At 48.0% G+C, this 60,948-nt stretch overlaps 4 protein-coding genes across 5 annotated transcripts in view; all 4 read right to left on the bottom strand.

Annotated features, from left to right (window-relative positions):
- Window positions 1-9,020: 9,020 nt before the first annotated feature.
- On the bottom strand, window positions 9,021-18,784 carry MMP27 (matrix metallopeptidase 27). 2 transcript variants are annotated; one of them, XM_045797642.2, is made up of 10 exons: window positions 18,652-18,784; window positions 17,660-17,898; window positions 17,023-17,171; window positions 16,800-16,928; window positions 14,092-14,253; window positions 13,792-13,912; window positions 12,440-12,570; window positions 11,488-11,647; window positions 10,600-10,703; window positions 9,021-9,542 (listed from the first exon to the last, which is right to left on the bottom strand). In XM_045797642.2, exons 1-10 carry the CDS (start codon window positions 18,751-18,753, stop codon window positions 9,298-9,300), a joined length of 1,542 nt encoding a protein of 513 aa, XP_045653598.1. In that variant the 5' UTR covers window positions 18,754-18,784; the 3' UTR covers window positions 9,021-9,297. The 2 variants fall into 2 exon arrangements, with proteins under 2 accessions (XP_045653598.1, XP_045653599.1); XM_045797643.2 differs by lacking the exon at window positions 16,800-16,928.
- A 2,960-nt stretch (window positions 18,785-21,744) lies between these two features.
- On the bottom strand, window positions 21,745-31,873 carry MMP8 (matrix metallopeptidase 8). The gene is made up of 10 exons (XM_045797644.2): window positions 31,660-31,873; window positions 29,826-30,070; window positions 29,068-29,216; window positions 28,855-28,980; window positions 26,110-26,271; window positions 25,659-25,776; window positions 24,811-24,944; window positions 24,125-24,278; window positions 23,350-23,453; window positions 21,745-23,189 (listed from the first exon to the last, which is right to left on the bottom strand). The coding sequence occupies exons 1-10, from the start codon at window positions 31,792-31,794 to the stop codon at window positions 23,089-23,091; spliced, it is 1,428 nt and encodes a 475-aa protein (XP_045653600.1). The 5' UTR covers window positions 31,795-31,873; the 3' UTR covers window positions 21,745-23,088.
- A 10,641-nt stretch (window positions 31,874-42,514) lies between these two features.
- Window positions 42,515-48,425, bottom strand: LOC123792352 (interstitial collagenase-like). The gene is made up of 9 exons (XM_045797513.2): window positions 48,182-48,425; window positions 47,942-48,090; window positions 47,578-47,703; window positions 46,664-46,819; window positions 46,385-46,502; window positions 45,005-45,138; window positions 44,076-44,238; window positions 42,976-43,079; window positions 42,515-42,803 (listed from the first exon to the last, which is right to left on the bottom strand). Exons 1-9 carry the CDS (start codon window positions 48,394-48,396, stop codon window positions 42,694-42,696), a joined length of 1,275 nt encoding a protein of 424 aa, XP_045653469.2. The 5' UTR covers window positions 48,397-48,425; the 3' UTR covers window positions 42,515-42,693.
- Window positions 48,426-60,916: 12,491 nt separating this feature from the next.
- LOC123792353 (stromelysin-1-like) overlaps window positions 60,917-60,948 on the bottom strand; it is a 7,495-nt gene continuing 7,463 nt past the window's right edge. The window contains exon 10 of the mRNA XM_045797514.2: window positions 60,917-60,948. This exon is cut by the window's right edge and continues 165 nt beyond it. The gene's annotated coding sequence lies outside the window, so the exon portion shown is untranslated.

Here is a 60,948-nt window from a genome sequence, read left to right as displayed (position 1 = left end):
ACAGGGCCGTTAGCTGAAGGGGCTCCACGTGTGCTGGGCCGTCGTCCTCATTACGGAAAGTGGGGCCTTCTGTGCAGCGCTGTGGGGACGATGCGAACGAGCCTTCCCGATTCCGGGGCAGGGCCTGCAACACGCAGCCCGAGAGAGGTCACGGGCACGAGCAGGACAGAGCCCTGTCAGCCCTCCTTCGGGGCCTCCGCCTGTCATCCTCGGCTTTGCTCTCTGGCGGTCAGCTCTTCAGGAGCTCGCGTAGCCACAGCGCGTCAGCAGGACCGCAGAGGCGGGAGGCGGTGGGGTGCGCAGTGCACACCGGCTTGCAGAGGCTGGGCTCCAGACCAGCGGCATCAGCGTCACCCGGGAACTCGTTAGAAATGCCGAAGTCGGGCCCGTCCAAGACACGGGGCGTTAGAAAGCCCCAGGGTGGGGCCCACACCCTCTATTATTACCTGACAGGCCCTCTAGGTAATTCCAGTCTGCACTAACAGTGAGCACCCCTGTTTTGGGAAGCCAGTGCTCCTCAAAGACAGGTGGAGCCGCGTCATCTGGGAGCTCGCTGGAAACGCAGGGTGTCGGGCCCCACCCTCCTGAGACTATCATTAGCGCAGCAGAAAGGTGCCCAATTAGCGGTAATCTTAAAAGCTCCCAGAGTGATTCTAATTGTGCGCTGCTGGGGCCTGAATGTTTGTGTCCCACTTCCCCTGCCTGATCTGTCTGTTCACATCTTGGTCCCCAGGGAGACAGTATTTGGAGGTGGGGCCTTTGGGGGGTATTTGGTTTTGATTGGTCATGAGGATGCCACCCTGATGATGGGATTCGTGCCCTTGTGAAAAGACGGCGGAGAGGGGAGATTTCTCGCTCTCTTTCTCGGGACACATGCCAAGAAAAGGCCCTGTGACGACGTCACCAGGACGAGAACTCTCATCGGAGGGGGGCTGCATTGGCCCCCTGAGGGTCTGGCCTCCAGGACTGTGAGGAGTAAACTGTGGCGGAAGCCACCCGTCCATGGCTTTCTGTTCCAGTTCAGCAGTCAGACCGACGAGGGCCTGCAGCTCGGGCCGGGCGTCGCTGCTCCGGGAAAGACACTGTGAAATGCATGTTGTGTTCCAGGAGACAAGGTGGTCCCTTCCTCACGGATGTGAGAAGGCGTGGATGGTTTTCCTTTGCAGGTGTATACCCTGCCCTTCCGCAGAGAGGGGTAGGTTTCAGAGCTCAGCCGTGCAGAGGCCCCGGGGGCTCAGGCCAGGAGCGGGAAGTGACACCACGTCCCCAATGATACTTTGGTTCGCTCAAGGGAGTGACGCAGGGAGCTCAGACCAGGCTGCGCCCGTGTGAGCGAGGCGGGGGAGGCACGAGACACCAGATGGGGGAAAAGACAAGATTCAGCTGCAGCCACGGGGAGAGGGGCAGGGCCGGGCGGGAGGGGTGCTGGGCTTCCTCCTGGGCTCTGCCCCAGGGCCCCGGCCGGCCCAGCCTGTTCTAGTAAGAAGAGCACGGCCAGCCAGCCCTCTGAACACGAACCCCTCCTCTAAACCAGCCCATCCTGCACGTTAACTTCCTCTTAGTAAAATGGATTTCTTCTCGCCTGCATTTTCCTCTTACCTCTCAGGGTTATCAGTGGTTAATGAAATATTAACTTCCAACGGTCGTGGCTGTCGTTCTTTGGAGTTCTATGGAAATAGCCTGTGAGCCAATATTTGTAGTGGTTTTTATTGCTGTGAAATAGGGAGGGGTCCCAGGCGGACAGCTGAGACAGAGCCGGGGTCCCCACTGTCTCTGACAACTGCATTCTGAGGGCGTGTCTCCGGGGACTGCTGCTTGCTGTGTCGTCGCATTGCTTAATGGGGACTGTACCGCGTTCCTTCTTTTTCCTTTACACACGTTGAGAAAAGAAACCACAGGAATCGTGAAATCCGACTTTTGGTGAAACGTGTTGCAGAAGGACCAGGAAGCCTTTGCAACTGAGCCTCCTGCTGCTGCAAGGCTGGGGTGTGTGGGAGCGCCAGGCTCTTACAGGTGCACAGATCAGTGCGGACCCTGGGGCTCGCACAGGGTGGGCACCCAACACCCCAACGCTCGTGCTCTGCGAGGAGACGGCGGACGTGGGTACATGAGATGGGATGTGGGGGCCTAACACTTGTCACGTGACCCTGGGTGGAAAGCTAAGTCCTCAGCCTCATTTCTTCATTTGTGGAACACGACAATATCCAGCCTTATGGGATAAATGAGATCCCACAGAGCAAGTAGCATGTTGTGTTTGGTCAACGGTCACTACCACGATCATTTAAAGAGTCCCTACAGAACTGGCTTTGGGGGCGCCTGGGTGGCTCAGTCGGCTGAGTGTCCGACTCTCGGTTTCAGCTCAGGTCATGATCTCAGGGTTAAGAGATCGAGCCCCGCTCCCGGCTCCGTGCTCAGCTCAGAGTCTGCTTGAGATTGTCTCCCCCCCTTTGCCCCCCACCTCTCTTCATACTCGCTCGCTCTCTCTCTCTAATAAATGCAATCTTTAAAAAAAAACTGGCTTGAGATAAATATCAGTGAAGTTAAGAACTTAAAAATAACGGCATTTTGTGTTCACGACGGAGACCCTCCCAGCCGGGCAGGCCCTTGGTTCTGATAACGGGCGGCTCTTGCCATTGGGACGCGGGTCTGCAAGTGGCCGTTTTTCTAATTTGAATGCAGTGACGGGTGGAAAATGGTGAAGCGTGGTTTGTTTTTCTGTTTTTTGTTTTTTAAGAAAGGCTGCCTCTAATCATACATTTTTGAGTTGGTTCTTTTTGTTAAGTTCCATTCTTATGAAGAAGTGTCAATAAAGTTTAGAATACTTATTAAAAGAAAGTCTCAGCGGCCCCGAAGGCCAGAATTTCGGCTTGCAGACTGTTTAGCGAGGAGGCGGGGCAGAGCTCCCCTGCATCCTGACAGTAGTTCTCCAGACGGCATGATGGAAGTTTTCTCACTTGGTAAGTGTTTCCACATTACTGACAAACGATGTAACTTTCATATGTTTACTAAATAAAACCGTGACGTACACTGTTGGCATAGCTGACTTCACGTACTTTTGGGAGTTCCGCTTTTCTTCAGTCCGGGCCGCTGGGGGCTCATGCTGCCCTGCCCCCCTGTGCCTGTTCTACAAGGAGGGTTGGCCGATGGGCTGGGAGCCGTGGGGTGCAGGGTGAGGTAGTGGGCTCCGGGCACACCGCCTGGGGACCGACAGCAGCAGGACCACGGGCCCACCTGCCTCCGTCCAACTGCTGCGAGGCCAAAACGTACAACACCGTCCATCTTCAATCTGCAAATGACGAGGAGTCGGTTTTTAGCTTCTTCTGGCCTCTCTCTGGGTCACTGCCCGGATGACCTGATCCCATCCTGGGTCTCCACATGGCGACAGGATTTACACCCCACGCCCAGGCTCACCTTTGAACTTCAGACCCGAGTATCTGACTGGCCGCTGGACTGGCCGCTGGACGTCTCGATCTTGTGCTCAGAGCCGCTCCTCCCTCGGCCTAATTGCCCCGGCGAACGCACGCTCTGTTCTTCCAATGGTCCAGGAAGAAGGTTGGGCTGTACTTGACTCCTGTCTTGATATCACTGCACATCCATCCAATCGCTGAGCCAGTCCAGTCATGCGCCCTTCAGAACACACCCTCACCTTACTCCTCACGGCCACCCCCGTCGCCCACTGTGCTAGGAGCTTCCGGGTCCACCTCCTTGTCTGCCCCTGGACTCCTGTAATTTACTGTCTCAGAGCAGCCAGAGGGGTTTTTCTAAAATGCAAGTCAGATAGTCACCATGTAGCTTCTCTTCTTATGTCTCTCTAGCATCTCAGGTCGATATCCTGACCTGTGAGGCCCTGTGGGATCCGTCTCCCCACCGCTCCTCCAACTTCGTCGCCTTCCCCTCAACCGCCTTCTCCAATCCCTGTTTCTCCCCAGTCACAGGAGCCTCTTCTCTGTTCTTCAACTCAGCCTCAGGGCCTTTGCACGGAGGTGTTTTTCCTGGGGCACTCTTTTCCCCTGAGACATGGTTTGCTTGCTCAGCTCCTTCAGATTGTAGGACTCGGGTCTTCACTAAGAGCTCTACGGACTTCATCCCCAAACAGCCCCAAACATGTGTCGCACCTTACTCAAGGTATTAGTCACGTGTCAACGGGAAAACAAATCATTGAGTATTTGAAATGGGGGGATTGAAGGCAGCAAAATCTAAGAATAACGGAAGAGGCCGAGAAGCCAGAAGGGACCATGAAGAACCCAGAAGTTAGAGAGGGTCCGTATCACTGGCTGGAGCAGAAGCTAGAGCCCTGAAGAGACAGCCAGCAGGACGGATGCTGCCGTGGCAGGGAGGGGAGCCGGTCCTGCTTCCCCACCACCCCTGGACGAATGCACCCAGACGCGGGCTCAGCCTGCAGGGGCAGCACCCATCACCCAGCTCCGGCCCAGCAGGGCTGCCAGCTGCTCTAGTGTATCTCAGAGCGTCCGTCACGCTTGATGTAGTTATTTGTGGTTTCTCTACCTCGACCGGAATATGGGGCCCATGAAGGCAGGGGCTCTGCTGTTTTGCGCACGACTACCCTTGGCTCCTGCAACAGGGCAAGGTGCCAGAAGGCCCTCAGTAGATGCTGGGACGGAAGGACACGCCTCCACACTGGGCGTCTGACTTACAGCGGCATGGAATCCGTGTACACGGAGTAAGACTGAGTCACGGTTGTGCCACCAGCTAGCGTTACGTGGAAAACAACAAGGTGCCGTCTCGACAGATTGTCTGACACAAGGCTCCTGAGGAGACCACACTCATCCTGAGAACCTGATGATGTATGATGCATTTTCAGATGTGACCCTTCAAGTCCCTGGCGTCCAATTTCCAGGGCGTTTGAGACTCCTGTACCCTCCATTTCATCTCCAGGAATCTGCCCACTTGAAATCCTCCTTGTTGGGTTCTTTTTGCTTTCTAAGTTTTAAAAATAGTTCAGGAAACCTGAAACTCTGGACTCAGTGTGTCAAAAAATAAAAATAATTAAAAAATAAAGCTTGAAAATAAATCTTGTACTATTTATTACTAATAAAATTGAATACCATAGTTTGGAAATAAATAGACAAAAATAGTTGATTAAATCTGAAGATTAAAACCAAATCTGGCTTTATGGTCAATTAAGCAATAAAAGTGGCATGAAACTGTAAAGAGTGGTCAGACAGAAAGATTTCTCTGTTCTGGAAACTTTTCCCTTTAAGGGAGTCTTAAATTCAGTGTTGACTCTCCTGTTCATACTTTCCTGGTATCTTCTAGAGATCACATTTTACGTGACTCATCTAGGGAAAGCTGGATTTTTATTTCCCTGTGGAAACTTCAGGCAGAGAGTGGTATCTGGGTAATGAGTGAATACAGCCTTAACACTTATGATTCTGTGACCAGTTTAAGTTAAAGAAATTCTTTAGCTACTGAACTTCCTTTTTAGGATTCTTCAAACTTGAAGACAAACAAGGGACTGAATTTCAGCCTAAAGCTATGTCATGTGTTTAAAATATCTTCAAGACCAAAAGAAAAAACATTCTCCCGTTTCCCCGTGGGACAAGTGATTCATTCCGGTGAGCCCAGAAGGAGAGTCGACCGGACAAACAGAAAGGTGATGCCCAGTTCCCTCTTTGTCTCCAGGCAAGAGGAAATTCCAATACCTTCTCTCTGTGTGAATTCACTTCTGTTCCCTGTTGTGGCTCAGATCGCCAAATGCCTAACTATTATCTGCAGGGTCTGGTTCATGCTCGCTTTTGAAGCTGTTTCTTTGTTTCCAGACCTGATCACAGACCCTGGGGAACCTGGCTCACACAAACCAAAACAAAGAATTTGTTCCCAGTGAGTGAATGGCACAGCTGGGAAAGAATTGCATCCTAGTTCAGTCCAGTTCTGAGAAACTCTGAGATCGGCTTCTCGTTTTTCCAATTGTTCGTACTTCGGGATAAATTATCAACTCCCCTAATTAAATACGATGGCTGACACTTGTCAAGCACGTGCTCTGTCTGAAATCCTAACGTGACTGGTTATTCCAACTCTGAACAAGTCCCTGAGCCTGGATCTCTTACTGTCATCTTTCTCAGATGGAGAAACTGAGGCCCAGAGAGCTCAGGAACTTGCCCAACGTCCACAGCTACTAGGTGGACAAAGTGGGCCGCAAACTGGAGCAGTCTGGCTTCAGAGTCCATGGTCCTGCCCAGCCTCCACGCCAGCAAAGGGAAATTAAAACGCTTGCTTTCATGAAGTCAGATGCACGTGTTTTCTGGTGCTCTTTTCTAGAAGAAAAACGTATCTTCTTAAGCTGCTTTTCCAAGAAAGCAGAGGCCCTGAAAGCACTTGAAGAGACAAGAAAACAAAGTTAGTTTCACTGCTATACATTCTAAACGGAAACATAGTAGGAATGTGGGTTCCTCATAGAAGGCAAAGCAGGGAGGGGGTGAGACAGAGGAGCTGGGGCTGAAGGCTGGGAGACCTGACTGGGAGGTGGCTTGGCTAAAGGACCCTTGCTTGGTGGAGGGTCTTACAGTCCCCATGGATTTTGGAAGTCAAGTTTCCTTAAATTTCAAAGGCTGAGTGACATCATCTGGCCTCTGGGTTATTCTTACCAATGTTTAATATAGCTCTAATAGTCAGCATGTATTCCTCAGAAAACTGCTTTCAGACATTCCACTGGGTTTAAAATACGATTGTTTTTCTAACTGACCCTTGTCCTTGCCTATGGATCAATATTTTTCTTGAAAATCAAGGAGAAAGTAACTGCCCATAAGCAAATCTGAGTGCAGTTTCAGATGCTCCCCAAATTATAATATCAAAGGCATTTGTCCCGCAGAAGTGAGAACAGACGCAAGGAAACAGAAGGAGCTTGACCAACATCTGAGAATCAAGGAGGCGCTATGCCGCAAGGCTCCTGTAAATCAGTGATAGGAAGTAGAATTAGCATATAATACAATTTAACTCTATGCAGTCTTGAAAAATGTACTCAGTAGTGTTGCCAACGCAATCATCGTGACACAGAACATTTCTGTCCTCGCGTTACTTTGTGTTCGGTTCCCACCCGCCGCCCCTGACAAGCACGATCTGGTTTCTATCATTTTACTTTTGCCTTTTCTAATTTTTGATATAAAGGGAATCATGTGATAATGAGTCTTCACTTACAAAGGCTTTCGAGATTCCTCCATATTGTTGCACGTGTGGTTTCCCGCCATCTGGATGGATGGACACAGTTTATACATTTACCGGTTGGTAGACATTGGGGTTGTTTCCAGTGTCCGCTGTCACAAAGAAAGCGATCACTGGCATTCATCTACAACCATTTGCGTGAGCGTGTTTTCATTTTTCTCCAGTAAATATTTAGGAGCGGGGTCAGAGGTCTCATGGCAAGCGAATGTTTAACGTTGTAAGGAGTAGCCCACCTGTCTTCCAAAGTGGCTGCATAGCTTTTTATTCTCACTCCAATTGAGTTCCAGTTACTCTACCTCTTCTCAGCACTTGGTGTTTCCAGTCTTCTTCATTTGAACCATTCTGTTGGGTGTGTAGTGGTATCTCATTGTGGTTTGAATTAGCATTTCCTAAATGATTAAGATTATGTTAAACATCTCTTTATGCGTTTATTCGTCATTCAGATAGCAAATATTCTGACCATTAAAAACATGGAGCTGTTTGTCCTCTTTTTGGATTATAGGAATTCCTTCTATATTCAGGATACAAGGCCTTTATCAGAAACATGTTGTGAAAATATTTTCTCTTAATGTGTGGTTTGACTCTTCATTATTTTAATGTTTTTTGGAAGAGCAAATGTTTTCAGTGTTGGTGAAATTTAATTCATCAGTGTTTTCTCTTATGGTTCATGCTTTTTATGTCCTATCTCAAAATCTCTGTTTAAGGCCACATAAATTTTCTAAATATTTTCTTTTAGAAGTTTTGTATTTTTGATTGTTCTACTAGAGGTCTATGGCTCATTTTGAGTAAATTTCTGTGAACCATGTGAAGTAGTGATCGAGGTTCTTTTGTGTGTATACAAGCATATTTGATTATTCCAACACTGTTTTTTATAAAGACTAGCATCTACTCTATGCTAGGTATTCAGCTGTACTCTTTAAAATTTACTATCTATTCAAACATGCAACAATTTTTTCTATGTCCCTTTCTAATAGGAATCTGGGAACAATGAACTCAAGGTAGGGAATGTGATTGTAGGAATTCCTGAGATTTTCTATGCATATTTTCTATTAGCTGACACTTGCTCAATTGATCACCTCATCAGAATCAAGTTCAATTGACTGCCTCCTATTTTCTGGGTCAGAAAATTCATGAAGAGCTTAGCTAAGCTTTTAGTTTTGAGGGTGGAAAGGTGAAATCTAGCCATTCAGAATTTAGAAACTCAACAAATACATGGTGTAACAAAGAGGGCAGGAACTTTCTATCTATATGTTTCAGCTTAGGTGAAACCAAATATTTCGAACACAGGAGAAGTCTGCGTTTCTTGTATATAAGAGCAGTGTGTATAAAATCTGATTTTAAACTCTCTAAGGAATGGTTAAATGCACTGGCCTGTGCTTGGGAGGTTGGAGGGAACACTACTCTCCTTCTCCTATCGGTTTCCTAATTGTTGGGGGAGCACCTGTCGTGTAACAACTCATATCTCTCTGGGCTCTCGCTCCTCTTTGGCAGGTGGAATCACTTCTTTGATTGGTGAACTTGGGAACAGAAACTTGGCACATGTAGCTCCATCCTCTTTCTTTCTCTTTGGGCTCCATGCAACCAATAGAAGGCTCACATTCTTGGGGAGACCTGGTTCTTTCCAGTTTTCCCATGACTTGTGTGTAAGTATGTCTTCTTCTAGAATTCGATATTAGTAAACTAGCTTGCCCATAGGTGCATTCACTAATACAAGTTTTATCAGTAAAAAAGGTGGCATTTTGCTCTCCTAACTGTGCATTATTTCTTGGTGAATTCAGAATATGGGTAGGGATAAGCCTCCAACTGCAAAGGTACAGACAAACAGGATGCTAAAGATTGGTTTAATAAAGGTCTGCAGCATTTAGTTATTATGAGACACATGGCTTACTTCTTCAAGTTCACAAAGCATATAATAGGATTAAAGTACAGCCAGAGTTTTGCTTATGCATCATAATTTCCTGTAAAAAGAAATCAGGCAGCTCAAAATATCCATGGACTCTTTGTCCAGTAGATATCTAGAACATGGACCAGCAGCTTATGTGAAAGAATAGTTCTATTCCACTTGGAAGCAGAGTTCGGATTAAAAGACTTCTGGAGGTTCGTTTTCAGTCTATGAATTTATGGATAACTATAGATTTTTTTCAGCACGTGAACAATACTGAAAATGAGCAAGTTTGAATTCTTATGATAAAACATCTCCACTCCTCCTGAATGGACTTCTTCCTCACTGATACTAAAATCAGATGATGCGTTTAATGGTTCTTTACAGCGAAACCAGGTATTGGTTCTCATTATTCTGGTGATGTTCTTTGCCTTGGGGTCATATTCAAATTGCTTTGATCCACGGAAGAAATAGAAGAATCCTAGAGAGAGAGAGTCATCATTAGTTATCTTGCACAATTCTACAATGGTTCCACACTTGTTGACTGTATGCATATAGAACAAAATAACTGAACGTTATGGAGAGAAAAGAGACCTGTGTATTATCTAGGTATATTTTACTTTACTACTGTCACATGAGAAATACTGTTATTTTTATTTCCCCAAGGAAGAAGCAATGGTATGAACATGAACGTCAGGGGGCTCAGCACATTTCTCGCCAGACTGGTTCATGCCACAGTTTCTTAAACTAGGTTTCAGAACAGAGTCTTAGCAAGGGGGAGAAGAAGGTCCCTGTGGGTATGGCCTTGGGCCCTATATCCTCATTTTCCTCGAGTTGTTCTGCTCTGTTTTAGTTGTTCGGTTTGTGTGAGACTTCACTGCGATAAAAGGTGTTGTCATTCAGAAACTTTTAGACTCCGTTTCCTCCAGGTTCTGTGCTGTTGTCCGTGGTCTAAGTCTGAGGATTAAATAGCCTGAGACGCTTCTAAAGCCGTACATTTCTGCTTCTTGCCCACCGTGCTACATCGGCCTCAGAAACCGGAGAATTTGTCATCTCGCGCACGACCCCCAAGCGCACAGATTAAACTATGCGATGACAGTTTGAGAGTCACTGCCCAGTCCATGTGCTTAGTCATTCTCCACATTCAGAACTCGTCGGGGCTGTCTCGGATCAATGATAAGTAAAATTAGGTTTGGAACTTTTGCATCGATCTGAAATAGTGTAACAGAGCACGATTCAGGACTCACTAACTCCGTTTCTGAGAATGCCTGCCTGGTTAGAGTTTATTACTACAGGTACTTGAGAAGAGTCAGATTACGTTAAAGTTATACGCAGCTAATGAATTGTTGAGCACTACATCAAGAACCAAGGGTGCACTATATGTTGGCTAATTGAACATAATAAAATAAATAAATAAATAGTGCAAACCAAACCAAACCAAACACAGCAAGTAAAATGGAAGCATTGACATTTCTGTGCGACCCCCTCTCCCAACCAGTGACGTCCAAGTACCCACAGGTTTAGCCGTTGACGCTCACCTTTATGCTGGAAAGCAGCATCGACTCGGAGACCAATTCCCGGGAAGAACTTCACCACCCTCCTTGGGTACCCTTTGTCCATGCTTTGGGTCACTTCATCATACCTGCATGCAGGGGTTGGAAAAGTTTCCAGGGGATCTTTGCTTTGGGGACCTTAATCCTTCCACTGCCCCAGTTGGAGTCAAATAGGGATGTGGAGGAAAAGTAGCCCTCGTAGAGGAAAACTAATTCAATCAATAATGAAAAACATGTCAAAGAGTTTGTTTGGCCGAATCATTTGTAGTGTCTTAAAAACAAGAAATGATGAGGGGGAAAAAGCCACATCATTAGTCAGATTGATTCTATGCTGAGGGACCATTAGATCAGAGTATGGGCTCACGAAACAGACTCTGAACTACACAGAACACATTGATGGGGACCAGCGTGGAGGTGGGTGGGGGGATGGGGGAAACAGGTGATGGGGATGGAGGAGGGCACCTGTCGTCATGAGCACTGGGTGATGTATGGACATGCTGAATCCCTACATTGTACACCTGAAACTAATATTACATTGTATGATAAGTACATTGCAATTAAAAAAAAATAAGGTAAGGGCTCAGCTTAGAGCTTTCACAGATTTTGACCAGATATGTTGTGTTACTGGCAATTTGGTTGACATCACCAGCTTTATTATTTTATCTTTTTATTATTTTTTTTTATGTTAGAGAAAGAGCTTTGGACTCACTGAAACATTCTTTTGTTTGGTGAATGTCATCTACCCAAGACGGGCTTGAACATAAATGACTTAAGAGGACTGTGGGTTAGTTTTATTTCTGCCTGTGTTAAAGTGATGCTATGTGGATATTTTCTGCGGAATAAATTGAACAGGTCGATTGTCTGCCAACTTACCTCCAGCACCAAATGCCCACAAAGAAGTAGGTTTTTCTGGTGCTGTGGTCACAGACAGCTGCATCAATTTTCTTCACATGTCTTGGAAAGCCAAGCGTCTGGATGGGTTTGGGATAATCTGGCAAGACAGCATATCCTCTAATCATCCAGAAGTTGTCATCTAGGAAGAGAGAAAGTGATTATCTTCTGATCTGATACCTAGAGGGAAAAATAGATGTCTTAAGAAATTTGAAAATAATTAGATGCCTTGTGTCTCAGGGTTTAGTCATCTCACGTCCCCATCTATTCTTGCGCCTTCTTGAGCTGCTTTTATCACTACAATGACACCGATAACACACAGAGAGTTAATACTGAGCATGCTGGATTGATGATTTCTCTAACTCTGACTAAACAGCCAGCTATGTTTGTACACGTTCTCCTAGATTTCAGCCCCCAAATACTCTCAAAGGCAAGTAATCTGATGAAATCCATAGAAAAATAGCATTGATAAATTAAATGTAAGATTGCAGCTAAATCTGAATTTCAAATAAACAATCATTAATTTTTAGTATAAGTATAGTATAAACATTTAAATATTGCAAGGGACATACTTATAATAAAAAATTATGTGTTTTATCTGAAATTCAAGGCATCTTGTATTTTTATCTGCCGAATCTGACAATCCTAGTAAAAAGGGAATATAAAAGAGGGATGGGTTCCCTTTATTTGGCAGAAAAAAAGATAGTTTCTGGTTTTTATCATACAGGGCCCTTCTAGCTCCCGTGCAGTTGGGGTTTGTCCTCACAGCCTCAGAGAACCCTGGAGAGTTACTCTTTCTGATAGGAGCCCACGGTCACGGCAAAGGCAGTCTCCATTTCACCCACACGTGAATATTGTGCTCCTTGCCCCAAAAGGCCCACTGACCAGGTCAGGCATCCAGAGACAGAAGAGAAATCATGCTGCGCAAAGTTACCTTTAAACACTAGAATCTTGTCTCTGGGGTTCTCGTAGGCAGCTTGAACATCAGGCGGCAGAGAGGGCCAGAAAGAAGAGATCAGTTCACATTCAACATCGCTGGTATCATAGTAGATTCTCCAAACGTGCCTGCGTCAAACAGAAACACTTACACAAACAGTCTACGGTGCCGGGAGACACTGTGAACCTAGGCTCGTCTTTTATTGATTAGCATTGTCCTCAAATAATTTAGAGCATCCACGCAGTTGTCCTCAGCCAGTGTAGGTGGTTGTGGGTTCACTTCTACCCTGTGACCCAAGGTCAAGACACGCCTTCGTGTTCACTCTCCTGGGAACTGAGAGTAGCAACCCGCCCATCAAAATCTCAATTCTGAGTGCTCAGTGGCCTCATTTCTGCCAAATCAGCAATAGTCAAAATTCCAAGGCAACGCCAAGCATCTAAGAAGAGCTTTCTGGTCTGATGTTCGCTAGAATAAAGAAGGGTTACTACTGCATGGTAAAATATTTCCTCAGATGTTCCCCTCTGGCTGTAAAGTTCTGAGTCTATGAACGAGGACTCGAAAAGCCCTTCGATGCTGGGCAACCCCCCTCCGATGTCCCTGACAAGTGGCCTCAGCCTCTGCGGTGCAGAGCATGGCGGTGATCACATGGCCTCCAAGTGCTGTAGGGCTGCGGGGGGAGGAGACTGATTTCAAATAGGCTTCCTCGTACCCTGTGCTTGTGAGATGGTCTATGTCCCAATACTTTGTTCTGAAAATACAGTCATGGTACACAGCTGACAGACCATGTCGCAACTGAAGTCCAGTGAGTTATACACGGGGAGAGAAGAGAGTTCCTACTACAGCGAACACTTCACCCACGCTACGTGAAGGGATGGTCTGCTCATTCATGTTTAACAGCTGCGCTCTCGGTAGAAAAAACACTTAATTTTTATTATTTGCTGATTTCCAGGTATAAATACTCCAATCATGGCCAGTTCCAAGCTATAGAAGTGATGTGAAGTGGTTTACAAAATCCCCCCAAGTTTAAGCATTGGCTTCTGAAATGGTATAGGTCAGCTCCATCAGCACTGGGATTGGTGTATTATTTTAGGTAAGAAGTCACAAAGTGACTCTGCTTCACCATCTTATACAATGGCAATTAAAAAATTTGCTTAGGAACACTTAAAAATTAATTTATCAAATAAGCAAGAGATAATATACACGTAGTGAAACATTCAGAGCATGGGCAGTTATAAAATGAAAGGAAAAGGAACACATTCTCACTATCCCCATGATTTCCTCCCTATTTACCCCCAAGTCTCTTGAAAAATATTCATAGGAAGCTGAGGTGTTGAAGGGAATGGGTTTACCTGCCTTTAAAGAACATGACTTCTCTGCGGAAGGTGGTGATAGCGTCGAAAGTCAAATCAGGGTCACAGGCTTGGGGCACAGTGGCCTCCTTTGGCTTAGCGGATGTCTTAGGTAGACTCCCTTCGATGAGAAAAGAAATAGCGCAGTGGATTAAGAAGGCATGTGGAAACACCTACAGAAGGATCTTACCCAAGTGGATATTTTCTTCACGGTGATATTTCAAGAAGTGATTTTTTCACTTCCTTTCTGGAAGGCTTCCTATTCAGTTCCCGTCTATTCAGACTTAGGGGGCTGCTCACCATAGATGGATTGGATTCCACTGATATCATCCTGAGAAAGTGGGTATTTGTTCGGGTCCAGGGACACATAATTTGGAAACATCAAAGCTGTTTGGTCATTGGAGTGAGAGAGTCCCAGGGCATGACCAAACTCATGAGCAGCCACAAGAAATAAGTTGAATCCTTAACAAAAACAGGAAAAACATGGGTCAATGAAAAGGCGGATGGCTGCATCTGAGATTAGGAAGGAACGAAGGGGAGAGAAGGAAAGGTCTGCTGTAGAGTGGATAATTCTTATCTACGCCATCATTTATCTAGGCAATATTTCAACACGTGTAATTGGCGTTGGCCGTATCTTGGAGAGCTATGATCCAGGGCAAGCAAATGGCAGAAAACAGGTGTGTGAGGAATAGATATTACTAAACAAAAAAATAGAAGCCACCAGTCATTGGTTGCTGCTGGGCTGATACTCCTGCTTTATCCTTCAGACATTCTCCGTTGGCCGTAGGACCAAGTCCCAACACCTCATCATGGCCGTCCATAATCAGTCCCGGCCTTTGCTCCAGACTCATATTTTGTTTCAGTGTCTCACGAGCTAATCGTAATCATTTGCATCTCTCATCTGTGCCATGTTCCTTCTAATCTCTATGTCTTACTACCTCCAACCCGTCCACCCAGAGTATTATCTCTCCCGCCCTTGTTCTCAGGAAACTCCTTTAGAATCATCTCCTTCATGAGACTTCTCTTACCCGCCACCACCTGCTGTCATGCCTGAGTTAAATGCACCTTTCTGCATTTCCAGACTCAGTGTTTAATTCTGTGATAGCACATAAGACAGCACTGGCTATCTCCTTCATGAAGTAATGCATCTTTTCAGGGACTGTGTCCTAGTCACCTTTTACTCCTGGTGACTACGGAACGGCCTGTCAGTAGTGCATGCTTAATAACGGTTGCTGGATATCCAGGTGTTTATTTGGATGAAAGACTGGACGGATGCGCCCCCGGCACACCCAGATCAGAAGTCTCACCGCGCATGGTGAAACTGCCTTTTTAGCTCTCTGTCTCCCCCACTAGCCTATAAGGTTCTAAGTACAAAAGACTGTCCTTGGACTTGAAATTAAGCCTATGGATCCTAACGAAAAGCCTGAGCCTTCTACGATGGAGCCTTGTCCAATGATGTTTGCATGAAACAAACATAGACTGACTAAGGATTATTTAATGTTCCTTCAGGCTTTTCTGCTCTGGCTTTGCTGGTGCCCCTTGTCTGGCTGGCGGTATCATGGGGTGTGCTTTTGGACAGGATGGGACAATTGACTCTTGGAAAAAGTAGTTCAAACTCAGGTCATCTCAGTGACTTCCAAACCTTTATGCTGGCTTTTCAGACCCCACGTTGTCTGGATCCTAGTCACCATTTCCGTCACAGTCCCGGTACTTGAGTTGGTCGGATTATTCTTTCTGGAGCACACTCTGCTTCACTGTGCTTTTCCTGCTTAGGCTTCTACTCGGGTTTGGTATCACTTCGTCCCCTGACCTCTGTGTTTGGGTTCAAATCTCTTTTTACATTCTCCTACTACGTTGCTACAGTTTCCTTCATCCCAGTGTTGGTCATACTGATTTTAATTGCCATTTGAGATTGCGTGTCCCCTAGACTGTAAAGCCCTCCAGGGCAGGGTCCGTGTCTCGCACACTGTCGTGTACTCCATCTCTGTCACAGAGCCTGGTCATGGTGGATGTTGAGTAAAGGATTTTTGATTGACCTCATTTACCAAAATGGTAGAGCATCTATCATGTGCTGATTTGCAGAAACTACGAAACTGGCCCACAGACTCTCCGGAGTTACTTGGTCAGGACTGACTGTGTGATCTTATATACCACACATCAGGAGAGCCATAGCCTCTGCTTTCCTGGGACCTTGGAAACCAGACCCCAGACCCAAGGTGACTGTTGTCAATGACGGTAAATGGACTGGGGAGAACCCGAGAGTCCACTGAGCCTGCTCCTTTGTCGGATGCACATACTTTTACTGTAGTAAAGTTTTGTATTTTGTTTGAAAGTAATAAAGTATTCCCTATTTAATACCAGGTAGCCATATTAAAAGAAATAAAATCAACTCAGTTGGTCTGAAGGAATAGGTTGAATAACGATTAGGGTTTAATTCCTTGGCAGGTGGGCAAGTCTTAGAGGAGGAAGTTCATGCCTTTAAATAGACCTTCTAGGGGCCATGAGGCCACATACCATCCTTCAGTCACTAACTCAGAACTACCACCTTCCCAGTCTTCCTCAATCCCGAGGCCGGAGAGGACTTCTACCTTCTATGTAGCACGCTCTGCCTTGTGGGTGGCGGGTGGTCTAGTCCTCACACCACACAAGACCACGAGCTTCTGAAGGGCTGGAACTTGTCCAGTACAGCTCTGTGGTCTGTCCAACACCTTGCACGGTTCCAGGTACATAGCAGATCTTGAGGCATCGTGGGTATATGAATGAGTGTGCGAGTACACGAAGAATGCTCGGATCATGAAAGGGTTATCATCTTTATAAGGGCACTGTGTGGATAAGGCTCTGACCTGTACGAGCACAATTATCTAATAGACATTGAACCCTTCCATCAATGTCATCTTGGAATATGGAAACTGTGGGGAAATTGGGAAGCAAAAACCAACTAATCGCAAAGCTATTTCAGGGATTCTTTAGAATAATAAAATTTTGTTCATGAAGAAAATTGGGCTCACCTGCTCCATCCTTGGTCCAATTTTCATCCTCATCGAAGTGAGTGTCTCCACCCAGACCCAGACCGGGAGGAAAAGCATGGCCGAGGACTCCCAAGGGGCCATCAAAATAACGAGGACACCGGCCGTGGACTGAGATACAGTTCACAGGGGGAAGAAAAGGTCAGCCTCTCCAAATCTCCTGAGATGGAAATAGCCATACTTTTCTCTCTGCTGGAAACCTTACCTCGGGTCCTAAAGGCAATCATGATGTCTGCAATCCCCTTGGAAGTCTTGGCGAATGTCAGTGGAGTAACTCTGCTCCACACTTCCAGGCCGTTCTGGATAGCCTCGTCCACATCTGCTCGTGTCATATCTGGAGTGTAGTTTACGATTCTTCAAAAGTTACAAAAATAGATCAACTGGTGATGACACATGCATGTAGGCACACAAAGACAAAAAGATCATTTCTTATAAATCACATGCTACAGTAACTGATAGCATTGTGCTATTCTTGCATTGTTATAATACGTTACTATTTAAATACAGCACTTTTACATATGCTGTGTGATCCAGTCCTGTCGTCTGCCCTGTTGATCAGGGAGTGTAATAACACTTCAATAAATGGGGCTCAGAGATGTTCAGCGACTTTCCTAAGATCCTATCCTCAGTCTGCTGGTAGGACCTGACGATGGTAAATAACCTTTTGTTTCAGTGTCTCTGTGTTTCAGGTGGTCCCAGCGGCGGTGCCTACAACCCAGTGTTGTGGGGAGGATGGAATAAATGAGATCTGAGAGGGGCCATGCACCTAGGAAGTGCTCAGTAAAATAAACTGTTGTATTCCTGTGTTTTGGGATGGGGGGGAAAGTGTGCAGAAGCGTTACCTGTATGTGAGGTTGTATCTTCCCCATCCTGGGAGAGTGTAGCCATACTGACCCACATCAGGCACCCCACACCTGGGTGTCTTCATGATATCGAGAGTGTTTGAGTCCAGTTGTCCAGTCACTGTCAAGCCAAAAAAGGCTTGCATTTCCCGAATTTTGCCATCTAAGAGACTGCTGTTCTTGCTTTGAACAAGATGACTCCCTTCTATTTCAAGAGAGTAGAACTGGTTGAGATATGCCTGACCAAAAAGACAAAAGAAGGACACAAACTACAGGACAGCAAATCTGTATCTCAGAATGAAACAAAGTCAGAGGTGGGAAGAGAGAAGGAAGTAGTGAGGGGAAGGAAGGAGCGAGAGAGGAAAGAAGGAAGGAAGCAAAGAGTCATCCTGCTTTTTCAATTTTCAACAAGTGGCTGAGCTGTGTGACCAGAATTATCCAAATCACAGAGCCTATAAAACTCCAAACCCCCAGGGAAGACAGTCAGCTGATTCCATGTGTTAAATGATCACACAGCTTATACATTTCTGCTGTTACTTTCATTTCGGTGTTTCCTTGAAACAAATTCTAGAAGAGATACATGGTTGTTCATTTTGCAAATTTAATTAACTTAACCAAAAATGGCAAATTCACTGGACTGATTTCTCCAAGGCAAAGTGTTTGTCATGCCTGTAGGGTAAAGGGACCTACAGTTGAAGTTGGGTCTCCCTGGTTGGTACAGACATCCTTGTACAGAGATCTCCCTTTCTCCAGGGCTGTCCCCTTTCTCCTCCCTCCGTCTTCACTTGGACCCATTGCTTGAAGTGGCAGCAAATCCTCCTTTCCCACCCCCACCCCCACCCTCTACCCCACACACGGTTACTTGGTGTCCTTAGAGCTAGGGGAAAGTACCGGAATCTTTTGTAGGAATTTGCTGTCTTGTTGGGTTCCAAGACAATCAATAAAATTTATTTTTTATTGGTAGTTGTTATTCACATTTATTGAGACAGTACCTGTGCCAGCCGTATGTTCTCTTCCGTGTCCATCTTTCGGTCCAAAGGAAATGCAGAAGAGCATGTTGTAAGGAGCAAAAATTGAAGCAGAAGTTTCTTCATCCCTCTCTCTTTTCTGTTGAAGCCTGTTTCTGTGTCCACAGAATTCAGAAAACAAGAGTAAGACGTGGCATGAGTTGGCTTGTATTATCATTTAATTAACCCCAGAAGAGGACGTTTGCCATGAAGTGTGTCATGATACGCCTTTTCCCCTTAGGTTAACTTGATTTTGCAATCATGATCTGCAGTGTTTGAGTAAACACAATCGTGGTTCATTATTGAATTGAATATAATAGGAAGCCAGCCTCCAAGTTACTGTGGTCCTTGCAAAGTTGGAGCTCTTCCTATCTTTGACATTCTTGAGTTTATAATTTTCTTTTGAACGAAACCCCAGAATATCTTGGATAGAAAGAAAAGATCAGAAAAGACAGATCAGTAGTCAGATTACCCTAGTGAACTAGGATAAACAGCCCATGTCTGTTTGGCATCTGCTGTTTGCCTGGTACCATAAACTGAAGCATGAGTAAGACACTGCTCCGATCTTGTTGGGGATTCAGACACGTGCAGAAACTAATGCCAGACAAAACTGAGACGGGCGGCGAAATGTACACTGAGGTTCCGGAGCGTGAGAAGAGCCAAAGGTAGGAGCCCTGCTGATGGGTGTGCCCTAGTGGCTTCAGCCGGGTAGGGCTTCCACAGGGTCTCGAAGAATGGAATGGGTAGGGTGTGGATGGCGCAGGGGGTGTGTGGAGGGGGGCCACAGGAAGCAGGTATCACAGCAGAAACGAGCCTTGGGAGATCTGGCCGACTGGAGGCAATACACGGGAAGAGTGAAGACAGCCGAGGGAGACGGGGGTGGATGGCGTACAGGGTGCAAGGAAAATGAATGTTTTCAATCTTTTCATGCCTAAGAATGTCCCTTATTCCATCCTGACACCTGATGGAGAGTGTGTCTACGGAACTTCAGACCAAAATAAATTTTCTTTAGGACGTTAGAGGCACTTTGGCATTGTTTTCTAGAATCTTGTGTTGCTCCTGGGAAGCCTTTTATTCTGATTCTTGATGTTTTTTCTTCCAAAAAATGTTAGAAACATTCTCTTTATGCAGATATTCTGAAATTTCATAATGATGTCTCTTGATGTGGTTTTCTTTTCTTTTTCTTTCTGCATTAACATTACTGGGCAGTAAGCAGGCCCTTTCATTATGACGACTTCAAGAAAATTTTCCTCTGACATTTCTTTGATAATTTCTTCCCACTCGATTTTCCCTTCCCTTTTCTGGAACACATGCCTGTTGGACCTCATGGATTGAGCCTCTGGGCTCCTAATATATCTTTTACTACTTTTGCCAACATTATTTTCCAGCCCAGTTGTGTTTTTAGTTTCCAAGAGCTCTAATTCTCTAAATATTTTTATTTTCTTGCATTTTGTTAGTGGTTTTTGGATATAGAATATGCCCTAGTTTTTGAGAATGTGTGGTATTTTTAAGTTTATCTTGACATTTTCTTTTGCTCCAGAATTGTCTCTATTTCTTCAAAGTTTCCTTCTGGGTGCCTGTTTCTCACATTAGGAGATTTTTTCACGTGTTTGGAGACTTTGTGCATTACAGGCAGTGAAAGCAAGTTCTCAGTCTCTTTCCAGAAGCTCACACAATACTCAGCATATGCATTCTGGCAAGAAATTGAACACTGGCCACATCTAGCTGTAAGCAAGACTACAAAATGTATTCTGTTAGCTGGAGGTATTACGACCTCAAAGGAAATTGGGGTCTTATCGCAGCAAAGGAGGGGGGAGAAGGTGTTAACACAGATCAGTGTCGGTGTAAGTCTTCTTTCGTGGGCTGTTAAATTTCTCCAGAGAAGACTTCTCCAATTTCCCATCATTTAAAGCTCCCATCAACAAAGATGTAAGAGATGCCTCTTACACACTTTCTGCTATCCTCCCAAGTGTTAGCCTAGAGCCACCCTATGCAGGAGGGAACGGAGGGATGAATGCTCCAGCCTCCCACTCCTTCAAGATTTCAACAGTGAAAGGTGTTGGGTAGGCTTCTCAGGAGGTCCAGTTGGCATCAGCCCCAGTTGCTCGTCATAGAAACCTCGACAGCGCCCTTGTATTGGCTTTTCTGCTCTAACTCGCTCTGCCTGCCTCCGCACTCTTGCTTCCTGGGAACATGTTCCCAGTAAAATAACTGCACCAAGGGCTGGACTTAGGCTTTGCTTTCGAACACATTTAACCCAAGGTAAAAAGTAATCTCATTATTTAAGTTCTAAGCTTAGATTCTTGGAGCTCTTGAAGTCACATAAAACCTCAGTGTAATAGCCAGAAAATACCACATATTGTCAAGAAGAGAACTTTAGAGAAAGGAGTAATTTTTGAATCGTTTCAATTCACATTGCTGTTCACTTCCTAGGACTCTGAGAAATATGGTTAAAGAAATAATATGAACTCCATTCTCGTCTCAACAACGTGTATATAGATGAGAACCTAGCATAACTAGCAGGTGTTCTGAATCGTCATGCCTGTAAAAATGGACATTAGTCTTAGAAAATATGATAGTCTGAAATTGACTCTAACATCAAAAACGAAATAGTCTGTTTTTCCAGGTTATTTTGCACTTGTCTTTCCCTAGCATAGTACCTGGGACATGTAGGTGATTAGTTGAATGAATGAATGAATGAATGATAGTGTATCCTAGCTTGTCTTCTTATCTCATAAAATAAGTTGAGAAAAAAATGTGCTGACATATTTGAGGGAATCTATAAAGGAAATTGAATATTTACAAAAGATTTTATAAATGGAAACGGTATCTAAAAATTGTCAATGTTATAATTCTGACAAGAAAACTAATGGCTGCAAATATACTAAAATTTGCCATTCTTTTTTATTCTTTATATGAATTATGTGTTAGCGTCTTAAGAAATTATAGGTCACAAGTCAGTCATTTATTTATTTTGAACTCACTTAATAATTTTTGAGGCAGAATAAGGTACCAAATTACTAAACTAATTATGAGACTTAAAAATGAACAGAAAAAGAAAATAGAATGTAATAAATATATTTTACAATTCGGTTATTTAATGTGTAATAAGCTGTATTATATTCTAACAATTGCAAATATGACATTATAATGATTTTGATGTCTGAATTAGCCATTAGGGTCCCAGAATCCTAAAGTTCTTGACAGAAAAGAACCATTATCAAGTGTATGCATCTCAGCTTAGTTTAATTTAATGAGATTCATTGAATTTTGTGCCCAGCGCTGTTCTGTTTGTACAGTAAATCCCACTTATGGGTAGAGTGTGCCCTCCTGAGTGTCCTTGGGGAAAAAAGAAATAAGGAACAACATTTCCAGTCACTAGCCCATTTGCTTGGACTCTACAAGGACAGAGCTGGGAGGAGACAGAAGAGAAAGCGGTACCTCCCCGTTTTGCTCCTTTTGGGGAAGCCGACAGTAGTCCTTACTGAGGGTTCGACTTTGTTGTTTTGTGTTGACTCACTTTCTTAAAGCGGAGTTACTGTATCAGCCGGTGGATATCCCAGGGCTGCCGTAAGTCAGCACCGCAAACTCCAACCCGGTTTATTCTATCCCAGTTCTGGAAGCTGCAAGTCTAAAACCAAGGAGTCGGGAGCACAAAGTTCTTTTCTCTGAAGGCTCTGGGAAGGATCCTTCCTCGCCTCTTCCTGGCTGCTGGTGGCTGCTGGCTGTTCTTGGCTTGTGGAGGCATCATTCCCATGTGTGTCTTTATGTTCTCTTGTCCTTGTCCGCCATGTGTCTGGGTTGCTCCTCTTCTCACAAGGACACCTGTCCGTACGTCCACCGTGCTCCAGCATAGCCTCATTTTAACTAAGCGCATCTTTAAAGACCCTAGTTCCAGATAGGGTATGTTCATAGCTACCTAGGATTGGACTTCAACCTATCTTTCCTGGGGGGACACAATTCAAGCCACAACATGAATCAACATTTTTTTTTTCAAAAGTGGAAAATAGCACTACATTTTCAGTAAAGGCAAGAGGTACTGTTCATGCTGTTCCTAGTCTCTACATTTCATCAAAGCTCAGTGCTGAATTATATGTAGCAGATAAAGGAGATTTAGGCGTATATGAGCATTTTAGAAGTCAGGTAAGCAAGTAGCGAAATAATGAATATTGAGGTGACAAAGAAGGCTTCACCTCCTCTCTTGAGATGGAATCTGTAGGAACTCAATCAGCCCTGGAGACAACAGGACACTCCAAATGTATTTTCACTGAAGGCAGGTCCAGTGAGTACAGTGATAGTAAACAGCATTACTTATTGTTGAGAAAAGTATAAATAGGACACAGGAAAATGGTTATGCAATGTAGACTTTCCTTCCATGTGTAGAAAGTGGATGCAAACATGTGTGACTTTGCTTCAGCTTTATCAGCAGTTGAGCCATTTATTGATTTTATCAATCTTAGTAACCCTTTGAGCACCAAGATTAAATGCATAATATCTTGGTCCACTGAAGAAAAAGAAGACATCTGTAAAAAAAAAAAAAAGATTAAGTATTGGATTAGCTTGTAGATCTCAGATGTTTTCAACTGAAAACATCCCATGCCTGTTCCAATTTAACATTTAAATGCAAATGTGCTATTTTAAAAATTTAAACGAATTTATTATTAGGTTTTTTTTTCTACTTACAATTCTGCTGGAAAACTGCATCAACTCTGCTTTCTATTCCTGGAAACATACTTGGTATACTTTTAGGATAACCTGGTTCCATGGATTGTCTTTCATTATCATATCTGATGAAAAAAAAATGTCCCATGTTTTAAAACCAGTATAGTACATAATGACACAGTTTTCTTTAAATTGCATATACCTTACAAACTGTCTTCACACATATTTTCTCATTCGGTCTTTATAATGTCTTATTTCCTGGGCCTAAGAGTGGTGGACTTCTCTACCTAAAGGTATATCCCTGTTTATAAAACGTGCGGGTAACAGTAACATTGAAACAAGCTTCTGATCACTAGCACAGTGTTATTTTCCAAAGGCAGGGTTTCTATTTTCTGAGGATTTCCTTAAAGGGTGCATAGTCAGTCTCTATCTCTCTTCCCCTCCCCCACGAATAGGGAGGTAATAAGACCAATGGGGCACCATATTTCGTAGGCTATGTGAAGAGCATTTTCTTGAGTGTGTTAGAATTCAATTCCTGACTGAGAATTAGCCTCTTTCTTTGCATCCCATCCCGGTAACTCATTAAGGTTTGCTCTGCTTCCTGACGTAGAAGCCTCAATACCATTGTGAGGACTTTTTAATTTTATAAAAATGACACCTTCAAAAGCCATGGGAACATCGATCATTTTGTGAAAAAGAATGCCTATCAGAGATCACCAACCTTCAGAAGCCTGGTTGTTAGTGTTCTGTAAATACGCAGATTTCAATCTCTAACTGAAACAATAGTTTGCCTTACCTCCAGACTTCGTCATTCACAAAAAAGTAGGTTTTTCTCCCGTAGTGAACAGCTGCATCGATCGCTCGGACGCTGCTTGGGAAGCCATAGTCTGAGATGCTCCTGGGATAACCTTGCTCAATGTCATAGCCACTCAGAGCCCAGTACTGGCAGCCTGCCAACGAGTCAGGTTACACATTAGATAAAGTTCTTCTGTTCCTATAACATCATGTGGTATCACTTCTTAGTGTTCGTGTAAATTCATCCCAGAAACAATGGAAAAGAGTCTTTAAAAGACCAATGTGGTCAAGTTCACTGGTGGTTCCCCAGCACCTGCTAAGAATTCCAGCTTCTCAGCCGGACAAGCAGGGCCTCAGAGTTGGGGGACTTTCTCAGGTCATGCGTCTTCTATGCAGAGACACTCCTACAGCCACGGGGACTTGGAGACTCTTAGACCTGGGACGAGGAGGGAAGAACACTACAGGTGTTCTCATTCTATGGGGGGGAAACAAGGCTGAGGAGGGAAGAGCTCTCAAGCTCACGTAGCAGTTACGTGGGACCTGACCCAACCCAGGTGTCTTGACCAAGTCCGGCCAGGGTAACATGCTCTCATGGGCTCACCTCCTCTCACCCTGGAAGGGACCACAAAGAAGTCTTCCCCTCACTTCAGGGACAACTAAAACAGGATGAAAACCATAGGCAGTTACCTTTAAACAGGAAAACGAGGTCCTTGTCCTCATCCTCATAGGCCGCCTGTATACCGTTGGGCAGGGATGGCCAGAATAGAGAGATGAAATTGAGTTCGACTCTTCTCATCTGAGGGTGTTTCCTCCAGAAGTACCTGGGAGAGCACAGGGGCATGAGCAGGAAGCCTCCCTGGGTCCCGCACGAGCGCCCACCCCGATGAGACTGCAGGGAGGGTGGGACGATGTCATGGAGGGAGTTCCTAGCGCCGTAGCCAACATGCAGCAATGCTGTTCACCTGCTGGGTACTTCACAGGTCTTAGGGGAGGTCCTAGCAGGGACCTTCTGTGATTACATTTGCCCCGTCCCCTCCGCACGCCCTGACAAGGCTGTTTCTACAAAACGCTGAGAATATTCAGAGCATCCCAGCAAAAGCAATACGGGTGAATCAGCCCCCGATCACACAATCACAAAGCAGCCAATGGAAGATGGAAAAACCCAACCAGTGAGACGACCTGCCCCCCAGATTGTCACGTGATGGTCCCCATTTCTGGACTGAACGTGGGTGGGAGTGGATGAGGTTTCGGTGTCTGGTAAACCCACGTGGGGCGTTCCCGAGCCGCCGGAGCGGAGCCGGGACTGCTACGCTGTCACCCACATCTGAATGCTTCTGCATGTTTGCGGTTTTTGTTTTTTTTAATTTTCCAGGATGTTTCGAGTTACCCAGGAGACACGATTCACTGCAATGAAGCGCACAAGCATAGATTTCGAAGGAAACGCTGAGCGATGTGTAACATGGGACTTGCTTAGAATCCAGCTTTAAGTCATGCCCATAAATAAAGTCAAAGGAAGAAGGAGTTCAATCTTATACCTGTCTTTAAAGAATATTATTTCTCCACGGAGGGTAGTGATGGCGTCAAACGTCAGGTTGGGGTCACAGGCTGTGGGGGTAGTTGGTCCGGTTGGTTGGATGGGGTTGCTTGAAGGACCTTAGGGGAAAAAAAAGCTTTTTATAAGCTTCAGTCTAGTGTGACTGCTGGAGTACGTCAGACGCTCCTTGGGAAGGCGAAGGGTTTTCACAAGAAGGGAAAGCCTACCAGACTCTGGCCCTCTTAGAGTTATTATTATTGTTTTAAATCAGAATGGTGATTTTCAGAGATCATTCCAGTTGAAGTTGTAAAGTAAAACAATTTGAATTCTGTGCCTCCCCCCCTCCCCACCCTCTAGTTTTAAACCCTAATCCCATCCTTCTCCCTCTTCCCGAAGAACATCCTAGACAAGGGCAGAGCTCAGCATGTGTGCCGTTCTTCCAGTGACCTTACCGTAGATGGTCTGAATGCCATTGATGTCATCCTGAGGGAGGGTGTAGGTGCTGGGGTCGCGGAAAGCGTAGTTGGGATACATCAAGGCACCCGGGTCAGTGGAGTGAGCGAGCCCCAAGGAGTGGCCAAATTCATGGGCGGCAACAAGAAACAAATTGTAATCTGAAATGCAAGCATGTGCGGTAAGTGGCTCCAAATGGCTCCAAGGGTGGAGACAGCAAGATCTCAAGGAATGCAACTCCCAAGCCAACAGAGCCTGAAGAAATGGCGCTTGCCATGCCCGTCTTTCTCCTTTCCCCTTCAGGCGTCTGAAGAGGTGGAAGCTGGAAGCAATGAAGGTAGCAGTTGTAGGTTAGGAGAGGGAAGCTTCTCATCCCATCTCAGAAGCAAGAAATACGGCCTTTATTCTGACTCTGGGATTGCGTGGATGTGGGCCTGAGGCTGAGAGAAGGGATGGCAGGCCCTGTAGTCTCGTGAGGCTCTCTCTCCAGCCTCCCAGGCCCTCAGCCCCTTTAGGAGAGTCTCAGTGCACAGGTGGCTAGAGAAGAAGCCTGCCCGGCCGCCAACAGCCTCGGATGCAGATGGACCTGTTTTGCCTCCCTGATCACCCGTCAGCCAGCACCAGCTCCTGCCTGATTCCGAGTTCTCCAGGCAGCTTCAAGGATTCTCCACGTTCGCCTTGTTTGAAAGAGACAAACCCTGCTCCTTCCCCCATCTTTAACTTCCAGGAGCCCAGTGCCTTCCCCAGCTGGGAACCCGACTTCCAAGGCTCACGCTTCATCAGATAGAGCCCAAGCTCCGTGGCCAAGTGTGAGAGCCCCTCACTTGCCCAGCAGACATGTGAGGGTGTGACGTGTGATGTGAACCCTTCACTCCGGCCGTCCTGCAGACACACCGTGCACTGTCTGCCGTGCTCACCTCTTAAAGAGTACTTTCTATATGTGGGGAAGTGTGATATGACTCAGTCCTCACAACATTTGTGTGAAGGGCTGTTAGAAATATTTTTACAGCAAAGGAACTGAAGCCCACAAAGTTTGGATATTTCATTAGAGGTCTTGCAACTAGTAAGTAGTCAAGCTGGGGCCAAATCCAAGTTGATGGCAAGACCTGGGCTCTGAGGACAGCGTTCAACTTCCTGTTGATAACCAGCCTAGTGAAATTCTACCCATGCTCCAAGACTTTTCTCTTGACCATCTCATCCTTGCATTTTTGCATTCCTGAATGTATCTCAGAAAACCTCTCTGAGCGCCTGGATCACATTGTGAGGGGCTCTGGGGAATCGGTAATGACGCACAGTCTAGAAGGGGAGATGCACGCCAATGACATGTATGGCACAGGACAACGAGGAGAGCAGCTGAGAAAGAGAAACAAAGGCTGTTGGGATTCTGAGGAGGAAGTCCTCACTTCCAGCTGAAAAACAAGACAGAGGCAGCATGGTGCGGAGCAGAGACAGATTTTGGAAGGGGCGACTGGGGTGCATTGTGAGCCAACGTAGGGAGGTTGGGAAGCATGTGGTGTGATGTAGGAACAGTGAACGTGTGATGTGGCTGCTGCACGTAAAACAGGAGGACAGGATGAAAGATGAGTTTGTGAACACCCAAGAGCTTTTGATCCAAGGAAAGGTACCTGTCGTGGTCCAGAAACGTCACACAGGAAGTTTACGCAGGAGGGTAACGTAATCCACGAGGGGCTTTCCCAATGTAAATTCTGCTGCTGTGCTGGGAAAACTTAGAGCAGAGATTGGAGGTAAACAGACCAGGTGGGAATCTGGGTGGTTTAGTTCAGTAAGAGGTGACGACCACGTGCACCAGTGGGGAGGGCGAGAGGAATTCAGAGCAGGGGAGAGCGTTATTTATCTTCGGGTACACACAGCTCCTAGCATAGGGACTTGGGTGGAATAAACACTCACAACATACATGCTGAGAAAATGGTGGGAGGGGCAGGTTCCGAGCAAAGATAAAATGCTCCTTTCCTATATTCTACCAGGTTTTGTGGCATGTGGTTGCCCCATGGCCTTGTGAAGTACCACGTGGTCTGGATATACTTGTCCTTATCCTCACCTCTTCCCTTCAGGTGGTCTGACTCATTATCAGTCTTCTCCTGAAAGGGGTGGTTTGTCCTGTAGGAACAACCACTGGAAAAGAGATCCGTGAAGACAAAATAACTCAACAAAAAAGTTGGTGGCTGTTTTCTAAGTGGGATTGCTTTCTAAATGAACCTGATTGTTTCTGGATTTCCAAAAACAAGGACCTGCTCCAAACATCATTAAATTTCAGAATATTACAAAGAAACACATACCCTAAAGCCCTGGTCAGCAAACTTCTGTGAAGGCTTAGATAGTAAGTATTTGAGGCTTTGTGACCCGTGTGCTTTCTGTAGTGAGTACTCAGCTCCGCTGTTGCACTGTGAGAACAGCCAGAGATGATACATAAACAAGTAAGGGTGTCTCTGTTTCAATAAAACTTTATTTGTACAAATAGGATCAGGCAGGATTTAGCCACAGTCTGTAGCTTTTTGATTTCTGTCCTAGGGAAACAAGGTCAGCAATTGGCCTTAGGGCTTTTTTAAAACCTAAATTTACTCAGCATTATGGGGTAGCAAAAATTTAAAACGATCAGCTTGGGTGTGTTTGAAATGTTACAGTAACGTGTGTGTGTGTGTGTGTGTGTGTGTGTGCAGGAGAGGCTTCCGATGTGAGAAACCCTATTCAGAAGCTGCAGGGTGACACGACCTTGGTCAACTTACTGTTGGAATTTTTGGTCCATGTTTCTTCTGCATCGAAGTGAACGTCTCCTCCGATACCCTGGCCCGGCTGAAAGGCATGAGCGAGGATTCCATTGGGTCCATCGAATGGAGAATTGTCGCCATGATCTGAAACAAGACAGTTTGTATCACGTCCCCGCCAAGTCTCAGCTTCGCCAGGGAAGGCCAACCCAAGCACGACGGCTGCGAGCCTACCTCCCCAGACAAAAGCGATCTTGATGTCTGGTTCTCCCTGCGAGATCTTGGTGAAGGTCAGGGGTGATGCATCACTCCACACTTGAAAGGCTTTCTTGATAGCTGTTTCCACGTCGGCCTCTGACAACTGTTTCGTGTACTTAATAATCCTTCAAAATGAGAAGATGGGAGGACTCATTATGGTTTAGAGGGCAGGCCGTCAGCACACCACGCTTCTGCACCTGGGAGTGAGTGGTAGATGTGACCAGCTAGCTGTCTAAGGAGCGGGGGCAGGAGTCGAGGGTGGACAGGGTTAGGGACCTCTGGACAGGGCATTCCTTATCTCTAAGCTCAGTTTCTTTACTCATAAGAGGAGGAGCATAAAACAGTAGCCCTAGCCCTCTCATAGGGTGGCTGTGGGGATTACGTCCACGTTAAGCATTCAGCTCAGTGCTTGGCGAATCGCAGTACTGAACAGATACTGGGACATTGCTGCCATCATCAGGAAGGTGGGGCTAGTCTGTCCAGGTGGGGTCCTACATGGAGTTCACAGAGAGACACCAATGTTGCCCTCGTCCTCTTGAGACTGCTGGAGGAGGAGGACAAAACGTCAGGCTGTGGGGTGAGGAGAGCCTGTGGGGTCTTTCTCCCTCACGCTAGACTCTGGCCTGTGCGGGGCAGGGACTCCTGTCTCCCGTGGATCCCACGTCCTGGAACAGTGCCGGGCACATCACAAATGCTGACAAACACCCTGTCGGGTTCTGGACCTTGAACCTCACCTGTAGGTCAGGTTGGTTTCTTTCCACTTGGGGTTCCCCGGGGTTAACATAAAGTCCCCACTGTCGGGCACACCGCAGCGAGGCTTCCGCATCACCTCCAGCGTCTCCTGACTGGGCTTCCCCGTCTCATCCAACCCGAAGAATCGCTGCATCTCTTTCAGCTTCTCAACGATCACACTAGGGCTGTTCTGCCTCTCAGACCGGAGTCCTTCCCTCGGTAACTGGTAGAACTTCTCCAGGTAATCCTGGACAGAGACAGATGCGTGAGGGGACCTGCCGCGTCATCACCTTCCGCTCCCTGGGCATTCTGTGTGCTTTCTGTGTCACTGCAACTTCCAACACGCTAGTAACCGGGTAGTCGGGGGGCAACCACGCAGATTTGGGGTCGGCTTTGAGAGAACGGGACAGTGGGTCAGAACAGCCCCTCCGTTAGGCACCCCAGTTAGCGCTCACACGTAACAACAGAGGCTTCATAAGGGAGGAGGTCCAAGCCCCATGCGACACACTGGTATGCAGTCAGGAGACTGGCTCCTTTTTATAAAAACTGAAGAGCGCTGGTGTGTACTGATTCCTTGAGGTGCTAACTGCATCGATCCACACGCTCTTTTCATTATCTTTCTGCCACTATGGAGAAGGGTCAATCATCCTAAGACGCGGACGTGCACAGATGGAGGGAAATGGCCAAGATGACAGTTCAGGACCCAACCGTCCCTGCTGCTTCTCAGATGAGAATTGACAATTCCACAAGAACTCTAAATTGGTGTTGGGGCAACAGCACCCTGGTCGGCGTTAGCCTTTCCCCGCCACACCACCTCTGGGAGGGGCCAAGGTGCTTAGGGAGCAGAGGTTCGGGGCTGCTACACCACTTCTGAGGCTTCTCTCGCCCCATGCAGCTGGGGAACACCTGTCACTTGGCAGGTGACACAGCACGCGGCACTTTTGTGCTCTTACAGGCCGTGGGATTGAGAGAGGCTTGGGCTCAAATCTGAGCTGCGCCACGGTTTAACTGAGGTTTCGGACACGTCATGTAACGGACTCAAGATTTGCTTTAGTCTCTAAAGTGGGAATAAAAATACCCTCACGGGGTTGCCATGCGGATGAACGAGGTGCTCAGCGGGGCGTCCTGTTCACAGTCAACACTCGCTGAGCTCTGGCTGTCAGCCCGGGGGTTACTGTTCCCACCGTAAGAGCTATTTAAGAAAAAAGGAAACGGAAAAAAAAAAAAAAGAAGAGAGAGAATGATACTTTTCTAAAACTGCAATGCTAAGGAAATCGTGTGTGACAAATTCGTGACAGCATTCCCTGGTGTTTCTTCAAAATTTGGCCTGACTTTTGTACAAAAATGGAAAATAGCTGTAGGTTTTGCTTTATAAACGTTTATAAACATGTTTACTTATAAGCAGAATCTGGTGTAGGAAATCTCATTGCACGAGGAATTGACTTCTAGTTCCTTCTCATTTCCCGTCCTCGTGCTCCCTGGTCCAGCTGAGATTTCTGGCTACGAGCACAAGTCCCTGCAGAAAACCCCAGACGAGGAGTAACTGGGTTGCATATAATGCCTGGGGAACATCTTAGGTGAGTGAGAGAGGAAATCATTTAGTTTTGTAATTAAAACCATCCCTTCTCCACGGGGTCCCCAGCTGGAGGCTGTTCGGCAGCAGCGTTTTCCCAGAGTTTGAGGAGCCCTGCCGGGAACCCTCTAGATCCCTGGCGCGAGATGTTTGAGGTCAAACAGAAGGCACTTTCAGGCTGATTTAACTAAAAAGAAGAAACAAGCCACACAGTTTCCTAAGAACCAGCCCGTCAGCCCCGACCTACCAGAGAGTCCGTTTACCTGGACAAGTTGTGCGTTCTTCTCTTCCGGGGATCCTCCAGGGACTGGAAAGGCCTGGGACAGCGGCACGGAGAGGAGCAGCAGGGCCGGGAGCGTCCGCAGACTGAACTGGGCCTTTTCTGCAAACGCTGCCATCCCGACCTTCCTTCAGGTAGGACCCCCGCCTCAAGAGTGCCTCCAGGTCACCGGTTCACAGGTCGGCCTCTGCCCTCTCTTCTGGTCCCTTATAAAAGCCGTGGCTTCAACAATTGCCACATGGGGAATGTGAAGCAACACAGGTTAATTACACTCTGACGCTGTTGCAACATTATAATGTGATTCAGTATATTCCAGAACGGGGTGTGTGTGGGGGGGGTCTTTTCAACAGAAAAAAAAAAGTGCAATTTGCAAATCTTTGCTCTTGGGGTGTTTGGTTAGAGATTTACTTTTGCAAAGTTGTGTGGTCGAGGAGAAGCATGGGGGATTACTCCTGAAGGTAACGTCAGCCGCCGTCAGTGGGTTTGCATTTTCCAGGTAGGAGAGGTGCCGGGGCTGTGTTTACGCAGGTGTGTTGTCACATGGGCGGTCGTCACCTGGGACCGAGGGGCCCCGAGCAAGCAGCTCTGTACGCAGCACCCTTGCTGTGGGGACAGTGTGCCTGGGGCTGCGGTCACCAAGCAGGTCTGTGGGGGGGTCCTGGAGCAGCTGCTGGGGGATGCAGTTCTGGCAACAGTGTATTAGAGAAGGGTCTGCAAGGTGGGTTTTCTGTGGGAAGGAGAAGACAGCAATGCTGACGGTGGTAACAACACTCCGTCGGTACTTACTCTGTCCCAGACACGCACGCTGCACCTGTATTAGGTCAGGCCATCCTCGCACGGCCTGGGGATGCTAGCATTTTTGCATGTTGCAGGTGAAAGCAAATCCAGAGAAATGAGAGCACAGTACGAGTCACGTGCTAAGTTGGGGTGCCTAGGACTCAATGCCAAGTGAGGTGTTCGCAGAGACAGAGCTGGCAGCGACCCCATCAGGCCCTACCACATGGGCGCCCAGCTGGCCCACGACGGAGCAGAAGATCGAGGCGGGGAACCACCGGGAGCCAGGTCTGGCTCACAGAGGAGGAATGAGAGGGGGTATATGTGCTCCAGGAAAAAGGTCTCAAGAGAGGGTTTCCAGACCAGGTGGCTGTGCCCATCAGGGGCCCAAGGGCATGTTTCAAAATCCTGTCACCTGGTCTCACTTATTCTGACTCCACGTGCATGAGATGATGTCACTGTGCGATCTTTGCGTGTGCTCACCTACACGTACTGACGTATTCTGCAAGGGTGGTATTTTGTGTATCAGTGCCTGCCTCGACATGTGGGTACGGGACATGGGTTAATATGGAAATGATGCCTTTGTTTCAGATGCTACGGTAAGCAGCTCAAGTCCCTCCTGATATCTCTCACGCGCTCTCTCAAAATCCAGAGTGTGTCTCCGGTGTGCTGTGTTAGCTCCCTGGGGCTTCAGAGCAGCCCAAGGAGGGACGGTTATAATCCCCATCTTAGGGTAACGAAAGCTTCAGAGAGCCGATCGAGTGTGCCTTCCTGTCTGCCCTTCCTGGTGTCCCCTTTGCTCGCCCGGTGAGGAAAAACTCAAAACCAGGCCTTAACTGGCTCTTCCTGAGAATCTGTATTAAACACAGATAAGTGGGCTCCGCTCCAGCTCCTGAGTCAGAGCCTCTGGGGCGGCGCCCAGGCATGTGGACGTTTGAGAACATCAGTGAGGCCCTCTGCTGCCAACGGTCTAGAAGAGGAACAGTCACGTGCTTCTAGGCAGAGCAGCAAAGCCTTCGTGGAAGGACCGGCCCTCGAGGTGAATTCTGGACGATGGATTGAGTGTTGGCATGGAGACTGGGGTGAGCGAGGGTGGGGAGGGAGAAGCACAGAGCAAAGGCAGAGAGGTGAGAAACTCTGGGCGGTACGTGGGGATGAACAAGGTACCAGGTGGGCATCACAGGACGACATGCGGCCAGGCTGGAGGGCTGGCCGGAGCACACGGCAGAGGGACAGCAGTGAGCACGCCGGCTACAGATGCACAGTCCTTGTCGTTTCTGAGCCAAGTTCATACGTCTGACCTTGGCCACAGCGTCAGGGACAGACCCGGGTGTCAGGAGAGCATGTAAGGGGTGGGACAGAGTTTGGGTGAAAGCTGGTGAAATCTGGCTTGAGGGCGGCCACAGGTCCTCCCCCAGACGAGGAGACACATCCCTCCTTGCGCGGGGACGGGTGGGGAAGCAAGGAGGCTGAGGAGGGTGGGAGGCAGCCCCGACCATCCCGCTGCAGGCTGGAGACAGAGCAGCCGTCCCCTTGCACGCGTGTTCTGGGGAGTAACGCGGCGCCCATCAACCATGCGGGCATAGCGGGGGCTGCTGTCTCGCGGGCGGCAGGTGGGAGCAGGTTCAGCAGGCAGACGAGGCCAGGTGAGCAGGTGTGGCGGCCCCGCCCAGGTGGGGAGGCTGCCCTGAGCCCTGGCCAGCCTCTCCCGTCCTTGCTCGTCAGCCTCCGTGTGTCCGCATCTTCCCCTCCCAGCTGGAGGGTGTTGCGGGTGAGACGGGATGGATGGTCCGTGACTGTCCACAGGCCGTCCTGACAGCGATGCACGAGAGCGGACCAGGGATGATGGTCATCTGCGTGCCAAGCTGCTCGGTGCTTCTGGAGACAGGAAGCTGCCCAGTGACTTTGCCGAAGTTCTCTTTCCTCCCCAGTCCGTCCCTCTGGCCTGTGGCTGCGATCCCTCATTGTGCATGTTTCTTAAGCCTTGCGTTTTCTAAATCTGCTCCCCTCTCTGCTGTCGAGCCTCATGCCAGCAACACTGAGAGGATATTAACCTCTTCCCTTAGGCGGACAGTTGGCAGTGGCGTCCGTCTCCCAGAGTCCCGATAAGCGCCCTGTGATGGGTCCAGGCACCCCTCTGTATTCGACGCTGGAACCCGTCCTTGTTATACGCCGCACACCTGCTCCTCACCACGCCTGGCCCGCCTGCACTGAGCAGTCCTCCAAATGATTCCTGCCGCACACCCGCACGGTCCCCACTGCACCCTGTTCTCTCTTGCCTCGGCCAACGCTTCCCAACTTACTTTTCTTTTAACCTAAAATATCAGAAAAACAGCACATACGCCCTTATGACTGGCCAATCCGGGGCATGGCCCTCCTGTGGCTCCTGCCACAAGCTTAGCGGCTTTGCAACAGGACAGTGTTAGCTCACGGTTCTGCAGGCAGACGTCTGGTGTAGGTCTCACCGGGCTAAAACCGAGATGTCAGCAGCGTCTGTGCCCTTGCCCAGGCTCCAGGGGAGAAGCCACCTCCTTGGTGTTTCCAGCTTCCAAGCTGGCCGGCATGCCTGGGCTGCGGCCCCTTCCTTCCTCTAGCTGGAAAACCAGCGAGGTTGGTCTCCGCACGGCACTCCCCGCCCTGATTGCAGCCAGCAAGCGTTCTCCACGTTTAAGGGCTCGTGTGGTTGGATTGGGTGCACCTGGATAGTCTATTCTACTCTTCCGTTCTCAAGATCCTTCACCTTCATCGCACCTGTGAAGTCTCCTTTGCCACGGAAGCGAACGTATTCACAGATGGCGGGGATTAGGGCGTAGGCATCTTGAGGGCCCCTATTCTGCCTACTACAGTCATTCTCGATGGGAAGGGAGGGGTGGTCCGAAAGTGTGCAGAGTGATTGCACCTGAGGACCTGGGTCCGAATGTCCTGGAATCCCAGCACGACCCGCACGTACTCGTGCCCTCATTCTGACTTTCGATACTAAGAATGTATCGTTTGAGTGTTTACTCAACACCCGTTGTAAGTCACGTTGTCCTAAGTGCCCTTGTGAAGTCACCTTCATGTAAGTCTCCTAAGTCTAAAGCAGAAACAGGATCAGAGAGGTTAAGTGAATGGTTCAAGGTCACACAGCTAACAGGTGTGTCATGTAAGTGGGTTTGGGGACCCAGGTTTGGTTTTGTAACGCCAGTTCTGACGCTGCTTCTGTTAAAGCTCAGCAAAGTCATAGACTGGGGTTGACCTCTCACCTCCGGAGCTGCTGAGGTTACACTGAGGTCACCGTGGGCATCTTCTGACTCTTCTGCCAGATTCCCGGGTGTGACTGCCTAGTACACGGGATGGAGAGCCTGAGCTGGCCAGCCTGCAGGCCCTCCCAGGCGGCCACTTTCTCTTTTGCATGTGGGGCTGATGTCTGGAGACCTGGGCTTGACCTTTCACCCTCTGTGCCCTTTACTCGACCTTGGGCAAGTTCCACGGCCTCTGTGCCTCAGGTTCACATCCCCGAGGAACCACTTACTGATGTGAGGTCCTGAACAACCCGCTGCACGTCCTGAACCCTCAGTTTCCCCAAGTGTCACCTGGCGGAAGCAATGGTACCCATATCCCGGGAACGCCGGGAAGCAGGCGTGGAAAGTGCCCAGCCCACAGCCCGCATGCGATGCAGACCAGCAGCCCCGCCGACGGCTGTGAGACTCTCTCGCGGGACAGCCGTGGGCTCTAAGGAGGCGACAGATGAAAGTTCATCAACTGATGGGCTCTTCCAAGGACTTACTTTGAAAATCATTTATTTTAAAAGAGGCTAGCAATCCAGGACTACACACTTTTCTGTGAAAAAGAGCAATTTCAAGCACTCAGAGGTATGAGAAGTGAATGGGACGCCCCTGGGGCCCACCTCCCTGCACGCCCTCCTGGAAAGGCGACTGCTGTCACGTTTTGATGCCTCTGTCCAGGTGTTCTCCCAGATGAAAGGTCGTTCCTGCTGCAGGAGAGGTGTCCCCAGTGTCAACTCAGACGCCCTAAGGCTGGACTGGCAGGCGGGGGCGCCAGGAGACTGGGACTTGCCCCGCACTGAGCTGGGGCTGGGCTCGGCCGTGTGAGGCCAGGAGGGGGCGCCCGGGGTCCATGTGGACAGCTGTGTGGCCGGCCAGCCTCCCGCACAGAAACCACGCTGGCCACCAGCTCATTTAGTGAGACCAGGCCAGGGATGGAACAAGGCCGCTTCAGGGGACAGCCGGGCACTACAGACCCAGCCAAAGCTCATGACAGTGCAGTTGGCTCTAGGCGAGAACACGGGGTGAGAGGTTTCCCCGAGGGGCCCCAGAGCCCCTCAGCACACAGGGTCGTCCTCCAGCCGCTGAAGAGCATCTTCTTAACGTCCGGTCTCGGGTCGAGGTCTTAGAAGGTCACCGACAGGCCGCATGTGGTTGAACGGGCTTCTTGCACGGCGTGTCCTACTGTGGCTGAGGCCGGTCTGGAGGCCACAGGCCTGCGCACCGGCACACGGAGCTTTCTCCCTGCAGAGCGGCTTCTCAGCGAGGCCAGCGGGTGAAGGACGGCAGGTGGATCCCGTAGGCCGGAGAGGATGCTCCCTGTGTCCGGACGCGCCACAGCGGCTGTGCAAACGGTAGCGGGACAAAGCTTTGCAGAGGACAGTTGCAGATTCGCTAACCACGTGTGTCCGCAGTCGGGGGCCCCGTAGCCCCTGCGAGAAGGCTGGCATTTGTGCCGAGAGTGGAAGGGAGGTGACGGAGCCGCCAGCGTCTGTGGCGAGGACAGCAGGACGTCCTGCCTGGCTTCGTGGTCCTCTACCGTGCCGGACGCAGCGCTGAGCATATCCGCTCACCGGCCGCCTGCCTAGGACTTTCTGCTCCTCACTTGGCTCCCCCCACGCAGCGGAGCCAACTGCCCCCTGGCTTTTCCTGGCCCCCAGGGTGCACGTCCTACCTTGGGGCCTCCGCCCTGGGTCATCACCTCTTCCGCAGCTGTCCAGGTGCCTGCTCCCGCTTCCCCGGACGTCCCCGTCCCCTGGAGGGACACCTTGCCAGTCAGCACTAACCTGAGTGCTGGTGACGCTTCGAGATGGGTTGACTCCCCAGCCTCGACGCGCTTCACCCCCTCCTCCTGTGCGCTTTCTCCCAGGACATTGTCATCGTCCCACATACTTTGGTTCTAGTATTTACTCTTTATCTGTCTTGCCCGAGCAGAAATGTGAGCCCCACAAACACAGCTGTCACTATTTTGCCGATGAATCCAAAATGCCTAACACAGAGCCTCCACGTGCTTGGGGGTCAAGAAGTACGTTTTTACTTGATACAACAGAGAGACTGCTTCATATCACGACATTTGCCGCGTGGAAGATCCGGGCGATAAAAATGTGTGTACAGTATATTCTCATTTATAGAGAAAACCATAAGCATTAAAATATCACAAGCGTGTGACCCAAAATATTGATGGTGCTTATTGCTGGGTGGTAAGATTACAAAAGATTTCTGCTGTATTTTTGGAATGTTTAGGGTTTTTTTTTTTAATTTTAATTTTTTTAATTATATTATGTTAGTCACCATACAGTACATCCCCGGTTTCCGATGTAAACTTCGATGATTCATTAGTTGCGTATAACTCCCAGTGCACCATGCAATATGTGCCCTCCTTACTACCCATCACCAGTCTATTTATTTGACAGAGATAGAGACAGCCAGTGAGAGAGGGAACACAGCAGGGGAGTGGGAGAGGAAGAAGCAGGCTCCCAGCGGAGGAGCCTGATGGGGGGCTCCATCCCATAACGCCGGGATCATGCCCTGAGCCGAAGGCAGACGCTTAACGACTGTGCCACCCAGGCTCCCCGGAATGTTTAGGGTCTTTAAAGAGGGTGAATGGTTTAGCCCAGAAGAACCACATGTCACCTCCACTCACAAGTCACTCTCCATAACTAGTGATCCCACCCCAAACCCCTGCACTGGCCTAGAAAGTGTGATCCTTCCATGTGTCCAGCAGGCGAAGACCTGGAAACACGTGAACGCTATAAATCATGAACGCCTGACGACAGCAAGAACCGTCTTTATTTTCCCACACGGCATGCGAGTTTTCTCCAAGCCGTTGTTTTGTAATCCACGTTCTTCCTTCTAACTTGCGATGCCACCTCTGTCCTACCGAGGACATGTCTGGACTCGTCCTTGGTCCCGTCAGCGTCTGTCTCTGCTTCTGGATGAGCTCCGCGCCTGCTGTCGCGGTGACTCCGTGACGTGTCCCCGTGTCTGATGGGACTCTCTCTGTCTTTGCTCTTTGTCAAAACTCTCAGCTCCTTGTATTTGTTCCTTCGTAAAAACTTCAAAATCAGTGTTGCAAGTTTCCTAAATAATCCCATTGGGATTTAATTGAAGTTTCATTACATTTATAAATTAATTTGGGGGAAATTGTCATCTTTGGAGTATTAGGTCATTCCATATACGGATACGGTGTTCAGCTTTTCTCCTTTATCTTTAATAGCGTCCGAAAATTTTATTTATTGAGGTCTTGTTCTGTTTTCACTAGATTTTTTCCTACATAGATCATAGATTTTGCTGTAGCTGTTAGTATTTTATTTTCTGTATTTTATCGACTTGTTTATTGTGAGTGTATAGGAATATAAGTGATTTTTATATGTCGATGTTATACTTGGAAACGCTGAAATGTCTGTGCTGTCGAAAGAGTTTTGATTCTTTTGGGCTTTTCTAGGTAAGTAACCCAATTATCTACAAATAATGGTGATTTAGACTCTTCCCTTTTGGTCCTTATACCTGAGGTTATTTTTATGTTCTTTCCGTTGTTACTTTTCTTGTCCTGATTTTTGGCCAGACGTCCAGGACTGTCGGGACCAAGTATCGGTGATGTAGGCAGCCTTCTCTCATTCGCGGTATTAATAAGACAGTGACTAAAGTTCCTCTGTATGTGCTGACGGGAGAATATACACCGTTTTCTCTGAAAGAGTTTACAGAGATTGGAATGATCTATTCCTTGAAATGGAGCTTTTGACAAAACAAATGAATGAAACTATCTGGGCCAGTGTTTGTGGGAAGACTTGTAAACCAGTTTCTAATTGTTTTAGTAGTTATACAATGACGAAGCCTTCCTTTTTCTGTTAGTTTCTACTTCACTTCTATATTTTTGAGGTATTGAATACAGTGACGTGTACAGCTCTCAGGTGCACGATTCAGTGAATTCTACAGACACACGCTCACGTACTCACGCCTTGTCAAGAACTAGAACATTGCCATCACCCTAGGAAGTTCTCCGTGCCCTTTCTCACCCAATCCTGATCCTTCCTCAGAGCCAACCGCTGTTCTGATTTCTTTCCCTATAGATTACTTTGCCTAATCAGGAAGTTCACATAAAGGGAATCAAGAGAACGTACTCTTTTGTGTGGAATAATGGTTTTCAGATTAATCTACGCCGTTGCGTGTACTAATAGATCCTTCACTCTCATTTTTCCAAATACTATATTGTATGAGTGTATTGTTTCCAGATTTGGGCTACCATTCATAAAGCTATGAACCTTCCCAAACAAGCTAAACGAGTTTCTCGTATGTTCGTGTTTTCACCTATTCCAGGGGAATATGCAGAGGAGGTCATAGGGTAGGTAAATATTTAACTTTGTGGGCAACTTCCGTATCGTACGAGAGGTAAAATACTATAGCTCCTCGTTTGGTGCTGTCAGTCATTAATAGGCATACGTTGAGTGGTTTTATAATAATACCTTACAAGAATTTTATTTTCTTGATAACCAGTGCTGTTAAGTACTTTTTTCATGTGTTTATTGGCCATTTTAATCTTTCTTTATGACTAGTTTGATTTGATTAAGACTTCGGTGCGTTTTTATTTGGATTATTTGTCATGTTATTATTGATTTGCAGAAACTTTTTATATATACTGGGTCAAAGTCCTTTGTCAGATATGGGTATTCACAAATGTTTCCATGAAACTGTCAGGTTCCTTGGCCTCTGCAGACGGGTTAAGGTCTTGTTCTCTGTGAGCTGGACCAAAATAGAACTGAAGCTACTTGGGGCAGGGTGTTTGGTGAGAAAGTCTGCACAAACTGCTCTCATTTCTTATCCTCATCAGTGGGTCCTTCCCTCAGGAACCACTCAGAAATTCTGTGTCCACTCTGAGTGTTTCTGGGGGCTGCTGCTGTCTGATTTTCTGGTGTCCAGGCTGGGGGGGAATGGAAGGCTAGAGTCCTTCAGTTGCTGGTCAAGCTGATGACACTCTGTTACTGATGTCCCAGCTTTCCCAGCACCCTGCATCAATTCTGTATTACTTTATTAATTTTTTGAGTCCCTACTTGGTTCTTGAATTATATCACTAAGTCAGACAAACAACAGAAAACAACAATAAAGTCGAACCCAAACTAACCAAAGCCCCTGGTTCTCAGGGGGCCTCTGTTGAAGAGACAGGCGGTGAACAGTAGATGTGATGGGGGATTACAGACTACGTCAGAAGGTGTTACAGGCTACGGGATAATTGTGGAGTTGTGCAGGACAATCGCGAATATGTTTATGTCTGTGTGGAGGGGAGACGTACGTGGTAATATTGAAAGGGGAAGCCAGCAAAGGTCCCACTGAGGAGGACGTCTGAGCAAAGCTGGAGAGGAGGAGCAAGACTGAACCATGCGAACATCTGAGGGAACCCCAGTGAAGAGGCGCTGAGGTCCAAGTGCCCCTCACGTGCTGGGAAAACAGCGAAGAAGCTGGTGCAGCTGGAATGCAGCCACCAAGGGGGGAGAACACTAGAGAAGGAGGCACAGAGGCCACAGCGCTTGTAGGACCCTGTAGGGACCTGAGCTTTTGCTGTGTGTGAGATAGGGGCACTGCCCTGGCCTTACCGCTTGTCTCTTGCGGTCTGCTGCCTCCAGGCCTGCCATGCCGACGCCAGTGCCTCAGCAACGTGTGGGAGAGAAGGGACACCAGCAGAAGGTGCTTCGCAGAGCCTGACCCTCCTGGAGGCCGCTGGGTCTCCCTCGTGCAGGATGCCTGCCCCCAAGGTGGTTGGGTCTGTCTGCCCACTCAAGTTTTCTCCCTGTTCCTCTCTGATTCTAGGGTGCACCAACCTCCCCTTACTTCTGTGGTTCGGTGCAAAGAAAGGAGCCTACAGCCGGCTTGGCATCTTGTCCAGAGTTTCTGAGCATGCGTTTATTATCATGGTAAACAGAAAAAAATAATAATACTCAACAGCACACATTACACAAATCATTCACTATAAAATCAAGGTACTCTTAGCCACAGCGTTCCGCCAGAAAACCTATGAGAAATAATTTGTATGAGCAAAAAAGACAATGTGCATCACACTGAGTCTCTCTCAGCAGTCACAGCGAGGCTCTGCGAACTTACACCTGCATCGTGTAACCGGGAGCTTCTGTAGGGAAGCTCCCTGGGGGGCAAGACCCATCATGCTAATATTCAGGGATCAGCTCCTAACTTCACCAAGTTAGCTAGAAGAAGACTGAGAAGTTTTAACCCACTGCTCCCACCAGGACCCCTAGCCAAAGCTCAATAAGTCCCTTCCGTTATCATTATTTTTTTTAAAAAAGCTGCTCATTTTTATTTTTTCTCTTTATTTTTTTAAAGTAAGCTCTGTGCCCCATGTGGGGCTTGAACTCACAGCCCTAAGATCAAGAGTCGTGTGTTCCACCAACTGAGCCAGCCAGGTGCCCCAAGGCTTGACCTCAAGGCTTAGTTTGAAATCAAAAGAGGAGAGGAGGGTCAAAACCAGCCCCTTCCCCTATGTGATGCATATGCCATGGGAAGCACATCCTGTCTTCCCGCATACTTGCATCGTGAATTTGCCCAACCTAGAGACAGAACATCTGAGAACGCGGTTATTACGAGAAGTATAATCACTTCAAACAGCATAGGATAGTGACAAAAAGCTTTTCCCTATGTAAACCTACGGATGAACTATGACCTCAGCCCTCACTTAGAGCTAAATCGTGGAAGTCTGAGAGACAGCGCACTGTCATTGACGCAGACTGTCCAGATGGAGGTGAGACAGGACGGCACTCCTGTTTTTTTAAAATATTTTTTTATTATATTATGTTAGTCACTGTACAGTACAGTACAGCCCTGGTTTCTGATGTGCAGTTTGATGACGGCAGTCCTACGGCTGCGTCTCAGGATTGCCACGAGATGAAAACAAAACACTGAAGCAGCCGGGTCCTCAGAACCCCCAGAGCTCTTTAGAAGAAGTTTTTCTTTTTATTCTTTCTGGTAGTCAATCATCATTTACTTCTGCAATTGAACCAGCTGTTGGTTTTCAGGAGAGTCAAAATTTGCTTCGTTTTAGGATCACATTTGTACTGCCTTTTTCTATGAAAGAAATAGAAAAATCCTAGAAATAAAGTGAAAGATAATGATCATATTAGACAAATAGACAGTGATTTTACATGTGAATTCTTGAAAAAAAATACACATTTTCACACATGCGATTTGCTTTCACGTCTAAGGAACAGCCCACGTGTTATTTCTATGGCAGAAAAACGAAGAAACTGGACGGGCTTTACCTCCCTCTTGGAAGACAGCATCAACTTGTTTGCCAATTCCAGGAAACCCGTGAGCTATCTCTTTGGGAAAACCTGTATCCATAGACCATGTGTTTTCATCATATCTGGTAAAAAAAATAATTGTTAGAAAAATCAGAATATGAGTAATATAATAACAATCAGTAGCACTCAGTATTAAGCCTTAACTCACTGTTCTGAGGGGTTTGAGTGCACGGATTCATTTAACCTTCAGTGTCAGTCTGAGAGGTGGGGCTACCTTTATTTGCATGTTGTAGGAAACCAACAACTGTTTTGTTTTTTTTTTAAAGATTTTATTTATTTATTCGGCAGAGATAGAGACAGCCAGCAAGAGAGGGAATACAAGCAGGGGAAGTGGGAGAAGAAGAAGCAGGCTCACAGCAGAAGAGCCCAATGTGGGGCTCGATCCCATAACGCCGGGATCACGCCCTGAGCCGAAGGCAGATGCTTAACCGCTGTGCCACCCAGGCGCCCCTCCAACAACTGTTTTAAACAGTTGAGCGGGCACATCACCAAAATGAAAATAATAGGAGTGTTTAACTGGAAAGGGTCCCAGTTCAACAGGGTTATGGGAGACTGGAACCCACGAGACCATTCCTAGAGTGGCATCAACTCTAAAAATCTGATTCAAATTTTATCTCGGACTCCACTGTCTACCCTATCAAGGAGAAATACTGTGGGAAAGAAGGTTCCTTTAATCTCTGTTTTAAATTCCATCCTACAAGTCCCTTGCCTTCCAAGGACAGACATGGTGTGATGATACCAGGTAGGGACACGGACGGCTGGTCTGGCTGCGTCTGTTCATCATGGGAGGAGGGAGGTTCAGCACAGTTTGAGAATAATTTTATAGATTTTATTTATTTATTTGAGAGAGAGAGTACAAGCAGGGGCAGGGAGAAGCAGGCTCTCCGCTGAGCAGGGAGCCCGACACAGGGCTCAATCCCAGGACCCTGGGATCCTGACCTGAGCTGAAGGCAGACGCTTCACCAACTGAGCCCCACAGATGCCCCAAGAATAATTTTAAAAGGCAACCCCCCTTCCACTGAGTGACCTGACTCTGACTTCCAAGGGTCTGTCGTTACCTCCAATACTCATTGGCAACAAAGAAGTACGTCTTCCCAGTTTCATCCTCGTGAACAGCGGCATTGATGGTCTTCACACTCTGCGGGAAGCCCAAGGAGTGGTAGATGTCCTTGGGGTAGCCTCGCACCATCTGATCCGCATTGAAGGCCCAGTATTTACTACCTGTCAACCAAAAAATGGACCATGAAAACTTTGCCAGGGACTCTGGAGGGCAGTCAGCAGGCTTCCCTCCAGACTTGCGCTCACGAGAGGCGCATGGAGAGTTTTTTTTTTTTTTTAAGATTTTATTTATTTATGTGACAGAGAGAGAGACAGCCAGCGAGAGAGGGAACACAGCAGGGGAGTGGGAGAGGAAGAAGCAGGCTCCCAGCAGAGGAGCCTGATGTGGGACTCGATCCCGGAACGCCGGGATCACACCCTGAGTCGAAGGCAGACGCTTAACGACTGCGCTACACAGGCGCCCCCGCATGGAGAGTTTTATTTCCCAGTGAGGTGCCCCTGAGATGGGCATCTCTCCGGTGTGGGGTGGACCCCTTCCCCAGCAGTGCAGGGCGTGTGTGGGACCACGCGTGGTTGGGCAGCCGGGCCACACTCTCTCCTGTGGCTTTAGCGCGTCTCCCCGGATGGCGCCTCTCAGCTCTTGGCTGGGCTGGGTCCTGACAGAGAATAGTGTATGTGCTCACTGAGTTCTTCCAGAATGTGAATTTGTCCTTCCGTCTCACGGGGTATCTGCAGAACCATGTGCCAGCACCCCGCAGAACGGCGGTGTGAGACTTCCGATGTGCACAAATCCTCCTGATTTCCACCGCGTGAGCGTCAGATCTGCTTTAAGCTTCTTCACTTAAACGGCCCCCTTAACTTTCAGCCAAAGAACCTGATGAGAGCGTAACTCATAGAAACATTGACCAAAAAAACCCAGAAGTTTTACCTTTAAAAAAGAAGACTTCATTTCTGTCAACAACGCTGTAAGCCGCGTCCACCCCTCTGGACAGCGATTCCCAGAAGTCAGCAATGACATCGAGATCCACTGTTTTGTGGGAGGGACTTGTGCGCAGGAAGAACCTGGTTTAAAAGAAAGGGCGCGATCCAGCATTTCTTCTCCCCGGACACGAGTCTCACGCGCACAGAGGGGCCGCGTCCGACCCGCCGGGCCCTTCCCTGCAGGAGGACTCATCTCCCAGAAACCGTCCTTGGACGCAGACAGGAGATGGAGGCTAACGGAGCTGTTAGAGGCCGCTCCGACCGACGGGGGTAACGACGGCTCACACTTCCACATGGGCTGACGGAGTGTCTCCAAGACCACAGACACCAAATGCAAGCGCACGGCAAGCCACCAGCCTTGGGAAGGACCAGAGGCCATTCGCGCGGGGCGGGGTCCTCCTTGTCAGCCCCTCAGCAGGCGCTGTCCATGCATGCATCCCACTGCCAAAGTTGCCTGCAGCTTCGGCGCTCAGGCCCGAGAAATACCTCCCAGCCCCTGAGCTCGCCGGCCCCAGGGGCATGCCCCCCTCCTTCCTGGGCTCCAGGCTACACCACCCTAGGCGCGGTGTAGACCTCTGATCTGAGCAGCCGCGTTCAGAAGAACCTATTCTAACTCACTGACGTGTTTCTCACCCTAGACATGAGATGTAGAAGGAATTGGAAGACCATTTCTTGCTGCATTTCTGACAAGCCTGTGGTCTTCAACAAGGAGAATTCTGTCTGTCTGCCCAACGCCCCATGTTTGTATGTGTGTTACTAGTAGAGTGGGGGCCTTACAATGCCTTTCACTCCATGAAGTTTCAGGTGACTGAATGACTTATCTGTGATAAAAAGTTTTTTATTCTTTTTTTTTTTTTAAGTAATTTCTACACCCAATGTGGGGCTTGAACTCGTGACCCTGAGATTGGGAGTCACATGCTCTCCCAGCTGAGCCAGCCAGGCACCCCTTAGCTGTGATAAAAATTTTTGAAGAGTAAACCATTTCATGTAAATGCAGTATTATTAAAATTACATATTAAAAGTATATTACTAAAGAAACATATAGAACATTCAACAAAATATCAGAACCCCTTAAAAACATAAGTCAGGGTTCATGGTAATTTCTTTTTTTTTTTTTTACCTTTTTTTAAAAAAAGATTTTATTTATTTATTTGACGCAGAGAGGGAGAGAACACAAGCAGGGGGAGCAGCAGAGGGAGAGGGAGGGGCAGTCTCCCCACTGAGCAGGGAGCCCGACATGGGGCTTGATCCCAGGACCCTGAGATCATGACCTGAGCTGAAGGCATATGCTTCACCAACTGAGCCAACCAGGCGCCCCTGTTTTTACCTGTTTTTAAAGAAGAATAATTCTCCACGAATTGTGGTTACAGCATCAAATGTTAACTTGCTGTCACAGGCTCGTGGTACTTGCAGTTCTCCTGGCTGGATGGGATTTTTGGAAGGTCCTAAAACATAAATAAATGTTCTGAACTGTTGGCGTATTATGTTAACACAAAAGCACTTAGAATGAAGGCTCTTTCTTAAAGGATGTCACTAATAGCTGTTTATTTGAACTCCACATACAGACCTCCGATCGCTGGTCCAAGGTGCTTTTCTTTGTGCTCACCATAGAGGGCCTGGATGGCACTGATGTCCCTCTGAGACAGCAGGACGTCCCTGTAGCTGTTGTAGCTGGGGAACATCAAGGAACCAATGTCGTTATCGTGCCCGAGTCCAAGGGAATGGCCCACCTCATGGGCTGCGACGTAGTACAAGTTGAAATCTGAAAAACAGCAACAAAACGTGTTTGCAGTTCCTGGAAGGCATTTCCTAGCATCCCGAGAAGGAAACGGAAGTCTCCAAACCACAACAGCATTACTGTTGGCTTTGTGCAAATTTGGTGTGTTTTTGGTGGTGTCTTTGTACGTGGGGTGTCTGTGTGTGTGCGTATAATCAAAGAAAGGAGAGGACTTTAATAATTCGAGGTAGGCTAAAGTCCGAATTTCTGAGATTGGGCTAGTATAATTCTTGGATGAAGTCAGCCAACACAGAAAATCCCTTTGATCAATAAATATCAAAAAATAAGGTAGAAATTGTTATACTCTAGAGGAATAATAGTATTCTATTAACATTTATTATGTTTTCCTGCCCATAAATACTATATTGTGCCCGGTTTGAAAATTTAGATAATGTAGGAAAGTACCAAGAAAAATTTCCCAAAATCACTTTACCAAAATAACCATTTTAAAATTTTGGTATAGGATTGTATATACGACAATGTGATTTAAACATCCCATTTTCTGAGTAACATATTTTGTTGGTAAAAATTACTTGCAGAAATAATATTCCCTTACATTTTTAAATAAAAGGACACAATAGAGTTACCATTACCCTTCCAGGAAATTATAATTTTAATCAAAGCTTATGTTTATTAAAGTACTTAAGGCTAATCACAAACTTGGCTCACTTTACTGAAGGCATTCTTTTAGATACAAACGTTGACCCATGAAAGGGAAAAATAGGAAAAATTGGTGGACTCACTTCTGAAATCACTGGTCCATCTTTTTTCTTCATCGAAATGAACATCTCCTCCAATGCCTCTTCCTGGTAGGAATGCATGAGCGAGAGTGTTTGCAGGTCTGCCGAAGGGGTAGCTGTCCCCGTGATCTGTGAGGAACAGCGAGGCAAAGGCAAATAAATTCCCGTTTCTATCCAGCTTCCCCTCTCCCGGAGGGGAGGACAGTGACAAGGAGCCCAAAGGCATTCTTCATCTATGACGCTTCCCTTCTTTGGCCTGTAACACCAACGGCCCGATAGGAACACTCCTTCCTCAGCACAGGGGAGCAGGTCTGGGATCGGGGGGAGGTGACGTTCAGTAGGGTTTCAGGTGACAAGAAGAGCTTACCTCCCCAGACAAAGGATATCATGATGTCTGCTTGACCCTCAAAGATCTTGGTGAAGGTCAGGGGCGAGACGTTACTCCAGAGTCGAAAGGCTTTCTCCATGGCACTGTCCACGTCTGCTCTTGGCAAATCTGGTGTGTAGTTTTCAATCCTTAAAATGGAATAAAACAGAGACGTAAGGACTCATTGCTTACGGCTCTGATGGGAAATAGCGCCCTCGCTCCGGTGCTCGGTCTGCTTACCTGTAGGTGAGGTGTGTGTGCTCCCATCGGAGGGTCCTATCAGTGAGGACGTACTGAGCCACGTCGGGCACCCCACATCGGGGCTGCTTCATCACATTCAGGGTGTCAGCATCTATCTTCCCGGTCACCTTCAGCCCAAAGAATTCCTGCATCTGCTTCAGCTTCTCAGTCACCAAGCTGCTGTTCCTCTGCCTTCCGGATTTGCTGGTTCCCATCTTCAGGTCGTAGAACTTCTGCAGGTAGTTCTGATAAAGAGAAAAACACAAGACACGGGATGTGACATCTTTCTTATCCCCCTGAGAATCTTCAGGATGTCACTGCCGTGACAGCGGATTCTTTTGTCTTGAAGATTTAGTGCAAAGAGGAAAAAACCTGTCTGCAAATGCAGTGGCTCCACAGGCTTGCTGCTGGTGTGGTGGTGAACTCTAGCTCTCCTGGGAGGTCAGGTGAAGGTCGTCAGGGCTCGCTCTCTCTGGGTCCCTCTATCTCTGTCTTCTAAAGGGAAGTCTATGGGGGGGGTAAGTAGGTTTTGTTTTGGTTATGTTCTAGTTACCCTAGAATGAATCCCACACTTGCTTGAGCTTTTACCCTTGACTTTGGGAAAATGAGAATGTAACGCTCGTGCGTTGGCGGCATGTGAAAGCCGGCATCTACCTGCACCGTCCGCACGTCCTGGTCCTGTGCTCCCGGGGTGGCTGCCGGGAAGCCGAGGGACCCCACGCCGCAGAGCAGCATGCTGGCCTTCGTTGTCCTTCTCTGCCCACGGCGTCCAGTGCCTCCCTACCCCTGCCGCAGGTTTCGGGTGCGGGCTCTGCTTTATGTAGGGTCCCGGCAACCCCAGAAAAACAAAGGCTATCTGGTTCACCTCCGACAAGACGAGTCACACCCCCTTTCGTGCAATGTGTAGTCTCAACTTTCAAAAATTGTGACATAAAGTAGATAATCTTTAATCTTTTCTTGTCTTTCCAACCTTACGATTGTGATGAAACAGGACATCCACAGAGAGACACACCTCATCCCACACAGTTGTGTTCTCGTATTCGTTCTGTGCTACCTTCGGGAAGACCCTTGCTGTCTACACTCTCATGTACAACCTACAGGGCAGTCCATGGGTTTCGCTGCTTGATTCCGCCGGTCCTGCCCTGCTCCCGGGTGAGGGAAGACTGGCTGTCAGACTGTCTTCTGCTCCTTCCCTTCTACCTTCCACGACTGGCTCTACGGAACGCTGGCTTCTCCATTTGCAAAGGATTTCTTCCTTCTTTTTCTTTCTTTCTTTCTTTCTTTCTTTCTTTCTTTCTTTCTTTCTTTCCTTCTCTTTCTTTCTTTCAGATTTTATTTATTTATTTGAAAGAGAGTGAGGGGGTGGGGAACAGAGGGAGAGGGACAAGAAGACTGCACTCTGGGTGCGGAGCCCAACACAGGGCTCGATCCCAGGATCCTGAGATCATGACCTGAGCTGAAACCAAAAGTCGGCTGCTTAACTGACCGAGCCCCCTACATGCCCCTCCTCCTGCTTTTTTAACCTTCTTGATAGAATTTGTTTTTATAGCAATCATGTACTGTCTAAGTCACAGATCAGCTTGAAGTGACGTTGTTGATGAGAAAGCGGACTGATCCGCAGGACAGTGGTTATAATTCATCACTCAGTTTCAATCCCGCTTTGTCGTGTTCCCGGGACACGGAGGGATCGCTGTGCGGAGGTCCCAGGTAGGGTCGTGTCCGAAAGTCCCGCGGCTGAGGCTACTCCGGGCCGACTGAACACATTTAATGCGTGGGACTGGACCATTATTTATTCTTCCACATCCCGTTTCTCCGTTCCACGGAGCTTGCACAGTGTCTCTATGCCTCAGCCACTAGGTGAGCAAAGGAGAAACGGGTCAGTCAATGTTTGTGCCGTAAGACATTGGTACAAAGTGCCACAGTTGCAGAGAAGACGGAGACACTCGTCTCCCTGGAGGCCCCAGGCGCCCTCTGCGTCCTGACCTCCGTTAACCTTCATTCCCCCTCCTGGCTGTTTGCCAGATCTCCATACCCCACTTTGATCTTGTTTTTCTTCTTTTATGTTGCAATCCCTTCAAGCACGTAACCTCCTTCTAAACACAGATATCCACGGACACATGATTAGTTCTCTCTGCTCACACAAACGTCTTCGGGGCCTCCACGGGTCTAGCCTGATGGCTTCTCCCTTCTCACAGACTGCCTTCCCCAACACCACGAACTCGACGGCCAACGTAGACGGGACATTCATGGTGGGTTCTGCTCCTTCGTCTTTGGCAGGTGTCTTTCTTCTTTCCTTCTGAGGCACTTTGATTTCACCGCATTCCCTGGGCTTTATAAATCTCTGCTCTCCAAGCAGTGACCCTGACATTCCCTTGAGCCCCGTCAATTTCAAGCTCCGCACGGGCCAGTCCTGGAGGGAACCTGGCTAAGTCAATGTAGAGGAAAACTAAAGTAACTAGACCCTTGTTATCTCTTGGTGTCTCATCACCCTGGTCTGCGCTCGGCAAGAATCCCGCCAAGTTGGTACAAACTGGGACCCAAATCTCCCCTGAACCTTGCTTCCTGTAGCATTTTCCATCCACCGACCCCCGCCCTGCTCCTTGGCGACACACGGCCACCGTCTGCGCTGCATTCAGAAGTGAGCCTCGTGCCAGACCCGGTCCCTTCCCTCTGCTGCCACAGCTCCAGTAACACAGATCTTAGCGCTTGAGCCACCATCCAGCTCTGGTTTTCCTGAACGGGGGAGTGGTGCCAGGCAGTGGCGCCCAGGTCCCCAGAGTGGGCTCCCATGCAAGCCCCGCGGTTCCACGGGAAGCGCTGATGACGTCGGGCTGCGTGCCCCTGTAACTCCGCTCTGTTGCTGGGAGAGGGTCGCTCCCTGCTCAGCGGCACCGTGGCTCCAATGACAGAGACCCACTGGACTGTGACTCCCACCGAGTCTCCCTCACTCTCTCGTCTCAGCGTGAACCCCGAGCCTCCTTCCTCCCTCTGTGGTCTCGCGCCGCCGGGGACTGCTCCTGCACGCTCCCCTGAGACCAGAAGGCTCTGCACCCCTCCGGGGCCGCCACTCGAGGACGCAGAGGCCAGACCTGGAATCACACTTCCCCTTCACGCTACTGCTCCCTCTTCCCTTCATCACACCTTTTTTTTTTTGCCAGGAGAGTTTATAGTCACCGCTGCCACCGCCGGGCTGCCGCTTAGGGCAGGATCCGCGAGGGCTGAGCGAAGGCAGGAACACACGAAAGTGACGGTTGTTTCAGGTTCAGTCTGCAGAAAGACTTGATTGCCTGATTAGATTCGGTTTATTTTACTCTCTTTGGGGTGAATAATTACTTCAAACATCCTAGAGAGAGCAGGAGTGGGTGTTGAGGGCATGTTTCCCGGGCAACGCCCATACGGACTGGTAGGCCCCGCCAAGCTTGTTTCCTTTCAGCTCTGACCCCGCACTTGGTTGGTTTGCATGCCGGGAACGTCTCCTCTCCGGTGGGAGTCGTGACATGACCAGGAAGATGTTCCGCGTTCCGGCACATCGGTCGCAGAGAGGGCGGCCCTGGTCGAGCCAACCTGCTCTCAAGCGCAGCTCTTCCCGCAGGAGCCTGAACCTCCATGTTGCCGTGCGGCGCAGTGGGGACCAGCGAGAACCTGGCTCCCTCCCCCCGACCCCCTGCACGGCTCCCTCGCCCCTCCACCCCCCCACACTGGGTTCGCGATGTGTGAGGCTGCTCAGGACAGATCTTAGTCATGCTGCAATCCAGACGATGACTTGCCTGCTTGTGTGTCTCTGAAGTGTGTTTATCTCCTGATTTTACACCCTTTTTCTGTGAATCAGGTTCAGATTATGAAACCGATTAGGTTCTGTTTTGCTGAATTTGCCTCTGCTTTGGACGAAGAGGAATTTTCACATGATGCAAAACCTACATGAGTCTTAGGCATTGTATTTTTATTTTTCTAGGTTACTCATGCCTCAGTCCTCGTATATTATAAAGCCAACTAGTTTGACCTGTTGCTTTTCTTCAATTAATCCACAGTTGGTCAGCTCTTTTCTTCAATTAGTCAACCTGTGGAACCGTGGGGTGTGCATGGGAGCCCACTCTGGGGACCCAAGTGCCACTGCCTGGCACCACTCCTTCTCCAATTAGTCAACTATAAACTCTTCTTGAGAGAAAAAAAAAAAGGTGTGATGAAGGGAACAAAGAGCAGTAGCGTGAAGGGGAAGTGTGATCCCAGAAAATTTCTGTTAGGATGAAAGGGGACAGGAATGAGACAGGGAAGAAAGAGAAGAAAGTCCATTAAAAAGAGATTGATTGATTTTTCTTCAATTAGTTGACTTTAGGAGGAAAAGAACAAAATTTAGCATCTGTAAGGCTTCACCCCTTTTATAAAATGAGTTTAGATTTTGCAACAATCCTATGGAGCATTGGATAGATGAGGAAACTAGCTTCTCACAGGAATTAGGGGGCGTGCCTGAGATTTTGCCCAGACACCATGTAGTGGTGGAGGGTCTGGAACTCAGGTCTCTGGGTCCCAAAACAGGCAAGCAAGCTCTAAGAACGAATCAGGGAACAGTGCAGACATCTTGGCTTTTGAGTGAATTGTGGAGGAAAGATAGATGGATGGATAGATAGATTATTAAATATGGTTTTATCAGCTTACGTACCTATCAGTGGGGCTTGGCTGGTCGATCTCCCCGTGGAGACTGGTTCCTTTGCTGGAGAATAGGCATAATAAGAATAATAGTATCTCCCAGAAGTGTTTTTTGGGAGAATGAAGTGGAACCAGGTGTGCTTGTCACATTGAAATCCATGGCTCAGTGAGAGCTGATTCCTTCTAGAATTGAAAGAGCTCTGCTAGAAAATAACTTAATGAAACACTCTCACATGACGGAAGGGAGAACAGATCTGGAAATGCTAAGTTGTTTTCTTGAAAGAAAACAGCTGGGAAGTGATTGAGGGGCGGGTGAGATCATTCAAAGTAGATTTCAACTTCTTAAAGGAAATGGGACTCTTAAATTGTTTCTGCAACAAGACAAAACAAAAAATATTTTTAGCCGAATCCACATTCTAAACTATACTTTGAATCATGTTCTCTATAATTCAGGAGCCTTGCCCAAGAAAGAGCCATGTGGTCAGGTGTTCCTGCTGGTGCTCATGACCACCGTGAGCCGAATACAGTTCTGAGCATAATTGCTACCCTGGCACGTTCGTGAGAGAGATAAACTGCCCCAAGTCATGTATCTTGCATAATCAAACTTGTGGTTTCACCAATGACAGTGCTCACCACCTCTTTAATCTCGTTAGGAAAGCTTACCAATACATTTACAAATCAGCTTCAGATATAACCGATCTATCACTTATCAAGTCCATGTTCCAGGGAGGACTCTTCCCCAAATAGCTGTGCTTCCTGCTGACTTCGCGGGGACCAAGTTTGTACGAATCCTTAAGTATCAATGTGGCAGATAAGCAAAAGCATTGCTGCCCCCCTCACCACCCCCAGCCTTGGAGAGATCAGGGCCATGTCCCCAGCCCCAGTCATCGTCTGGGTACAATCAGAGCCTGAGCGAGACAGGGGAGCTGTAAGTAGTCAACCCACCGAAACATGACGGATTGTCCATTTAAGCCCTTAGGTTTTAGAGAGTTTTTTGTCATATAGCAATAAATAACAGAAAATCTCCCTTGATTACATCTTTCAGAGGCCCGGTCATTCCTTCCCCTGCACACGCGCTAAAATAACGTGTGTCTCCAGGGTTCCTGAAGAGACTCGACAGGTACATGGAAGAGGGGACTTCCTAGCTGAGGACCTTCTCTTCCAACTTACATTTTGCTTATCAAAAAATGCATTTGATGCTGTGATTGAATGATTATTGAATGAATGAATGTGACAAATGAGACGTGAAAAACATAAGGTCAGGGGCGACGTGACCTTCATGGAGACTTTTAACCCAGTTGTTTCACATATTGAACCAAATGTCATGCTCTTCGTTGTAAGTTGACAAGTGGAATGCTTCAAAAGGTTATCTCCAAAACGTACATCAAAGGGGCCTGTTCTTTTCTTGAGTCTAAGTAGACATCTTCGGAGTCCCCGAGCATGGCCTCTAACGCCTCTGTGCCACAGCTCGTGCTGTTCCCTGCCCCGCGGACGCCCTCCCTCTCCTGACCGTGGCCGACAACTCCCACTCTCTCCCCCAAGGCCCAGCGTCCTTTCCTCCCCAGGATTACCGACCCATTTCTGCTTCACTCAGCAATCATTTATTGACCACCCGCTTCATGCCCATCATTGTGCCCCGTCCCCACTTGTACACCACACGTCATGCGGCTCCAGGTGTCGCTCCTGCCGGCCCACGTGCCGGTCACTGTCCTATCGTGAAGTCAGCACAGGATACGAGAACGAGTCGACACATCAGCAGCACGACAAGCAACTTGGGTCTGGAGGATCAAGGGATGTAAAAATCGGGCCTTTTAAAGCCTTTTCATTTCATTTTCCTAGTAATTCCTTTCATTCTGTTTGACAAAAATAGTGGTCTCTAATCTGTTGAAAATTTAAGAAACGGGTTCCTCACTGCAGGTGCTGTGAGAAGCCCTGCTTCAGGACACGAGGTCTAAACACTTCCCCGAGCTCTCCTTTCTCTCTTCCTGGGCCTCCTCAGTTCTTGCTGTTGGGTTTTCCACATAGGCGTTTGCTCCTCTCGGTGGCCTCCAGGGCCTTTTCAGTACTGGATATTGGGACAGAGCCCTGAGGTGACCCCACAGCATCGTGAGCTCCGCCATCATGCACAGCACTTGGTACCAAATCAGCCAGACGGCTCACTTCCCCATGTCCGTCTGGAGCACACGAAGTCTGGGAGAGCAGAGCCGTGGCCGTAATGCTCGGCGCCCTGTGTCCCGTGTCCCGAGCCCCGTGCCTCAGCTACCGCAGACCTCACTGGGGGATGAGTGCGTTCCTCGGGGAGTGTGGGAGCGGAGAGGGCAGAACTGCCCCCAGCCCCCAGGAGCGCGCCCGCGCAGGGCCCTCTGAGCCCACGAGGAGAGCAGCCAGCTTGCTTCTATGTGGACCAGCTTGCCGCGCTTGTCCCCGGGGTTTGAGGCAAAAAAGCCTCCTGCCAGGTTTCGTGTCTCACGCCAGCGTTGGGATGAAACTGCTCTCAGGCTGCTCTCCCTCTCCGATCCCCAGGTTACTTCGTAGGTCACTTTTGACTGTTCTCCTGCACGATGTCACCTCTGCCCTCCACCAGTTCAGACTTCTCCTCTTTGGTCGGCTCAGGACTGGATCATCTCTGTGTGTTTCAAACATGGCTCACACGTTCTTGGCCACACCTGTTCTTACCACCTCCATGCCTCCTCTTCTCTTTTCTCTGTCCCTCCCTCTGTCTCTCTCTCCCTGTCCCCTCTTCTCTATCACACTGTCTCTCATCTCTCTCCTTCCTCTCTCCCTGTTTTGCTCTGAGTTTCCTATTTCTCCCCACAGGTGTATTTGACACATGCACTCTAATAATTGTCAATAGCAAGAGAGGGACATTTATAAGTCAAACACACCATACTTGTTATCATCCATAATTTCTTTAATGACTCCGAGGGCTGTGCGATAGTGCCACCTGGTGCCCGATAACAAGGCCAGTAAAATGCAGGGAGAGAAAGACAAGGATGCCCCAAACCACATAAGGGCTTCACTGACCAGTTTTCCCTACTTCAAAAACTTGCCTTAAAGCTCACGCTGGACACAGTCATAAGTCTATCCATGTCAAGGGTGTCGTTGACAAATGGTGAGCTCCCAAAGGGGTCAAACGGTTCTGCCTCCAGACCTTCAGCAGAACTGGGTTTTGACCCGAATTATCTGGATACTTGTTACCTGCCTGTGACTCCACCTAACATCGCTCACTGTGTTGGATACGCGTTGCTGATTTTAAAATTACCACAAACTTAGGGGTTAATACATTACTTATTTTAGTTTATTATTTTAGTTTCCGTGGTACAAGAGGCTGGCTATGGCTTAGCTGGGCTCTTGCAGACAGTCCCAAGGCATTGGCTGGGCTGCATTCTCATCTGGAGACAGTGGGGGGCGGGGGGAGGCAGGGAATCTACTTGCAAACTTACTCAGGCTGTATTCAGTTCCATTCTTTCCCGTCTCATTCCCACCATGCTATGGTGATTTACTGACCAGTTCCAGCCTGTTTGCGACCTCAGCAGTCGTCTGTCCCCAAAGTCAGAATCACTCGATGCTCCCCTCTAGGCGAAGGCGTCCTTCTTCCGGTTCCCTGAACCAGAGCTGAGCAGAGGCCGCAGTCCCGATGCAGCCGCTGCACCCCCACTGGGAACCCTCATCCACCGACCCCAGGGCTGGACTGGTCCTGTTGCGGGGTCCAAACCTATCTCCCTGCCTGCATTTCCCAGTACTGCAGCGTTCCTCCCACCCGCGGGGCTCTCCCCTGCCCCATCCTCACACCTCCTCTGCTTAACTACATCATGGCTGACCTCAGCTTTATGCCTCTTTGAATGTGTGTTTTGCCCCATGGGCTGAATGTCCTCATCAGCACTCATATCTGGAACAGTTTCTTGCTCTAAGAAAGTAGTTGTGCTTAAACGGATTCCAAGACGTACCAAATCCTTGTCAGGAGTTACTTTTGTGTGGGAGGCCATCATGGACCAGGTGGACGATGATCCCGGCTTTGGGGGATGCCTGGTCTTCTGCAGGTCAAGAAGGTGAGAGGGCTGCGAGGTGGGGAACGTGTGGACTGTCCCCTGTGCCACACTGCAGCTCAAGCCCTTACTTTGCTCTCTCTACACACACGGCACAGGCAGAGTTCAGAGGACATGACAAATGAGAGAATGTGCCTGTGAGCCAAATAACAAGTCAAAGCTGGTGGAGATTTCAAGATGAAGATGTAAGAAGAAGGTGGTGCTGTTATCTGAACCTGGGACGGTGGAAGAAGGAATGGAAAGTCCAGGAATGCCACGTTATGTTAAGGGGATGGTAGAATTGCAAGAGTCAGATTTCTCCTATCTTCAAGAACCTAGAGGAGTCCACTCAATATTGCTGAGCCTGACATCTCTAAACACCCACAAACTGCCACGAGCCCAGCACTTTTCTGCCAGCTCTGAGGGTGAGCAGAATCTGTTTTTGTCTTGGTGCCAATGGTCCTGAGTTATTTGGATATGCTGAGGTCTGCAGAATCAGGAACACCTGTGAGGTCGTGCAGCTATCTCCGAGAACCACAATCTCAGTGAACTTTTGTGCCTTTAAAAGCAATGACATTAACTAGCACATAATGGGGACAAAGTTAAACTAGACTGGGTTGACCTACGTACGGTCTATTGATCCAGCCTCAGGAAGAGGTGTTTGAAACCACAGAGTTCTGGAGTAGAATCTTGGTGACTGCTCTCCAGTTGCTGGTCCTGGGAAAGTCCATCCTTCTGAGTCTAGGTTTCTGCAGTAGATAGACATTACTACTTACTACAGTTCCAATGAACACTCCCTGGACTGCACGTAGAAGGCACCTTGTATAGGGCCTATAGTTTGAAATTCCAAGTTTTCCTTACCCCTCAACCAAATGAAGGCATTCATTAGCCTGGAGACGTAAGAGAAAACATTTTCGGGAGCAAATTTCTTTGCCAACGTCTCCCCGAGATAGCGCACACTTTGCACTTTCTCACCTCCCATTGCTCGAGGTAGAAGATGCTGATGTTGCTGTCTCTACGTCCGTTCTGTCCTCCCTGGCTCGCTGGCGGCAGGATGAGGAGGTTGGGATTAGGCCCCTCCCACCTTCGCGGGTCTAAGCCGGTCGTGGGGGTTCTCTCTCCTTCCCACGGCCGCTGACTTAGTGTGGTGCGCGAACAGAGGCAGCTCGACCAGAGAAGAGTGGAGCCATATGTGGTGGACAGAGATGACGTATTGAAGAAAGGTAAAGGCTACAGCTTCCAGGCCCCCAGGAGAACATCCAGCCTGAACGCTAAAACCATCATTCTGAGTGCAGAGCCGAAACAGCAGACAGGAAACTCTTGGAAACTGCCCTAAGACATTTCCTGTTAGTCAGTGAGCCACCCAACCAATCAATCTACACCCAAGTCATCCTGGCATGCTGTGGTCAGATTTCTGCCACCGTGTCGGGGCCTGCGCTGCCCCTGTCAGGATGGCCCTGGACAGAGCTCGCGTGCTCTGATCAATGAGTTGCTTTTCCAGCCCTGCTTCCTCTAACCTCACCTTTCAGCTCTAGAGCTTTTCAGCAGAGCCACTTGCACCTGTGAAATGACATATATAAAACGATGTTCATTACATTATTGTTTTGAAAATCAAAATATTGGCTACCCTTTGAGGGTAAACCAAGGCTTCACGGACGTGCTCACATATGCACAGAATAGATGGACAGATTCACAGGAATTAGTGGCACTGCTTAGCTCTGGGAAAGACGGCTGGGGAGGTAGGAGGAGAAACCCTTTTCAGTAAATAAATAATGTTTTCTTCTTTTGGACTTTGGGCTGTTTGTATGTACTTCCGACTCAAAAAATCTCATGTAAAATACTTGAAGAAAATTTAAAATGTTACATATTTTTGCACAAAAAAATCCTTTGTGGTTATGATTTGTGCTTGTGATGACTAAATATTTCTGACCCCGCTCAAGCTCATGACAGGACCGCATTTGTGTGTCTTTGGCATTAGACGAGGCAAAGCACATTTCCTTTGGCCAATAACCTGTAGACAGAGGGATATTTGTTCCATCCCCACGGAGTTTTAGGAGGCAGTGAGAAATGTAGCAGTAACCCTTTCCCTCTATACAGTGAAGGACGCAGCTCCAAGGGGTGGCTATTCCATCTGCCAGGTCTTGAAGTGGGACAACCTGGAGTAGAGATCCCACCAGGACGCCATGATGGGCTTTTAGTTTTATCCAGAGAGACTTGGGAGCTGCTTGTTCGTGCAGTGCAGCCTGGCCCAGCCTGAGGGACACTCGTGGCAGAGAATTCAGTCCCTCTCCATTCTTTTCTCCCTGCAGCCTCTCCGCGCACCCCCACCTAGTCCCACGACTACACAGACGTTCCCCTGTCTCCTGCAGCTTCACCTCCTGTAGGCTGGGCTCTATGATCCTTCATCTAATAGCCCATTGATGTCTTCACTTGGTTACCTCACAGGAATTGCTAAATTTGGAAAATGAGGTGGTTCTTCCTCACTGTAAACCATCTCCCACTTTCCTGCTTCTCTCCCAGGCCTCCCGCAATAACTGTAGAGCCATGGCTACTGCAGCTGCTCACGCCAGGAACCCAGTGGTTCTGAACACCTTCCTTGCCCTCCGAACGAGCCCGCTGCTGAATCTGAATGCTGTTAAGATACATCTCAAGTCCATCGTGTGCCCCAATCTCCCGTCATCTATAAGCATCCTTTAACCTGTCCTCCAACTTCCAGCACCACTTCCTTCCAATTCTCTCCGGCTAGAATGCTCATTCAACCTACATACTGGCTTGTGTCGCTTTTCTGCTTGGAAACTCCTTCAACAAATGCATAATGCACTTGAAATAAGACACAGCTCTTTAACACATTGGACAAGATTGGATTTTTGTTACCTAACAACTTCGCACTCCACATCCGCCCTCCAACACACAATTCAGGCACCACCTTCTTTCAGTCCCTGGAACATGCCAAGATTTTTCCACCTCTGAGCCTTGACATTATTTTGTATTTTCTCTTCCTAGAATGGTGTCTCTCCTCCCACCTATCTGGCCTGGCTAACTGAATTTAGATACTTTCCCCCCTTCATTATTGTCCCAGAGAGATATTTTCAAACAACTAGACTTTAGCTGGTAGTTTCGTCCCGCCCCCAGCTTCATTCTCCCTTATCATCGTGTCATTTCTCTCATAACAATCATCTACTAATTTGTGTTTGTGTTGGACTTCTTACTTCCACCAGACAGAGCGCAGAGAGCTTGGGGCCAGTGCATTCTCCTCGCTGTCCTACTCCTTGTACTGAAGATACTGCCGGCCTTTTAGGTGAATTGGTAGAAGAAGGAGCAAGTCTCTGTAGGGTACCTGGTATGTTGGGAAGCATACAACTCAGTGATGGTAAGCCTCATGCAGTTGGCATGTCCCCAGGAGCTGCCACCTACAAAATGGGAACCAGAGAATATTTTATTGGAAGAGTGAGGAGGACATGAGAAATTTGGTCTCCAGGACAGTCAGAGGGCACTACTGCAATAACATTTGGGTTAGAAAAAAACGGTGGCTGGCTTTCAAACTAGTTTTCTTTCACCTGTAAATGATAACACGCACTAAGTGATTTGCTAGCTCCTTAAGCTCCAATATTCTAGACTTCTATTTCCCAACTTTGTCCAGACCCAGTCCTACAGGACTACTATTGATTAAGCTCTTTCGTCCTTAGGTGTGTAAGGAATGCTTAGATATCTGGAAGTGAAAACAAACATCCTGTGGGCAGAGAGAATAGAGAAGGGGAGAGGGTCCTTGACAGCCATATGCGCCATCCGTGGAGCGTGTGTTCCTGCTACACGTACTAGCAGAACATCTGCCAAGTGCCATGTCCACACTGTGGTCATTATATTAAAAATGAATTATTTGAGAAAAAAGGAACGGGTCACACATAAAAATCTTTATTAAAGAGCAAATAAAACACCCATGGAGGAGCGTTCTCTGATAGTGCATGCGGATGTCTCCCACTTCTATTCAGCACGACCCAACAGCAAGCGAAACGATCCAGATAAACGCTCCAGGACACATGGAAGTGTCTACAAGGCTCATCTTCTTTGCCCACTGCACAGGCGGGAAAAACTCATCGT

Source organism: Ursus americanus, chromosome 16, assembly GCF_024610735.1.
Source record: "Ursus americanus isolate L20-20 chromosome 16, mUrsAme1.1.p, whole genome shotgun sequence".
Classification (NCBI taxonomy): Eukaryota; Metazoa; Chordata; class Mammalia; order Carnivora; family Ursidae; genus Ursus; species Ursus americanus.
Note: the sequence above shows the minus strand (reverse complement) of the source record. Positions and strands in the feature narration are given on the sequence as shown.

What these genes read in the sequence shown, in the direction of transcription:
- MMP27 (XM_045797642.2), bottom strand. Translation starts at nt 18,753, where the DNA reads ATGAAGAAACTTCTGCTTCAATTTTTGCTCCTTACAACATGCTCTTCT. An exon ending in GATTGCCTTTAGGACCCGAG is followed by an intron (nt 16,929 to 17,022) that starts GTAAGGTTTCCA and finishes ACTGTATCTCAG; the next exon opens with TCCACGGCCGGTGTCCTCGT. An exon ending in TTGGACCAAGGATGGAGCAG is followed by an intron (nt 14,254 to 16,799) that starts GTGAGCCCAATT and finishes GTTTTTGTTAAG; the next exon opens with GATTCAACTTATTTCTTGTG.
- MMP8 (XM_045797644.2), bottom strand. Translation starts at nt 31,794, where the DNA reads ATGGCAGCGTTTGCAGAAAAGGCCCAGTTCAGTCTGCGGACGCTCCCG. An exon ending in TGGCATTCAGACCATCTACG is followed by an intron (nt 25,777 to 26,109) that starts GTAAGGTCACTG and finishes TTTTCCCCTAAG; the next exon opens with GTCCTTCAAGCAACCCCATC. An exon ending in ATAATATTCTTTAAAGACAG is followed by an intron (nt 24,945 to 25,658) that starts GTATAAGATTGA and finishes GTGCTCTCCCAG; the next exon opens with GTACTTCTGGAGGAAACACC.
- LOC123792352 (XM_045797513.2), bottom strand. Translation starts at nt 48,396, where the DNA reads ATGGGAACCAGCAAATCCGGAAGGCAGAGGAACAGCAGCTTGGTGACT. An exon ending in GATATCCTTTGTCTGGGGAG is followed by an intron (nt 47,704 to 47,941) that starts GTAAGCTCTTCT and finishes TGTTCCTCACAG; the next exon opens with ATCACGGGGACAGCTACCCC. An exon ending in TGAAGTCTTCTTTTTTAAAG is followed by an intron (nt 44,239 to 45,004) that starts GTAAAACTTCTG and finishes TTTGGTTGACAG; the next exon opens with GTAGTAAATACTGGGCCTTC.